Genomic DNA, 60,709 nt, shown 5'->3' with positions numbered 1-60,709 from the left:
CAATTATTAAATGACCTTAAAATATTTGTTTATATAAGTTTTCTTGATCATTTCCAGTAAATATGTGAAAATTATACTTAAAATAAATGTTTTTCGTATCAGCCAGGAGAGAGATGTACGAACAAACAAATACCTTGGTCAAAACTTCAATTTAAAAAAACATTGAGCTATTCAGACGGGTAACGTTTTGTTTCACGCACAGCATCTTATAGCCATAGGCACAGTTGAGTGAATCCATAGCCTTAAAATTTAATGGTAAATAAGAAAAAATATAATGTTTTAAATTAAAACAAAATGCATATAAAAATTGTTTTTTATTTTTAATCGTTTCATAAAAAAGGATAATATTTTGTATTCTTTAAAGTCCAGAAAGGTTCGGAACTAAACAGTTACGTGAGAATAGCCAGCAACAACGTCAACGTGTAACATGTCATTTGCCTGCTGTAGAAGTGCGGTTTAGTCTGACTTTCATTAAATTTTCGTTCAAAATGTGTAATTTGTGTCTGGTCTGAACACAAATTTCTAAATAAAACGATTGATTGTCATTATTATAAACGACTGTAACAATTAATAAACATGGTGTTGCTTGGTAATGATGAGGTGACTATGATGATCTTGTTTAAGATGTTTAAACTAATCTACATCGAATTTGCTTTAATCAACATATTCTCATTTTTCAGTTCCTCGTCGAACTTACTAAGCTGTTCCAAAAGGCACGTGCTTCAGGATCCATAACCATGACGATGAAAAGATGTAAGTACTGTTCAAGTAATTTAAAAGTAATGTTACATCCAAAATTTGTTCTTAATAATTTTGTTTATTTCAGATGATGGACGAACTAGAGCTGAGCCGCGGAACGGAACACCAGTAGTTAAAAACCCGGAGTACAAATGTTTAATTAGGGCACAATCTAGCAGCAAGAAATTATCTACTGTCATTGAACAAAGAGAAGTGGAAAAATTCAGTACGGCATATACAAACCTACTGAGGACGAGCGTTAACGGACTGAAGCGTTTGAAGAAACCGAAGAAAAAGGCAGTGGTAACTCAGTAATGGCATCCAATGCCACGGCAATGTGTCAAGAGACTGAAAATATAGTGCGCAATGTGTTCTATGAAGTAAACTGTTGTGAGTGTTCCACCGTGGTGTCCTAAGTGTGTTGAAGGTCCATTGAACTGTGCTCTTCTCTCGGCAGAGATGGAAGAGTTGGATCCATGCGCTAGTGACGCAGGCTCTATTCCTCCTTGACCATCGTCCAATGTCAACTTATTTATACATCTAAGTCTACATTTTCAAATAAATATTTAAAAATCTTTAATATTATTTGAAGTTTTTTTTTTAAATGGAGTTTCTTTTATATTAACTTCACTACTGTATTATGTTGTAAATTAATATTCACATGATTACAGTGGTTGGAATAATTTTAAATATTAGAACAATTCCGTACATGGCAGGAAGAGGTTGACAACTCGAGACACATTTGAACCTTACGTAATTCTATTTTATTTAAGTTAAAATTTCTTCAACTTTATATCCCGAGTTATCTACTTTCCCACCATGTACCGAATAGGGATGTTGACATGAATCGCGATTATATAGCATGTTATGTTTTTACCATAGCAGGGAATATTAGAACGCGGAAAATCATATTTTGCAAGTGTAAATATGCGTAATAAATTAATTAAAAGTAATCAAAAGAATTTAAAATAATGCCCAGTATCACGTGACTGCAAACGCCAATCGGAGCGCGTGACGTAATCACAGTGGAATCACCAAAGACAAGTTATAAAACCTGCCTAAGTGTCTACAGATTATCGTACCGAAACGCGATCTTGGTGCGGTGCGGCGCACGAATCGATAGTGTGTAAGGTGGTGCGTTAAGGACGCAGCTATAAGTTAGAGCGAGAAAGAAGGTCGCTGTCCGATGCGGTAGTGTGTTAAGGCTTTAAAAAAAATTGTCAGTTGCCATATAAAGAATTTAAAAAAATGACTGACAGCAGTTTGTTTAAAACGCCGTTACGTCATCAAGGTCACGTGACAGTTTGGAGCGTTTAGGCGCGAAATTTAAACACGAAACTTATTATACATGTTTTTTTATTCAAAATTAATGAATATATTTTTTTAATATTTTTTTCTGTAATTATTACGTGTCTATCTACAAAATGAAACCAGTTCCAAAAAATTGTCAACATCCCTATTATCCAAAAGTCAGTAGGAAAATACCTCTTGTAGGGCTACATTCACTTGTTTCTTGCACACTAAAGTATACAGTGATAATTATTTAGGATAAGAAAAAGTAATTTGTCATGTGTGGGTGTGTATTTATTATTTAATACTGTGTAAATAACACATTGCACTGGTATTATTTTAATACCTATTATGAGTAAACCTTTTATTTTAGAAATAAAACAATGTATTTGATTTCATGTAATGTTTTATTTTGTTAGATTTTATATTAAAATAACAATAATATTCATTATAGAATTTCGAATATCACAATAAGAATGAGACCAATACAAATTATAATACACCTTAATCTAAGATTATATATACATACTTTCATCTTGTTTAATAATATCAAGCACCAGGTATATAGAATTTTAAATATGTATTTTGAGCCTTGCCAATTATAAAACTTTATTTATCATTTTTATATAAAAATATATATTCCATTTATGTGAGTTTTCAGCATAACAACTTTTATCTATTTCAAACCCATGCAAAATATTAATTATTAATACATACCTACATTATTTTTTACAATTATGAACATAATTGGGGTTTTCGGTCGGTGCGGGAATGTTTTACACTAGCCAAATAACAAGTAAAAACTGTAAAAAAACGATACTAATTTAACATTTCTAAGCACATTTGGACCTTACTACCTACGTTTAATTCATAGTTTGGTAATTATTTTACATTAATATAGATATTACTATATTTTTTATGTAACTCCTACTGTCTCCTCCATATATTGATATAGGTTGGAATCACATTGTCAGCATCGAGCCGCATTTTATATATGAGAAATCGCTCGTTAGTATGAAGATGCGTGCGTACGCATGCGTATGCTTTCAGCTTTCCGATGCCTACGCATCTTCATACTAACGAGCGATTTCTCATATACAAAATGCGGCTCGATGCTGACAGATGTGATTCCACCCATAATGTATTGTTTGTCATATCAACTCATACTCAACTAGTATAAAACAAAGTCGCTTCCCGCTGTCTGTCTGGCCCTATGTATGCTTAAATCTTTAAAACGATGCAATTTTACAATAAACAAAGTTATAAATACACGAAATCATTCCCGCACTGAAAACCCCGATGTATGATTATGAAACACTGCATTCATACATAAAGCAATAGCAAGTATAGCAACACACTATATTTATGAAACAAAAAGAGAAATGATTCATACATTTGAAACAAGCAATATTATACTCAACAAAATGTATATAAAATCAAAATCATGCAATGCTAATACAACTTCACTAATACTTAATTCATTTGATTTGATTAACAAAAAAATACTATAACATAATTCCTATACTCCTAATAAATATCATAATCTCTTTAATGCTTTATAGATAATATAAAAAAAAAAAAAACAAATTGCATTTCATTTAGGAATTATTGCACCAGCACTTACTGGTTTCAAGTATTACACTTCATTTGGTTTGGTAAATAAACCTAAATGGTCATGACACTCATGACCTTGCTAAAATGTATCAAAACTATATTTAATTTTTAATACATTTTGGGCAATTGCGATGTCATTTTATCAATTTCCCGTCACTTCTCCAATTTATAAACAAGTACTAACATGAATGGTAGTATAGTAACTTTTGCATTCTACTCTCTGAATCAAAAACCTTTTCAATATAATACATATGTAAATTGAATATGTTTAATTATACCCATTGCTATAGGAAAGGTTGGTAACCTTATTCTAATTAAGTGACTGTGACTAGCTACCGTCTCTAGTTATAATGACAAGCAACATGAGCATACAGTGTGATTTTATTTCGAATATACTTTGAAACCGTCAGACTAAGAACATTCAAACTTCTGTTATTGTCATGTTTTCCTATAAAAGGTTTATTAAAAGAGCGAATAATTTTGAAATTAACTCAGTTAGCGCCACTTGCACCATCTTACTAACCCGGGGTTAACCCATTAACTCAGTGTCAAATTGTACTGGTAACCATGGTAACTCTAGGTTTAACCGGTTAACCTCAGTTTAGTGCGATGGTGCAAATGGCTCTTATTAGTTAGTTAGGCAACACTTTTGAGTGACCATCTGTGGACCTTAATTCTTTGCAATAAGGTTTAAGAATTGTCAGTTACGGTATATATTTATAGCACTTTCTAGTTAGCAAGTTTAGGAGTGTAGCAGAACAAAGCTAATTTCGGTCAAGAATTGATACAAGTTTTTTACAAGCACAAAGTAATGCCTCTTGTATAAAAAAATACACTGTCAGCGCCTTTTATGAATAGAATACTTATTCGTGATTCACAAAACGAACTGCCTCGCGAGGTAATAGCCGCGTCCGCCCGAGGCATGACGCGACGCTTCGCGCGGCATTTATTTATGCCTAACTTAATGCCTAATGGCATTCTCTACCAGTCAATCATCGGGCCAAACGGAGACATGTAAAACTGGTGCAAGGAGAAAAAGAAATTTACTTATTAGAACTTAGTAAACAACTAAACATTTACTCGCGAGGCAACTCGTTCTGTGTGGACACATCATTCGTACCATTCGTCTAAACAGCGAGTCGTTTTATTAAATTCGCTATTGAACATTTAGCTGAAGTTCAGTTGATGGTAGACTTGGAGGTGAGCCGCTTGAGGCAGGCGGAGCGCACCTGGTCGTGTCCGAGACGCTCGGCCTCGTGTAAGACTCGCCGTAGCTCGTTGGTGCGGTCGTGGCGCGCCGCTAGGATGTACGCATTGCTTACGTTGCGACAGAGCAGATAGCACGATATCTGTTGAATTTTTTTTTTGTAAACCAATTTACACAAACAACTGTATTAGGGTGGTATTCCATCTGTCCAATGTCCTTGGTATTTTGTCTCGCATTTAGCTTAATGAGAGAGTGAGACGCACTGACATTAGACAGGTAGAATACCATCCTTACTTAAATTGCCAGCAAGTGCTCTACTAAAGTACCTACCAATCACAACAGGTTGACAATGGACGGATCATAATAGGAACGCGAATAGAGCTGAAAATAAGTTGGTTTTGGTAACGATGTCCAAGGAACGAAAATACGACATAAAGAGTTCGCTAAATTTTATTGTATGGAGCGTTTCATAGTAACCGCCGCGGCGCGCCGGGTGACGTTGACCAGTCTGTCAAGTACGGATGGTGCAACTAGCACTAAATTAGTGTGCCACTAATATTGATATGATGTGATGTGATATGGTACCTTAATGCTGAGGCTGGATACGTGCTGTATGAGCAGCTCTGCCTGCTCGTCGTGCAGCTGGCCGCGCGCCTCGCACCGCGCCACCACTGCCCCTACTCCCCACTCCAGCACTTGGTCGCTCATCAGGCTGTCAAATTAAACATACAGAGAACGTTTGAAATAGGTAGTTGAATTGTCGAAGTGCTGAAGACATCAATGGGATGGTCGATACATAACGAGCCGCCTCGCGCGGCAATTCCCTCGCGAGGCAATTCCCTCTCGAGGGAATTGCAGTGCGGTCTATCAGATGCCTCGTCTGAGGCACTGCAACAACGCATGCTTTGGTTTCGAGCGAGGCACGTCTATACAAATCGGACTCACACGGCTATTTTGTCTTGAGGTGGCTCCTCGTGTGTGGACTGCATAATAATATCGAAAATCATAAAAATTGTCAACCTCACTTAACCTCATACGTCACAATATTGCGATGGTACACAACGAAAAACAAGATATAGTCTGTCAAGCCGGATATGTCAGTAGCAATGTAAAGCAAACTAAAGTATGGTATCCCTAGGAAACGAACAAAAAGCAGCAATGTACATCGAACAACGATGAAATGAACAGTTCCACAGATAAGATATAAATGACACACGATTTTGAATAATTCAAACGTAGTGTTGCTAACCCGCGATTTTTCAAATTTGCCGCCTTTTCCTACTGACAAGATTTGGTAGACCCAGTATATTATCCCTCTTTAGGCAGATACATGTATTGTTAATTGACCGAACGCGAGCTAAGGTCTCCATTGTAGCTTAGGCAAAAATGCTTTCTTATGTCCAGCTGTCTGTCTGTCTGGGTGTTCTCCTTTTTCTGACCAGGGGCCCGTTTATCAAAAGCTTGTAACTTGTAATACAAGCGATCACTTTTTGACAGCTTTTTCTATAACGGGGCTTCCATTGTATTACAAGTTTTTGAGAAACGGGCCCCTGGTTCGATAATTGTATGGACTTATATTATCTATCTGTTTTTGGTTTAGAATTTTTTTAAATGGCGTAGCCGTGAGGGTTTAAGAAGTACAGTTCACAGAGCCGCTAGTGTTAATGTTGTATATATTTCCTCGTCCTTCCCAGCTCACCTGGACGCGGTTTCCTTGGATTCCCTGATGCACTTGGCCAGAGTCTTCACCTCCATGAAGCGGTCCGTGTTCACCAGGTACTTGGCTACATGTGTGTAGATGTTCATAGAGTCCAGCTTGTGCTCTGTTATTACCCTGGAAACAAATATACTTTGTCAAAGGACTGTCTCATTTCAAACATAGAGAGATAGAATCATACTATCTTTGTCTATATTATATATTGTCATTTATTCGATCCGAACAACATGTGGATTTTACTTTGCACTGGTATAACTTACTTAAGACTTATAAGACGTTACATATCCATATCCATATCGTCTGAATATATCAGACTCTGGCGGTTAAAGGGTCATTTCGCCACAGTCTGATAAATAAGACAAAGATCTGATTTTGTTTTTACAGCACATTTATAACTCCCGTAACTATGCCAACCTTACTCTGCATGGTGCAATTACTGTCGGTGGCGATACGAGCACGCTCGGTTAAAAAATTGGGCGGTTAAAAGGTTAATCGTTTAATTTTAAACCACTTACTTGAAAGCTAGGTCGAATCCATCTTTCACAGACTGCCCCGTGGCCAATATCAAAGCGACTATCCGTATCTTATCCGTATTCGACCCAAACAACGTAAGTGGTCTAAACTCCTTAGCGTCCGGGTCTTTTCTAGACTGCATTGGTATGACTTCATCTATGACGTTTAAAGGTAGCCGCCCGGCCGCTTCGTTCGCCGCTAAGTATTTGGCGACCTCCATTTGACGGGATATTGTGGTCATCAGGTTGTCTATCGTCACTTTGTCTAGGTTAAAGTTGATGGATTTCGGGTCGTTTGTTCCTGGAAATAAGAATATGACATGTAATTTTAATATATTAGCGACCCGCCCCGGCTTCGCACGGGTTAACAAATTATATATAAATAACCTTCCTCTTGAATCACTCTATCTATTAAAAACCGCATCAAAATCCGTTGCATAGTTTTAAATATCTAAGCATACATTAGGACAGACAGCGGGAAGTGACTTTGTTTTTAAACGGTTTTTATACTATGTAGTGATCTGTCTTTAGTTTTAATGAACACGAATTAGAATACGAGCAATATGGAAACCTAGAATGCGCGGCGCGTCGTCGTGAACCTTATTGGAATGCACGAAGGTTGATATTGGCTACAGCCCAGCGCGCGCGTCAGTTGACGTCTTTGGCGGCCAAAAGCAAAGATTGCACTAATTTCACTAATTTGTGGCGGCTAAAGATCCACTTCTACTGTGTAATACTGTAAAAGGCGGGCGTGGCTAAGACCGCTTGTTGCCCCAAACCACACTGTCCAGAAGAGTATTAGAGTGAGAAAAGCTTTTCAAACGTCAAGTTTTTTCTTTTCTTTTTTTATTATAAATGGCCACAGACTAGCCGAGGCGAAGACGCGGCCTACGATGGAGCGAGCCTGCCCAGAAAGTGCCTGTTCACCCTTGATTTGAAGGTTGCCGGGTTATATCAGCTCGGAAATATAGACGCCGGCTAAATTCCATTCCTTGGCAGTGCGCATAAGAAAAGAAGAAGTTTTTAGGGTTCCGTACCCAAAGGGTAAAAAACGGGACCCTATTACTAAGACTCCGCTGTCCGTCCGTCCGTTCGTCCGTTTGTCACCAGGCTGTATCTCACGAACCGTGATAGCTAGACAGTTGAAATTTTCACAGATAATGCATTTCTGTTGCCGCTATAACAACAAATACTAAAAACAGAATAAAATAAAGATTTAAGTGGGGCTCCCATACAACAAACGTGATTTTTGACCGAAGTTAAGCAACGTCGGGCGGGGTCAGTACTTGGATGGGTGACCGTTTTTTTGCTTGTTTTGCTCTATTTTTTGTTGATGGTGCGGAACCCTCAGTGCGCGAGTCCGACTCGCACTTGGCCGGTTTTTTAGGGTTCCGTAGCCAAATGGCAAAAAACGGAACCCTTATAGATTCGTCATGTCTGTCTGTCTGTCTGTCCGTCTGTCTGTCTGTCCGTCTGTCTGTCCGTCTGTATGTCACAGCCACTTTTCTCCGAAACTATAAGAACTATACTGTTGAAACTTGGTAAGTAGATGTATTCTGTAAACCGCATTAAGATTTTCACACAAAAATAGAAAAAAAAACAATAAATTTTTGGGGTTCCCCATACTTTGAACTGAAACTCAAAATTTTTTTTTTCATCAAACCCATACGTGTGGGGTATCTATGGATAGGTCTTCAAAAATGATATTGAGGTTCCTAATATCATTTTTTTCTAAACTGAATAGTTTGCGCGAGAGACACTTCCAAAGTGGTAAAATGTGTGTCCCCCCCCTAACTTCTAAAATAAGAGAATGATAAAACTAAAAAAAATATATGATGTACATTGCCATGTAAACTTCCACCGAAAATTGGTTTGAACGAGATCTAGCAAGTAGTTTTTTTTTAATACGTCATAAATCGCCTAAATACGGAACCCTTCATGGGCGAGTCCGACTCGCACTTGGCCGCTTTTTTTATACGTCATAAATCGCCTAAATACGGAACCCTTCATGGGCGAGTCCGGCTCGCACTTGGCCGGTTTTTTTTAGTATGTTGATGGCACTAACTTGTGGCAGGCACGCACTGCGAGAGATGATGGTGCGCGGCCGCTAGGGTCCCGCTCCGGCTGTGTAGTGTCGTGAAGGGCGTGGCTCGAACAGGGCGCGCGTACAGCAACGCGCATGTGGCGGAGGCGCGCGCGTGCTGCCCCGACCCGCACTGGAGCGAGTACAGCGCCTCGAGGCGCTTAGTGGCTTCCAGGGTGCGGCAGATGTGCATTATGTATTCCTGGAAATATGCGTGTTTAAATCACATTATATAGTTAGGGTTGCCAGATCGAAAGGCGCTATTATCGGGAATTCATATAAATTTTTCGGGATTTTGGGATTTAAGTCGAAAAAAAAACATTCAATTTAAAGTTATTGTATCAAAAACAACGATATTTTACATTATTGGCACTACGTCAGCTGCTCTGCCCATAGACGTTTTTATATAAAAATAGTATAAATTATTTGAGATCTTGAACAAACAAAAAAAATGTCTTCTCATTATCTGCCTATATTATCATTTATCATAGTTATACTTATTGCTATCAATAATCTAAAAAAATATGTATAACTAATTTATTTCTTAGTTTGCCCTTGCCACATGTATTTTATGTTACTTTTTGCCGATTTTACAATTTTTTCGCCTTTTTCATTATTTAACGTGAAGCTGTTTTTCGGGACAATTTTCACTTTGTCGGGAATCGGGAACACATGCTAAAAATCGGGAGAATCCCGCCAAATCCCGACCATCTGGCAACCCTATATATAGTACGGCACTTCTGAGGTGAACTTTTCGCTTCAAACCTTAATCTTCCAAACAAAGGCCATTGTCTCTATTATCGCAAAGCCAAGCTCCAGACTTAGCACGCGCCAGTACAACATTCATATTGAAAAACAACCGGTATCGTCATAGTATTAAGGTTCAAATTTAATGTCACTGATATTCTAGATATTACGTTTTGGTAGTGTAGGACGATAGACCGCCCCGAAGCGATACGGCACTCATATTATTTTGATACTTAGTGTAGTACGCATACAAGATAATAGAGCATATATCAAAAAGTACTATATTCAGGTGACATAAGGTACCTTTTAATTTATAACACGCGTTTAGCGTTGGATCATTCAAACAAAAGGTAAATAACGCGAAGAAGTCAATACGGCAATTTGTTTCGTGAGTGTGCAGAAATTAGACACATATTGTTACCGGAATTTAAATCAAACCTTTAATTTAGTTATTTAACCTATAAAGGTACGTTATGTTGACTACCTACTGAAATAAATAAATAAACGCGTGTTAATCTATCTGTCTAAGGCCCACTTGCACCATCCCACTAACCTGGGGTTAAGCGGTTAAACCGTTAACCCAGTGTCAAATTGTACTGGTAACCATGGTAACTCCAGGTTTAATCGGTTAACCCCGGGCTAGTCGGATGGTGCAAGTGGCGCTAATACCTTTAAACGAGCAATTCTTGTTTATTTATTTATTTAATATCTGGGAGACCGAGCAAAGCTCGGAAACTATATAAAAACCCAAAAATTCGCGTTTTACCAGAGATAAGATCTAGCTAGATCGATTTTTCGCCCCCGCAAAACCCCATATAGTAAAATTCATCGAAATCGTTAGAGCCGTTTACGAGATCCCCGAAATATATATATAAATAATGCTTGTTTAAAGGTATTGGATTGGATAAAATACATACAACGTAGGCTACTGAAAAGACCAGGCGGAACTAAATAAGTCGCAACTAAACCTCTAAAACAATACTGTTATTGAATGGTTAAAAAGTAAAAACACTTAAAAACTTTAACTCACCGACCACAAATCCAGCGTGCTGTCCACATCACTCATGGCTTTCAACAACTCATTCACCTTATCTTTCTTCAAACACTCCATATACACCGACTCCGTAAATGTCTCCTTGTCCACCAAGTTATCGTAGCAATACGTCAGCACCTCCGACATGTTTTTATACTTCATATAAAACGCTATGTTAGCTACGTGTGAACCGTAGTTGGTTAAGTAGTAAACACATTCTTTGTAAAAGAATGGGTCTAGTTTTTTGACTAGATGGTCCACTTTGGGGTCTTGGTTGTTATTTCTCCGTAACAGTCCTTGAGCGAGGGTTTTCTTTGGCTGGACGGTGGCTGTTTGAAAGTCGCTGTAGTCGCCCTGTTTGATTTTTTTCACGCTAGCTAGTGTGTGCATTATGTTGAGGGCGGGCTCGGTAACTTGGATACGCTTTTTGCTTGCGTTTTGGGATGTTAGTTTTTCGTTTGTAGACTGAAAGAGAAAATGAAACATCATTAATAAATACACTGAAACCCGATTTGCAACAAACTTTCCGGAACTCTAGCAATGAAAAATGTATATGATTAATCGGACTTGGTCTTTTGTATTTGGCTAACCAAGAAAATGCTTTAGTCTTTACATAGAATGTACGGATAATGAGATTCGAGAATAAACTACATATGGGGCATTATCTATGAAAAGGGACCTTATTGTCGATGGCGCTTACGCCGCACAGCGTCGCGCGGCATTGTATTTATATCGGAGCAATCGGAGCATCGTTAATAATGGCTAAACCGCCATCGAAAATAAGCCCCCTTTTCATAGATAACGTCACATATTTCATTTATGTAACATACAACTACGGGACTCGATTATATGGCCAATAGTCATGAGTGAGTCATATGGATTTTTTTGTTTACAGTTCTTGTAATATCTAATAACAACTAACTGCTTCTACGAACCATCATAGTCTCCGCCTTGTGCAGGATGTGTTGGTTGACGGGGTAGTTCATGTCCTCGAGCATGCTGATGATCTCGTTGAGCAGGGGCGGGTTGGATCGGGGCCGGCCTTCGGACTGGGTGCTTGAGACTGATCTGGTACGTCCGACTGTCTTAAACGCTAAGTATCGTACCTTCATAGTCTCGGCCTTGTGCAGGATGTGCTGGTTGACGGGGTAGTTCATGTCCTCGAGCATGCTGATGATCTCGTTGAGCAGGGGCGGGTTGGATCGGGGCCGGCCTTCGGACTGGGTGCTTGAGACTGATCTGGTACGTCCGACTGTCTTAAACGCTAAGTATCGTACCTTCATAGTCTCGGCCTTGTGCAGGATGTGCTGGTTGACGGGGTAGTTCATGTCCTCGAGCATGCTGATCTCGTTGAGCAGGGGCGGGTTGGATCGGGGCCGGCCTTCGGACTGGGTGCTTGAGACTGATCTGGTACGTCCGACTGTCTTAAACGCTAAGTATCGTACCTTCATAGTCTCGGCCTTGTGCAGGATGTGCTGGTTGACGGGGTAGTTCATGTCCTCGAGCATGCTGATGATCTCGTTGAGCAGGGGCGGGTTGGATCGGGGCCGGCCTTCGGACTGGGTGCTTGAGACTGATCTGGTACGTCCGACTGTCTTAAACGCTAAGTATCGTACCTTCATAGTCTCGGCCTTGTGCAGGATGTGCTGGTTGACGGGGTAGTTCATGTCCTCGAGCATGCTGATGATCTCGTTGAGCAGGGGCGGGTTGGATCGGGGCCGGCCTTCGGACTGGGTGCTTGAGACTGATCTGGTACGTCCGACTGTCTTAAACGCTAAGTATCGTACCTTCATAGTCTCCGCCTTGTGCAGGATGTGCTGGTTGACGGGGTAGTTCATGTCCTCGAGCATGCTGATGATCTCGTTGAGCAGGGGCGGGTTGGCTCGGGGCCGGCCTTCGGACTGGGTGCTTGAGACTGAGCTGGTACGTCCGACTGTCTTAAACGCTAAGTATCGTACCTTCATAGTCTCCGCCTTGTGCAGGATGTGCTGGTTGACGGGGTAGTTCATGTCCTCGAGCATGCTGATGATCTCGTTGAGCAGGGGCGGGTTGACTCGGGGCCGGCCTTCGGACTGGGTGCTTGAGACTGAGCTGGTACGTCCGACTGTCTTAAACGCTAAGTATCGTACCTTCATAGTCTCCGCCTTGTGCAGGATGTGCTGGTTGACGGGGTAGTTCATGTCCTCGAGCATGCTGATGATCTCGTTGAGCAGGGGCGGGTTGACTCGGGGCCGGCCTTCGGACTGGGTGCTTGAGACTGAGCTGGTACGTCCGACTGTCTTAAACGCTAAGTATCGTACCTTCATAGTCTCCGCCTTGTGCAGGATGTGCTGGTTGACGGGGTAGTTCATGTCCTCGAGCATGCTGATGATCTCGTTGAGCAGGGGCGGGTTGACTCGGGGCCGGCCTTCGGACTGGGTGCTTGAGACTGAGCTGGTACGTCCGACTGTCTTAAACGCTAAGTATCGTACCTTCATAGTCTCCGCCTTGTGCAGGATGTGCTGGTTGACGGGGTAGTTCATGTCCTCGAGCATGCTGATGATCTCGTTGAGCAGGGGCGGGTTGACTCGGGGCCGGCCATCGGACTGGGTGCTTGAGACTGAGCTGGTACGTTCCGACTGTCTTAAACCTGGACAGAAACAATGAAATCGCTTAAATAAATGGGGTTGGCAACTGTGAAAGGTTTGCATAGATGGCGCCATCATATAGCTTACCCCTTTTTCTATGAGACTTGGCTTAAAGGACGCATCCACGGCATTCAAAAAACTAAAATTTGACACCAATTCTACTGACTTGTACTTGACTGGGCAAGCTATGATGGCACCATCTGCTAAATGCTTCGACCGGCCAACCCCATTATTTGTCACTTGCCGCCGCAATGCAAAATTCCGAGTGACACACGGACACACGTAGGGCATGCAGTACCGGTCCCGGTACCAAGAATTTCATTTTCCGGTTCTGGGCATGGCCGGAACCGGGATTCCCGGTTCTTCCCACTTCTCAAGGCATCTTATGATTATTTTTAAGAATTTTTTTGTGTTAGCGTACAATCTTTATGAATGACTTATTTTCATATAACTAATTGCATAAGAATTAATAAATGACATATTTTATTATAAACAAGCACTTAATTGGCGTTCCAACCTATTTTACGAAATTAACTGGCACACATTGCCTCCGCTTGGGCCCGAGCCACACGGCTGTAGCGTAGTCGATGCACTCAGCACTATGACGGCACCGCCTGCCTGCACGAATGTCTACTTTACTAGGTTACTTTGTCGGGTTATTTGGGTCCCCCGTTTCATAGCACCATTATTAAATGTTATATAATGTCTCGAGCTAAAGTACTAAAACATTACTACTATTGAAATGGGAATAAATAGTCATATGATGAGAACCGGGAAGTACCGGTACCGGGTCTTCAGTACCGGTTCTTTTGACACTATAAAATTCCCGGGAATATGAGAACCGGGAATTCCCGGGAGCATGCCCTAGACACACGCTTGATATAACCCCAAGTTTGCTCTAGCTAAAGAAAAAGTAACCTTATGTTGATATACAGAGCGCTTGTTTCTAAACATCGTTTACCTTGCAACCTCCTATTCAGGAACTGCTCAGACGCCTCCCTCCCGTACTCGCAGTCCTCGGCCACTTCCATACACACGTTCACGGTGTTCTTGAAGCAGTGCGCGAACTTTTCCCGCGCCTGCTTGAAACACCCCGCCTTGAGGCACGCCTTGCCCCAAGCGGCTAGCACGCTGTTGCGTTGGATCCCGGACTTTGTGGCTATTTCAAGAGCCAGCTCCCATTTCTCGGCTTCTAGTAGGGAACGGACGATTTGACCTGAAAAAACAATACTACTGTTAGAGTTGCTTGAATAAATATAAAGTTTATTTTAGTTAGTGTTTTAGTATGAACATGAAGAACTAATATCATAAAATTAAATGTACAAGTTTGTATGTTTAAATGTTTACTCCGTGCACAAATAGATTGATCGAATTTTGATGAAATTTGGCATATGGTTAGTTTATAACCTAGTAACGGCCTAGGATACTTTTTATCCTAGAATGAATCCCCTAAAATTTAAAGGGGAGGGCGTGGAGAGCAGCTAACAACTACGCGGCTGAAGTGTATGTTTCGATTTGAATGTTAAATATTACTTAATCACGCAAGAATGACTGAACACAATTTGACGGGAATTTGGAATACCTACAGATAGTTTATAACCCGGTTTAAAGTATTGAATACTTTTTGTCCCGGTGATCATTCCCTAAGGGTACACGAATAGGTGAGATCTAACCAGCCTCCTCAGTCGTTACTCTCCGTCCTACCCACTTTTGTTTGCACTCCCGAAAGCATCGCTGGTCACCATCGAAGCCGAACACTTACTAGGGTGTTGTAACCGTGGTAGATACAAGGTGGTGCGCCTGTTGTTGAACAAGTGTGGCCATAGCGTCGGAGTGTGCAAGACAGCGGGCCGCGTGCGCCGCTTACTGTCTCCACTATGCCGAGTGATTTAAAAATTAAAATGATTTATCAGAAGTGAGCCTTACTAGGGTGTTGTAAGCGCGGCACGAGGTGGTGCGCCTGTTGTTGAACAAGTGTGGCCATAGCGTCGGCGTGCGCGAGGCAGCGCGCCGCGTGCGCCGCTCCCGTCTCCGCTATGCGTCCGCGTCCACTGCCACTGTAATAAACCACCAGTATTATTAATAACATTCATGTTATTGTCGATCTCTTCAACAAATTAAGAAATAAGTATTAAGTAACGTAGGTTATGTTAGCGATGTGACGAGTCCACTTTTTTTCAATTCCAATCATTCGAATTGATTCGGCCGCTGATTCGAATTCAAAATCGAGTTAACTCGACTCGACGATTCGCGTGGTTCGCGACAAGGTCACAGGCACAGGCGCGGAGCGAGTTGAGACGGCGAGTTACGCGGCAGTTGTTGTAAAAAGAACCTTCAGAGCACGGAATTAAGGTTTATTTTTGAATGGCCATACTAGCAGTGAACTCGAGTTGGTATACTTGGAATAGCGAATCAAGCGGTAGTTGTTGTAAAAAGAACCTTCGGGTTACGGAATTAAGGTTTATTTTTGAATGATCATAGTACCAACTCGAGTTGAGATGGCGAATCGAGCGGCAGTTGTTGTAAAAAGAGCCTTCGGGCTACGGTATTAAGGTTTATTTTTGAATGGCCTTAGTAGCAGTGTGATAGCGTTGGCTCGGCGAGTTGGCGATTTCGCCGAGTTAGCTAGTGGTCGAGTTGATTCGAATTGCCAATAGTCTTGATTCGAATTAACTCATCTGTAGACTGATTCGAATTATTCGAATCAGATAACTCGACTCGCCCATCGCTAGGTTATGTATGTCTGAAACAGTTGGTCGAACCGTTCGACATGCGATTATATAGTACAAGGTCTAATTTCTTACTCTTTTTATTACAAAAATACTTTGCCTATGTAAAAATTACAAATTCCAGCACAGTCAAAAACATTTTAAACACTCTTGCGTGCCTTATTTCATTGCAATAAGGTTCACAAGTCAGTAACAATACGATTTCGTCACTTCGATCAAGGAACCAGAGGGCCTACCGCGAACCACGTTCGACGTGTTGCCTCTCTGTCGCACTTTTAAATTTGTACATAAGTGTGACAGGGAGACAACACGTCGAACGTGGTTCGCGGTAGGCGCTCAGCCGATGGAACAATATGATCACATGTGCTCACGGGGTATTTATTGTTTCCCAAATAGTTTTAAGCCATAATGTATTGTTTGCCCGAATTTTCGTTAGTCATAATTCATTTCGTTCAGAAACGCGTCACTTTTCAGGATTGCCATAAAACAAACCTAACCTAACCTAACCTATCTATAGGATAACCTAACGAAAATCCTGAAATGTTAACGGTTTTAGTTTTATGACTAATGATAATATGACAAACAATACATTATGACTTAAAACTTTATGGGAAACAACTGGACCCGTGCTCACGACACAGGCTCGACCTAGTGTGAGGTCTATTGTTTGTTCTAAGAAGCTGTTGTACATATTCTATACTTAATTTTAATTTAATTACTAAGGTTTCATGTCGTGTCAATTTGTTAAATAAATATTAGTATTTGATTAAGAACAAGTACTGACGCGATCTCGTGCGGTGCGCGTGAGTAGAGTTCGGCGGCGGCGAGCAGCAGGGAGCGGCGCGCGCGCACCAGCAGCCGCGCGTCGCCTCCGCCTGACAGCGCGCGCGCGATCTCATCGCTCCTGTCTAGAAGGAATCTGTGGCACAGAAAAACTAATAGTACTACCGTACAGAAAATTCACTCCTTCACAAAAGTCAGATTTAGGTATAAAATTACATCTGTATCGCCGCCTGCAAGCAAAATTGAAACTTATAACCGCGCACGAACCGTGAATCTCCTTTGCGCGCCGCAGTTTTATGACCGAGCTGTGAGTGTCGGCACGGGGTTATCGCTCGACAAGTTTTTATACCTATACCCACTGATTTATTATTTTTAAGATAAATATGTAGGAATTACAAACGTTGATTATGTAAATATACATTTTTTATCCGGAGATAGTATGTCTGATTCTCACGGAAGTAAGTTTCGAAGCCATTGTGTATTTTCAATTTTGCGCGAGCGCCGCGTGACATGACTATCGTGCACGCCGAGCGGCAGCCCACTGCCATACGCCTGTCTGATGGGCGCGCCGGCCAAATATACCTAAACTGCGGAGTGACACCCCCCTGTCTGTGGCCGAAAAAAGACGGATTAGAGAAAGAACAACCACTTTGAAAAGAGCCGTATACTGGAACCCCCAGGTTCTTGAATTTGGAAGAGATCCCTCATATTGATAACTTCGCCTTTGTACTTTCTAATGTATAGGTATCTGCAACAACAGATCGTAACAAGGATAGATAACAACCTATCCCTTTTTGGGTCTTTGGTTGTGGGTTGATTCACTTGTAGGGTTGTTGACAACCCTAGCGTACAAGTGAATAATCAAGATTGAATGCGGGTAGTTCGCAAAACCAGCGCAGCTAGATGTTGATACAATACAATTCCTCACCAGTCTGCCTGTGACTACGAACGTAACGTTCGAAAAGTTAGGCCAAAAAATAAATTTAAGTGCATGCGATTATAAGTCACGTTACAGTTTTGAAATTATGACTTAAGTCATGTGATTCAAAAGGGCTAATATGGCCGGCTCATTTGGCTTTATCATTTGTCACCATGCCTGTCACGTTCTAACAAGTATGTAAGTGCGAAAGTGATGCATGACATGACAGGTGATAAAAACGCAACCATGATAGCGATACAGGTCGAATGTGTCGTTTTTAGGGTTCCGTACCCAAAGGGTAAAAACAGGACCCTAATACTAAGACTCCGCTGTCCGTCCGTCCGTCCGTCTGTCACCAGGCTGTATCTCACGAACCGTGATAGCTAGACAGTTGAAATTTTCACAGATGATGTATTTCTGTTGCCGCTATAACAACAAATACTAAAAACAGAATAAAATAAAGATTTAAGTGGGGCTCCCATACAACAAACGTGATTTTTAACCGAAGTTAAGCAACGTCGGGCAGGGTCAGTATTTGGATGGGTGACCGTTTTTTTGCTTGTTTTTTTGCTTGGTTTGCGGAACCCTTCGTGCGCAAGTCCGACTCGCACTTGGCCGGTTTTTATTTTTTAACAGCTCTACTTGCAAGTTGCAACATACATACTTCAGAAACACCAAGGTGGTCCTTCCCAAAATTAGAAATTCAGTCTCAATTGTCGCTCAACATCATGTGGTCCTAGTCTAAGGTGAATGATTTTTCTTACTTACTTCGGATATTCCAAGCTGATGGAATGCATCTTCATAATGCTCAAGCACAGAGTAACATTCGGGGTAAACTCGAATCCGAATTCCGCTCTAACGGCCTCGTTTCTCCCAGAATTGTTGGACAGACACCAGTCCATACAAGTGATGCCGCTGCCCGCAGAATCAGAGTTACTGCTTAGCATCATGTTGTCTTGGTCTGAGGAGTGTTTCTTGTTGGTGGTTTGAGTATAGCAGTCGTTGCATACGCGGAATTTTACGCTGCTTGGGTATGTTGGCACCTTGAATGAAAACGAAATATTATGTTACGGCAGGCGTGGCTCACTCCGCGATTTCGTCGCTTTGCTACAGGTAGCTAAAAGTACATCCGTTCGGCCCCAATTTTGGGGGAAGCCATAAGCCGCGCGTGGCTGATCGTAACAGACGCGTTTTGTTAGAGAGTGAGTCTTCTGTACCTAGTACTATTATTTATTCTGTGGTTACGGTTGAATAATAATTGGGTAGAGTCGTCGTCCTTATAAATTTTCCTTCAGCCATGCTCTTATAAATTTGCTAAGATTGTCAGTTTGATTGGCAAACCTTGAAAGAGTATGATGGAAATTCAGTAAATAGTTCTGTTATGTTACTCCTAAAAAGCGAATAACCAATATATCGACAATACCCTTCGTTTTTAAAATGGTTTAAAACGTTTCAGCGAAATTTGGAGAGATGTTTCGAAATAAAAATGCAAGTTATCAAACAAAACGAATGTAGAAAAGTATAAGTTGTAAGGCAACTAACCTGCATTCTATTCCTCGAGCAAACATGGCACACGAGCCTGCCGCACCGTCTACAATGATGCCTCCGAATGATCATAGAGAATATAGACGTCTGGCACACCATACACCGATCCGTCGAATAGTCCTCGGCCCATTGCTCTTTCGAGGGCACCTGTTCCGGCATCATGAAAGGCCGCGACGCCGCTTCAATGTTGATAGAATCTATAGACTGCATAAGGGAATCCTCCGAAGGTTTTGGCGGAGCAACACAAGTGTTCTTAGGGTTCATATCCAAAGCCTTCTCGGCGTAGAAACGGAGCAACGCATCCACAGAGTTCCTTGAAATTACTATGCTATCTATCAACTTTATGTTATAGTACAAGTTGTCGCCGCTTGGATCTTTCTTCAAATTACTCGAGATCTTGTTAATAATTACTGAAAGCACATCCAGTTTGGCGTTCATGAGAAATTGCTCAAGCATCAGCAGAGGTTTCTCGATCAACTCCCAGAAAATTTGACGTAAATTCACATCTATTTCTAGCATGATCTGCAAGCCGATCTTGATGTTTTCAAATGACTTCCAATCAGAAGAGTTTTCTGAGACGAAGTCTACACAAACTTGGAGTATTTCGACGTTTCTGACTTTGGACATTTCCTCTTGGATGAGATCCATCGCCTGACTAGTTGGCAAGCTTGACAAAAGTTCACCAACTAGAGAAGTAGTGGCTTGGTTCGTGTATTCAAACAGCTGTCGTAAGAGATTCATGGTGATCAAGTGTTTCATGTGCTCCGAGACCTCGTGGGCCTCGGCCCAGTCCAGGCACAGTTGGAATTGCTGACTGTCCATTAGGACTTCTATTACATTCTCGGGGTTGTTCATAGAATGCTCGTAAACGTTGTACCAATGGCTGGAACCCATTATTGATGCGATCTGAAACCAAAAACCTTTCAAAGTTCGCATTCAAAGTTATATCATATGCAAAAAGAATGCCTACTAAATAACTATGGATTTAAAATTCATTATCAATTAAGGGGTTTTATACCCTTAAGCTGTATGTATTCATATAAATAAAAGCCGAATAAATTCGAGATAATGTTTACCTGATTATATAGTGGTATTTTAACCATCCAATTGGAGCATTTCTCATGTAAATCTTCGTCTAATACTTCCCGATCCAGTAGGAACCTCAAATAATCCAGCACCTCCATAGCACCTTCAGCGGGCCAACTGTTCAGATTGTTCAGAATGAGATTCACCTTCAGCTCCGAACACTTCAGGTACTGACAGTATTTCCAGTTGTTCTCTATCTTCGGGTGAATCGCCAGTTTGAACAGTATTAAGTCCCTCAGGTTCATCAAATTAGCACTGCACAGTACTTGTCTTTCAGAGAGAGCGTCAATTATATTCAGGCATTTGAGTAACTTCCCAGCTTCGATCAGCTGAGGCAAGAACAGGAACAACTTGTCGAGATCAATTGTGGTGTGGAGAGACGCTAAATACTTGTTACCTCCGAAGAGAACCTTGGTGAAGTTAAATCTTTCCAAGTCCATATAGTTATTCAGATATCTCGTTCTCGCGTCCATGCTCTGCTGAAAGCTGTTGTCGTTCGGCGATGTGTGGATCTTTTTGATCAAATGTGCTAACACCCAATTGTGTAAGACGATGTAAGTCAGACATTGAGGCGTAGGCGCGCGCGGAAGAGGCGCCATATTTGTGTCTGGTTCCAAAAACAAATTTTCCTCCGTATTTTTAAACTCATATACAGCTTGAAGCAAATTGTTAAAGTTCATCTCGCTAGCTTCCATGTGGGGTGTCAGTATAATCGACGGGCAGAAATTCAGTATCAATTTTGGTATTAAATTCACGTTCAGCTTCTTGCAAATTGGCTCCAAGTACGTCACTGGAATTTCTTTGGTGTTGATCATGCTGCCGAATATGTCGTGGAGTTGTTTATCTAATACTGTGAAGTAGGAGGTATCTGTTGCGGTTGTTGCGTTCTCTTCTACTTCCAGCTGAGATACTGTTTTGCAATACATGTAGCACATCCTTAGGTAGTGCGTCCTCGTCTTCTTATTTCCGTGTCGAGATACCTCTCCAATGTTACACAAGTCTTTGTCAGAGGCGGCTACGATGTTCATGTAAATCTGGTGGTATTTCTGTAACAGATTCGCATCGATATTGGTCTTGTTGGGGTTGACGATGTCTGCTAAATCCTCGCAGCATTGACGCAGTTCTTTGGACAGCTGGTTCATTTTGCAGAACTCTTTATGTTTGATCGGTATTCGGCAGTCGGAGATCAGGCCGCACACGTTGTCGATGAAATCGAAGGACTTTTCCGTATTGCCAAAGATCTCGAAGGTAACGCTGGCTATATCTTCGATGAATCTGATGTAGTTGATTTTTTTAACGGCAGCCACGTCCGTGGACGAGCGTACTTCGGCCAGTTTTCGTTCGACAACATTGATTAATCCATAGGTTATTTCTCTGTTAAGACCGCTGCTTAAAAGAATGTCTACAGCGTTGATGAAAGAGGCGTTTTGATGGCTATACAGCTGTAGGTGAGGATGGCAAGCGGCTAATTGAATCACGTCAAACGAAAAGTTAGGAGGCCTATTTGAAGCTAGAAACCCTTCAACCAAGCCCATAACTTCTGTGGATACGACAGAAAGGGCGGACAGTTCTTTGGTAGCGTAGGGAGTGTCGCCTTTGTAGTAAATAATGTTTTTGATCTTAGCCACCAGGTGGCGCAGTTGCTCGGTGAACGAGACCTCTGTTGCTATCTCGGCGTCGGCTAGATCGAACATCTGAAAATAAAAATTAAGTTTTTAATAAGCTTGTTTTCTTAGATGCGGGGATCAGGGAATGCTACATTTTTCATTGAATTGTTAAAACAAAGTCCAAAGAGAAATGACATTATTTCATATAGGAAAGTCTTGGAGGATACAACTAAACGGAGTAGCCATTGACAGGCTTTCCCCTCTGTCGAAAATAGGCGGCCAACGGTCATTCACAATGTATGGACTGACGTTTATCTGACATGGCTATTTTTACGTTACGCATACATTTGACGTTCCCCTCCCCCGCAAAAATCGGCAGACTGTTTTGTACAGAAAATTACAGACATGGCGTCTCCGTTTGATTATATCCTCCAAGAGGAAAGTGGACCATTATATTATATATATATCTGTCGGGGACGGATGGTCCCGATGGCGGTGGGCGCGTGGGGGTAGTACCTAGATGTATTACTTCACAGCCAAAATAGTAGGTATGCTACAAACGCATGAAATAAACATTCGGACTCATTAACCATACTAGTGCCTACTATATTTCAGTACTAAATGATGAAAAGAACTAATTGCTATTAGAATGTTGACTGGTTAAATTCAAAATAAAAAGATCACATGAAATCGTTCAAATCTTTATTTCAGTCAAACTAAACCGGTTCCAACCCTACACCTCTGACCCGAGAAGATTTAACCCGGCAACAAACTCGGCGGGACACATCTTTTCAAAACAACACATAGTTTCTTTATTTTACAAAAGTAAGCTTCTAATGGCACATAAGAAATCAAAATAACACTTGGAATAAAACACTTAGATAAACGGTTAAAGAACGTGAGAATCTATAAACTTTCAGAATAATCCTTCAGGTATAAGCCTTCAGGAACGTAGCGAATTAGGCACGAGCTTGGCTAACGTCCGATCTCTAGCGCGGTCCGATCAAGAAGAACGAAGCCAGTTCCAGCGGCGGAGCCAACCGCTCCCGCCTCCAATTCAAGTTGGTAAACCTGCCTGACCAGTCTACCCACATAACGACAAAAATGCCTGCTCGTGCCTACGTTCACTCAAGATACCCCTCTTGACGTTCCAAAGCCTTCTACCTGTCATCTTAGTTCATCAATACGCCAATAGATGGTGGCGTTACTCTCTACGCAACTTTATGATTCCGTTACAAGCAAATAATATGTAGCCAAACATTGCTAATCGACTTTTACAGGCGTCTAACTATGAACTGTAATGCTGCAATACGTCTTTCTGGTGTCTCGCTCCGACACGGCCGTCCTGCGCTACACACGTCCTCGTGTGTGGGTGTACGCATTTGATACTGAAACAAAACATACAGCACAGTATCTCATCGCTCGGTCATTCCTGACCAACAATTCGGGTCTCACTCAAATTACTATTAAAATCAAGCTTTGTTATCAATCAAATCAGAAAAAATAATTGTTCAAAATTACTTTAACAATCCTCAATTCTCTAGTCAAAAATAGTCCATCGAGCAACGACTAAATAAAAATACTCGTCAGTAATCATCGCTGCTATCTAACGGATACACTCCAATAATCATCGCCTCCATCTGGCGGGTACTCTCAAATTTATGTAAAAACAGAACAATCCCAAACATCAAAAACAAATCACAACAGCTCTAATTCATTGCTCGACAGTATCACTACTATTGTCGTCAATACCAATTTACGAGGAAATTAATCTGGCATAAAAAAAAAATTGGTCATATGTGATCTAAATTTTTGTAAGACATCTTAAAATAAATAACATTCTGAATTGATAGTTCCAATTTTACTCATATGAACACAGTACATAAACGGGAATTCATTTTTAACAAAACAACACCAGTCCTTCGGTACATTGCCAGTCCTTCGGCAGATACCAGACCCTCGTCAGAAGTAACCATCTCAGCTGCGTAAGTGCTACTCCTCGCAAAGAGCATTCTGCACATAAAAAGCAGACCACGTGCACCTCTTACATGCTCCGGCACTTCTGATGCGGTCACTAAACAATACCCAGTCCATCGGGCATACTTTCAGTCCATCGAAAGCAAAACAGTATTGCCCAGTCCATCGGGCGTGCCTTCAGTCCATCGAAAGCAAAACAGTAGTGCCCAGTCCATCGGGCGTAATTTCAGTCCTACGAAAGTACAAGCTTTCAGTCCGTCGAAAGCAAAACAATGTTAACAGTGAATTCCAAAAAAAAGAAAATAAAAACAGGTCTTTAAATCATGTTACTCAGAACCATTGGTACTATCAGCGTCAACTAATCAACTGAAACTGAACATTACTGATCAGAATCACTAAAGATAGCTTTCTTCTTTAGCTTTAACAACAGAAACTCGCTCAAGACTTCTATGCAGAAGTAAAACATCTCATAATAATCCCAACGAAATGGGAACTGCTCACCAGCTTAATAAAGTATGATGCACGCGACCAAGTCAAAGGTGGTGGTGGTGAGGTCCAACCCAAGCACGGAGGCTGATTCTTTCCGCTTGCCGTTGCCGTTGCTGCGGCAGATTGCGAGAGACACGATGTGGTTCAACATAGCTGGCTGTTACTGAAATCATCATTTGCACGGTATCAGGTTTATCATGTATGCAGGCTAAACTAAAAAGGTTTATGAAATGCAAGGTAGCAGACACAAAAAAACATGTTTCCAATGTATACGGGACTTCAAAAATCTCAGAATAAAATTTAAACTTCAATGAGTGTGTTTTATTTAATTCCATGAACAAACAAACACGTGTTCCAAAAATAAGTAACACGGTAAATGGGCCAATACGAAAAGTGACAGCTTATTAGTTACGTTCGACTGTTATGCTTCGCCATTACACTCAAAATAAAATTCACTAATAAACAATTAGAACGAAACCTGTCCTTTTATTTCCAAATCTCCAGCACAGAAGATACTGCACAGCCGCCTCTGTATCACGGGCGCAATGGCGTCCGCAAGCTCGCTCGGCTCCGGCTGCAGGACACTGTAACATTAATTTTCATATGCGTAGCTCATGTTTCCATAGTATACACGATTTGTGATCTATCACGGCATTACGAGCAATAATTTGTCGCAATTTTATTAATTACTAAACATTACAGGGTAAAGATTACATAATGCTTGCATTGGCAAATCAGCAGGATGAATTTCTAACGGTGCATTGTATTTTTATGAAAAAAAAATATTTTTTGAGGATAGATGCACAAGTGAGCGATGAAATAATATCACGTCGCGACAGCCAATATTTGATTTTAATTAACAATATGGATTTCACATCAAAATAACTTAAGATCACTTAGATTTCAACGGATTTTAAAAATTAATTGTATTTTCAAATCAATTATTGAGGGGAGATTCACAAGTGAGCGATGAAATAATATCACGTCGTGATAGCTAATACTTGGTTTTAATAAACAGTATGGATTTCAAATCAAAATAACTCGAGATCGCCTCGATCTAAATGGATTACAAAAATTAATTGTAAAGAAACGCGGCGATACCAGAGATGACGTCACGTAACGACCGCCCGCTATGCTCGACTGCCTCAATCATAATTCACAATTTCACAATAATTCTCACCAAATAACAATGAATTACACTCACCATTCAATCAAGGTTAGACACGTGAGCTTACCATTACAAAGTGTCCAGATTATGGAATGTAGGTCACCAGAAATACACCACGCTCCCAGGTGGCTGTGTAAGCAATACATGAAACTCCGCATCTATCCCACTTGCTGATGTCGGGGACGGATGGTCCCGATGGCGGTGGGCGCGTGGGGGTAGTACCTAGATGTATTACTTCACAGCCAAAATAGTAGGTATGCTACAAACGCATGAAATAAACATTCGGACTCATTAACCATACTAGTGCCTACTATATTTCAGTACTAAATGATGAAAAGAACTAATTGCTATTAGAATGTTGACTGGTTAAATTCAAAATAAAAAGATCACATGAAATCGTTCAAATCTTTATTTCAGTCAAACTAAACCGGTTCCAACCCTACACCTCTGACCCGAGAAGATTTAACCCGGCAACAAACTCGGCGGGACACATCTTTTCAAAACAACACATAGTTTCTTTATTTTACAAAAGTAAGCTTCTAATGGCACATAAGAAATCAAAATAACACTTGGAATAAAACACTTAGATAAACGGTTAAAGAACGTGAGAATCTATAAACTTTCAGAATAATCCTTCAGGTATAAGCCTTCAGGAACGTAGCGAATTAGGCACGAGCTTGGCTAACGTCCGATCTCTAGCGCGGTCCGATCAAGAAGAACGAAGCCAGTTCCAGCGGCGGAGCCAACCGCTCCCGCCTCCAATTCAAGTTGGTAAACCTGCCTGACCAGTCTACCCACATAACGACAAAAATGCCTGCTCGTGCCTACGTTCACTCAAGATACCCCTCTTGACGTTCCAAAGCCTTCTACCTGTCATCTTAGTTCATCAATACGCCAATAGATGGTGGCGTTACTCTCTACGCAACTTTATGATTCCGTTACAAGCAAATAATATGTAGCCAAACATTGCTAATCGACTTTTACAGGCGTCTAACTATGAACTGTAATGCTGCAATACGTCTTTCTGGTGTCTCGCTCCGACATATCTATTATCTAAAGATAATTAAGTTTTAAGGGGCTCATATTTTTTTATAAATAAATAAATATTATAAGACATTCTTACACAGATTGACTAAGTCCCACAGTAAGCTCAAGAAGGCTTTTATTTCCCTTGAGATCGAATTTCTCATTAAAAAAACGCGAACGAATAAACGTGATCAGAAATCTTTTGCAAATAATTCAAAAAGTTTCAACAACAATTAAAAAATCATTTGACTTTATTGACATATTTGTCATGTTCCTGTTATTGATATGATAGCAAAAATGACCAAAATAAACATTGGAATCTTGTTACTAAATGCTCATTTACATACTAATCATTATAGTGATAACGCAAACATACAGCTTGAATACAGACCACAGTCATAATAAGAACGTTAGGCGGAAGACGGACTATAAAGTAAATATTTCGATGGTAGACGATGACATCGAAATGGACAGAGAATTCATTCATTTAAGCAATAGATCCAGCAAATTAAGCAAGTAGGTAAATGTGATTAGAATAGTTTATATTATTTAGTTTTAGTAGGTCACTTTGGGGTCAGTAAACTATTGGCCAAGATGGGACTAAGGTTGTAGGATAACCCAAGTTGTAGGATTTATGGAGAAGGGGAGGAATGATGACGATGGAGTACAATACAATTAGTGTCAATTTCACGCCCTCATGAATTACTTAGGTCTCGGATTTTTAACCCGAAAAAAAAGTTACGTAATCACTGAATGTGCATCGCTCCCAAGACACAAAATATAATTTAGGGCAATAGTTTCAATCGTAGCCTGCTGAGGCCACAGTAGATTTTAAATGGTATCTTAAATTTATTTTTCATTATTTGCAGATATTACAAGAAAAATTCTCATAAAACACTTCGGAACACACGCCGCGATGGCAAATATAATACAGTATCGAATCCTAAGGTAAGAAATACTGTTTCTATTTAAATAGTTTTGTATCTTTGTATCAAATCATACGGCTGTTCTATAACATAAACATGATTTATGAATGACCAAAATACCTCTATTTTCAGCTAAGTTACACACAAGACCATAATCATGATATTGTAAGCACGAAAATGTATCAAAATAATTCTCCGATAAGCAGCAACCATAGCTATACAAATAGTGAAGAGAAATCGAAAACACACCACATCGTTGAAATAGGTGAATTGTACTTAAAATTATAATCTTTAACAGTCGATTATTATTAAAGTAAGGGGTAAGGCAGCTGTTCCACCGCTGACGGTGAGCTAAAAGCGTTTTTCTCTGCATGCAACTGTTACATCTACAAGTAAACCGGTCGCTTTTTCGCTACCGGCCAGACAGTTGCATAAATTGCTGAGTTATAATATACTTGACCCAGACTTGACCTATACTATGTTATAGATGCCAACAAAACAGAATCAGAAGATCGAACATATCTAACTCGGATAGCGCGTGACATTTCGGCCTACCGGGTGTGGAGTATAGTGCAAATATGGCTGATAATTTACATTGTTCTAGCTATTCCACTATGGTGTACTATAGGTAAGAGAATTCATTATTTTTATGCAGGCTCTCAATGTTAAGAACATTGCTTGTTCAAAATTTTGTGGTAGTAAAACCTACCGTCACACATTTGCGCCGAACATGACTGGCAAATTAGTAGCTACCTATAAATCTCGTGTTATTTTTATTGGGCTGTAAATCTAGTAGTGTAAAATGTTTTGGTTAATTCGACTTCAAAACCTATTCATTCCTTTTTTGTTGAGCCCCTTATTACTCTAGACTCTCGTGAAAACCTCGGCACGGAGATGGCATTCTCTAGCCAGAGTGTTCGTAGACTTCGTCATATTTTGAAACATTTTGGTTCCAGAGTGTTAGGATGGACCCCCTGCCGAACTTGACAAAATAATAGTGTACTGTCTAATTCAGGTCGGTGTTGTTGCTGTCTCGTGTGCAAGCGCTTCAAGGCGCAAGAAACAATAAGGGAAGCTAAACTATACGCCATGTGGAACCCCCCCGGAGTCCTCAGGAAAAGTACCGGTGACGTCATATACACTCCCTCGGAGAGGGAGAAGGAGGCTTATGAGGAGCTCGAGCATTTAATAAGGACTTTATGAGAGAAGGGAATTCCTATTAATTGAAATGAAAGTGCTGTTACTGAGTTACTAACGCCTTGGTAAACATCTTTTTTTAAAAGACGGAAACCTACAAAGGAAAAGAGACGCGGAAATAAGTTTAAAACGTTGAGGATGCAAATAAGATATCGTAACATGTACAGGGTCGTACAGTGCCATCTATTCAGGGAGCAAATTGGCGTTTTTTACAATATATTGGACTACTTTGCGCGTCTTAGTATTTTCGTTTGTCTATGGTAGTATAGGTGATGGTATAATGTTGAAGTTTACATCGAAGTTTGTTTGTATTGACTCTCCTGAGTTATGAATTTCTGAGTAAGGAAGGACCTATTCATTTTGATAGTATTGTTTGATGTAAAAGTTCATAACACAATAATGATCATAGTATTTTATTACGCTTTATCAATAATAAGGAGATTTTTACTCAATAAAATGTTTGACTTACCTCTATAATTTGATTGGCTTTAGAGAAATCGTTGTGGTAGAGTGCCAATGCCACCAAGCTGTTCGGTTTCGCCAACATTACTGAGATGAAATCAATGTTTCCTTTTGTGGAACTGGTCACTGTAATATGTAATTTTATTATTACATCACATATACATAATTTAGACAGACAAGTAAGCAGGTAACCATGAAGCCATGCACTAATTTTGGGGCCGTCCAGAAATCATGTGATCGTTTAAGGGGGGGTAAGAAAAAGATCACGATGGGGAAGGGGAGGTCAGAGAAGATATCACGTGTAATTTTTTTTCAAAGCGGGAAAGCCAAAAACATATGAAAGTATGCATGCAAGCAGATTTTTACGATGCCTGTTTTGAGAGATAGCATCTTGAACATATAATAAATAGGCCAAATATGATCACGTGATTTCTGGACGACCCCTTTGATAGTCCGCCTACAGCGATTACGCTCTGCATGTCAAGTTTAGCGCTACGACTATACAATAACGAATTCCAGAATATCTTACCATCATCAGTAGCCGAGATAGTAGATGCTAACATCACCTGATCAACATCAGGCTTAGGGTTCGTGTGTCGTCTCCGCACCCGCAGCTTTCTCCTAGAACTCCTCACGTCAAGCTCACGATCTTCCTCCTCGCTGCTCTCGTCAACTTCCACATAATCCAGGCACAATTTCAGTTGTAAGGGACCCGTGTCGGGCGGGAGAGTGGACACTAACTGCAGCTTCCAAAGAGAGTGGTTTACAACCTTCACTAGGCGTTTCAACCTCGACATAACCACGCCGTCTGTGGTTTCTGCGTTCACATTGTCTTCCAACGACTCTAAGCATAGTTTCAATGTATTCAAAACAATCTGCATCGTCATGGAGTTACACATGAAGCCAGCGCTGGCGGTTTTATTCCCTTTCGGATTTTTCACTTGTTTTTTTGAATAGAAGTATGAACAGTCTGAATGGGTGCCGCAGGGGAACTCTTGGTAATGTTCGTGGCAAGAAAAGAACTCGTATCTTAGGAAGAGGCATGCGAAAATGTTCTCGATAACTTCGATGCATGCTTGCATGGGCTGTATGGATAAGACCACGCGTTTTACTTCGTCTAGGGAAGAGGTGATTTCTACAGCATCCTCAGAACCTTCGGCTGCGTTCAGTATTGTGTCTATAATTTTAGCGATAGCGCAATAGCTGTTGTAAGTCACTATGTCCCAGTTTAGATTCTGATCACCTTTTGGTCTCCTGGTACTCCCTTGTAGTGTCATTAATTCCGTTATAATATCATTGTTTGTATTCAAAAGTCTTGATACTTTATATCTGTCTACTTTTGGTAGCCTGCACACTTGGGAAATTAATGCTAGAGCACTTTGCGTCAAAGCCTGGCTAAATATTGACGTGGTCATGATTTTGCAATTGTTTTCTAAACAAAACTTAATTATGGTTAACTCTCTCTTCACTTCTGTTATATAGAACTGTAGCTGTTCATCAGGAGTGGAATATGTGTCCAAAATTGAAAAGATATTAGTTAATTGGTGAACTAGAGATGGTAAATCATATGTTTCTGGGCTGTTAGTCAGATCTATGAGAACCATTATGAGTATTTGCTTAGTGAAGTTGTTGATTTTGAATGTGACATTCTTCATATCATGTAGCTGGTGCTTGTACACCTGAGCTGCCTTTAAGAGCCAGTGTGTCTTGTCTTGGTAACAGAGTTCTAGCATGTACTCTGGAGTCAATTTGAATTCTTTCTGCGGCTCATTCTGCTGTATAAACTCAGAAGTGACCATTAACAGTTCTGGTCTTTCTTGGGGTACTAAACCAATTAGAATCTGTTTTTTATACTGTCTGTATGTGTCATCGGAGACCAGTTTGAGGACTTGTTGAGTAAATTGGGGGATAAATTGATCTTCCCATTTGACTAAAGACATAAGTGTGATTGTTTTGTCAATGCTATCTGTTGTTGACAGATCATTTACTAGCACTTCCAGATACAGTGTCTGAATTTTGTTAGTGTTCAAGTTATTTTGCGTGAGGTGGAACTGCAGGTACCTCAGGATGATGGAGGTGGTGACTGGGTTGCTGATGAGGTTTTGCTTCAAAAATGCTAGGGTTTCATTTGATATATCTCTACATGGTTTGGATTCCTCTATGTCATAGAAGAACTGTAGTATTTCCTGAGGAACACAATAGATTACTTGTGATTATAATTTATAATAATGGTTATAAGTCAAATCTCTTGCTAATCCAGTATTTAATAAAATTCAATAATATACTATTGTTTATTCTGCAAGTAGGGCTCATGGGCTCTCTCACAAGTCAATACAATATTTGAAGGGTACACGGAAAGAACATGTCTAGTCACTCTGACAACATTTTGAGTTATCGCGGTTTGAAAGGAACGATGTATTTAATTAACCATACTATTTTCGTGTACAGGTGTTTTTAAAGTGAGAAAAAATAGCTGCTTTGATAGTGCACGACACGTTGCACTTTGTGACTATGCGCTGAAACTTGGCACTGTTGATTCTTAGCTGGTCTTGAGTTGATAGAGACCGGGAGCCGGGAGGGGGAAGGGATCTACTTCACGGACGATCATGCATTGAGATCACCCTGACCCATGCTGAATATTATTTTTTATCTCCCATGTTTCAACAGATTTATATAATAAACTATATATTTTTATAAACTAGATAAGTGTAGCTTTACGACTATATTTTTTGTTTTGTGATTCCAGTTATACTTTAAAAAAAAATTGGTAATTATAAAAAAAACAAAAATACTTTTTTAGTCTTTTCTACTTTATTCATTATTTTTGTCAGAAAGTGCATTGTTTTTGTTCTAAAAATAAATTCCTCTTCCTTAATTTATCTGAAAAGGATATATCACATGCCCTAGTACCTATAGCTTTAGAGAAATGTGGCTTTAATTGAAGCGCGGCAGCGTCGAACTTCCCCCCCTCCCCCCCACTAAATGCGCGGGGCTCTCGATGTCTCCCGATCTTTATCAACTCAGGACCAGCTAAGAATTAATTGTGCCAAGTTTCAGCGCATAGTCTCAAAGTGCAAGGTTCCCATACAACAGCGTGCAGTATCAAAGCAGCTAAAAGTAGTTCTATTTATAATTACAGAGGTAACAGAAGCTGTAACTAATAGTTCATTGACAGCTCTACAGTTTGAGATTAAATCTCATTTGCCAAAAAAAGTGACTAGACATGTTTTTTCCATGTACCCTTCATTTACAGTGACATCATATAGCAACATTTATGAATCCAACAGCCAATACCTGGGTAAACATACCATTATAATAATCTTAACGTAACTAACTACCTACTACAATAAAACAGATAACAGAGCTGTATATTCTATTGTTAACAAATTGGATCCAATAACCAAAGAAAGGATCCATGAGGGGATAATTATTAGCAGTAATGTAGTAAACCAAGTCAGTCAGTGAGTCAATAGAAAATCAGGCAATGCAAGTACCATACTATTAAATTACTGTAGCACAATAGATTAAATATAATATCCACCATATTTTTATACAAGTATGAAACATACTAAGAATTGTGTTCCACTTTCACTGCTTTTAATTTGTATAAGAATTGGAGAATTATTATTTAACGTTTTAAATCAAAAATTTGCACAGTATATGTTTCCACATCACTCACCATCATCTTCCTCGCGTTCTCCCGGCATTTTGCCACGGCTCATGGGAGCCTGGGGTCCGCTTGGCAACTAATCCCAGTAATTGGCGTGGGCACTAGTTTTTACGAAAGCGACTGCCATCTGACCTTCCAACCCAGAGGGTAAACTAGGCCCATATTGGGATTAGTCCGGTTTCCTCATGATGTTTTCCTTCACCGAAAAGCGACTGGTAAATATCAAATGATATTTCGTACATGAGTTCCGAAAAACTCATTGGTACGAGCCGGGGTTCGAACCCGCGACCTCCGGATTGCAAGTTGCACGCTCTTACCGCTAGGCCACCAGCGCTTACCAATATTCCACATCACTCACCAATATTATAATTGTAAAACACATATAATAGTTTGTAACCATTTGACTCACCTCAAAGATCTTGGGCGTAAGCTCGTCGAGAAGGCGTAACAGATATTTCAGTTCCCCCTCCTTCATTTTTTCAGGTCCCTCCATTTTACCAATGCATTTAAAACTGTTCCTAACAGTATAAAATGCAACTCCTACTCCCCACTGGAACTTTCCTTCATACTGATACTGCAAATAACATTGTAAATGTATCGCCTTACAGTAAACAGATAAATGAATTATGTCATTAGTTGTTTATCGTTTCACCCTCCTACAGGTCAAAAGTAATTCATTCACTGGCGGAATCGTCTGTTCCTATGTAGATAGAAATGGTCGACGAGCCTACTACTATCTACTAAGAAAAAAAATATTAAAATCGAACGAATCTACGTGAACCTCAAAACAATGTAACATACGAACCAAAACAATGCTGTTAGTGGACGAGAAGCATACTTGGGCTACGAAGGGAGATTTGTCAGAAACCAGAAAATTGTGATTACTACTGATTATGAATCGGCACTTGTACAAATATAACAAATTTACTGTTTATTTATTAATGAATTGGCTATTCAGCAAAACTCAATCTCAAACCTAAACCTTCTGTCACTGTCACTTCACACACAAAGGTGATGTTTTAGACATGGTTTTATCTGCTCTTTCCTGATTTTTTTTGTTATAACAAATTAGTAAGTAAAAAATAACTGGAAACTACCGGGTTAATTATACTAAAAATTTACATCATTGATAAATTTAGTAAATATTAAAAGCTTTTGACCGGATCATCGGGGAATCAAATGGAAATATTGGAAATCAACGTTTATAGTAATATCTGAAACTACCCGTGACATGACAACTGTCAATGTAATGTCAAATGTTAATGCATGCCTGCCTTTTTGGCGAAATCTGAAAATCTCGGAAAATTTAAATTTACAATGTGATGAATTGAAAACATTCATCTTTAGCTAATTATCTTTTCTAACACTATTTGAAACCAAAGCTGGCGTATACTTTGTTACGTTTTTATTTTAGTTTTTGTTTCGTTACCTTATAATGCGGTTAATAGCGCGATCTACTTTTTTGAGACAAATATCAACTCTATACTGCAAAACAAGTAGCAATAGAAGGCGAGAATGCGATGTATTTGTAAGAGAGCAGAGGCCTATCCTGACGAGAAGCTCCTTAAAGCTTCTGCCGCTGGGTTGTGCATATTACTCGGATGAAAAGAAGAACTTGCTTCAGTTGGAAAAGAAAGCTGAGGCACTGAAGGATGTATTTGAAAAGAAGAAAGAACAGTTGAAGGACACAGAGCACAGGATAAGACAGCGGGGGGAAGAGCTGGTGCGTGATATCAGACATCAGAAGGAGCTAACTGGGCAGAAGCTGCGGGAGAAGAGGGAGCATTTAGTGAAGGATATTCTTGAAACAAAAGCCAAAGTCAGGGAAAGGTTTGAGGAAGCTGTTGAGGTGAAATCTTAGTTTACCGCCTTCACCTTACCGTAAATCTTATTTTACGAACTAAAGATCTGTAATGTTATTGTCTGTTGTTACAGAAGGATAGAATGTTCACTATACCCAATTTCCTGTGTGTGACCAGGATGGGAATTTCCCCATATTTGGGGTATGTTATTTTACAAGATGATTATCACTTGGCTCTTGGTTTATTGACCTTTGCTGGAGTTACAGACCTGGTAAGGATAAAGATAACATTCTCAAGATTTTATTTCTGTTCTATGAATTGTTAATACATTTAGAGCTAAAATCATCTAAATCTTGTTTCAAATTAAGACTGGCCCTATCCTAAAAACATCTATTTTGTCACAAATCTATAAATTTAGTAAGTACTTTCAGCCTCAACATTTGCCTGTTTTGAAATGCTTTGCTATGTATCTATATATCTATGTTTTAAATATTCGTATTCTAGAAAAAACTCAATTCTATTTATTTTTAATACCAATTTCAGATGGACGGTTGGATCGCAAGGACATGGGAGAGCCAGTCCTCCCGCATGGGCTCCTTCCTCGACCCACTAGCAGATAAGATTCTTGTTGCAACACTGTTTGTCACGCTCACCTGGCAGAACCTCATCCCGCTGTCTCTGACGGTGCTGATTGTAGCAAGAGATGTGGCCTTGGTTGTAGCCGCTTTTGTTATCAGATATGTCAGCTTGCCACCTCCAGTAAGTTTATTTCTTTTTAGGTATTATTATGTTGTGGGGCTAAAATGGAAACTATTGTTCAGACCCGCAGCAGTTCAGCAGTGCCATTTATCTATTAGAATGTTAATGACAATGATTAATTAATATTTTCTACTATAGGTACAATTAAAATGTAGTCTTGTCAGAAAAAAACACAAGTTTAATTAATTCATAATATTTTAATAGCATTTAATATGTCCAAGCCCTCTCGCGTATGAGAGGAGGCCTGTGCCCAGCAGTGGGACGTATATAGGCTCAAATTATTATTATTATATTAATATGTATGGTTGTCTGGAAGAGATCGCTCTTTAGCGATAAGGCCGCTTGTTGTTTACCTCTGTCTTCATGTATTATTTGTGTTTCCATGTACATTTATTCTGAGGTTGTGCAATAAAGAGGATTTGTATTGTATTGTATTGTATACAATGTCAAACATATTTTTTGATTAACAAAATATCCTCAAACTAGACCGTTTTTACAGAGAACACTAAGTAGATATTTCGACGTGACACATCCCACTGCTCAGCTCGCTCCCACATTCATCAGCAAAGTCAACACTGCCATTCAATTACTTTTGGTACGTACTTCTAATTTAAATTAGCGCTTATCAAATTTTTGCACATAACTTCCAAGGATACGTAGGGAAGGAGCTCTACTTGTGAAAATGCCCCAAAAAATTATGTCACAGCAATTTTGTACCTACATAACCATGCGATTGAATGCGTCAAGTCAATTGACTAATACTGGTTAATGTCTATCTATTCTACTCCCCAAAGTCTATGAGTTTCTTTGTGGCAGTCACCAGAAGTACCTTACTTCATAGAGTTCATAGCAACCAGTTTGCAATTAACTCGAATTATACAGAACAATTTTTTTTCATGACTCATGTACCATCACGCTCCGCGATTGTACGCCTTTAGGGGTCTAGCTAAATTGGACATTTATAGCGTAAGTATTGAACAACCAATTTAGCTAGGACCCTAAATGGCGTAACAATCCCGTGTGGTGACTGTACATATGTACACATACATAATATAAAAATAAGGGCAAAGGGACATGATAACTATGTTTTAAAATTCGTGTATGCCATAATTTTATTATTCTAAAGTACTTTAAAAATCAATTTTTGGCAAAAATTTCATTTTTGGTACAAGCTTTTATCGCTGAATGTACTTTTCTTACGACAGACAACTAATACTCATCGAGACAATTCTAAAAACCCCTAACACAATTAGGTTGCGTTGTTTCATCACGTCCTATGGTCACCTCCTGTCTCCATCATCAGATCAGCTCTATGTTATAATAATATTGCATTGTCATCTGATTTATACATGCATGCAAAATTTCAGCTCAATCGGAAACCGGGCAGTGGATGAAATTTAACTTGCAAGATTTGATTACAGACCGACAGACAGACAACGGGACAGGTGAAACTAAATAAAAGCTTTAAGCTAGTTTTTAATTTCTTTTAGTAATACACTGTATATATCTTGTTTGTAAATAAATGTTTATAAATAAAGTAATGAAAAAAAAATAAAAGCTTGTAAAAATTATGAATCAAATCTTTATTCCAGGTGGGCACAACCCTAGCGTCCCCCGTGTTCGGGTACGTGGACCACCCGGCGCTGCACGCGCTGTGCGGCGTCACGGCCGCCTCCACCGTGGTCTCGGCCGCCAGTTATCTAGTCAGTAAGGACACATACAAAATATTGAAGAAAAACAAGTGAATGTTGATCGGTAGTCTTCCACGATGTTTGAAACGGGAAAGTGTAATAAAATGTATATATTATTTTTGTATCTTTATTTCAATGCCAAGTAATCAGATTTGTATCATATCATGGACAAATGAACATGCACTAGCAATATTGTAGCGGCAAACTAGGCAGTTACTGTACAGTAGATGGCGCTGAACGGTGATATACGTTTTTTCGTAACTGACAAACGACAGCCATTGAATACCTGCGTACCGCGCCATCTAATTCAGCAGCCACGTCGTTGCTACAATATAACACGTACGTGTTCCTTTGTCTATGATGTTGATTTCAATCAACGTGATGGTACAATTACTGCAATTCAGTTGCTTTATTAATTAGTTACAGGTTTGGTAAACGCGATCTTAGTTAACTACACTAGTATTGCGAATTGTTCACTCATATCGTACCAGGCAGGTGTTTTTGAGAAATATCTCTACGTGTTCACCTTGTCTTTATCGAATGTCCAATTTCGCTCTCGTGCAACGAATAGTATGGCGCATGGCACATGCATCTAATTCGCACGTCGCTCCGATGTTTGAGCGAGACAACGCTATGCACGTAGGTATTATAGCGACATCCGTTCGGATCGGATGCAGTGTGCCATGCCGCGCCATGCGTCTACTATGAGTGACCAGCCACCGTATTTATTATTAGGTACTAAAGTATATGAAATAATACAAGGATTACAAATATGGAATTGATTTATTTCGTTCTATTCATATGAATAAATTGCAAGTAAACTATCATGATAAATTACGCATAGGTATTATAAAAATATATAATGATTACAAAATTATACTTAACTAGGCAAAATGACGTTATCCACAAGTCGCCGTTTTGGAAAAATGGCTGAAGCAGGAAAAGGGGTTACAATTTATAAGTAGGTAGGTATAGGTATCATATAACACTGTGGGGTACAGCAGACCAGATCGATTCCTTATGAAGTTATGACCCTATTCAAGGAAATGTTCTCTACCTTCACCCAACTACGGAAATAGTTTAGCGTCGGCGGCGTGAGCCGATTTCGGTGGATGGAGTCAATCCATTCGGATTTATGACGCTGACGTCAGTGGGGAGATACTCCCGACTTCGGGCAAACTCGGCTCCGTTCGGCTCAGCATTGCTCCGAGCAATTAAATTTATTAGGGTTGATAACTTGACACAAACAACTTGACGTCCCTTTGCGTGCACGACCACGGATAAGATAATCTTAATGACTTGAATTTTGACAACCCTAAATAGCCGAAAGGGATAGCGCCATAAGTTAGAAAAGGATATCATGATTCGACCCTGAATCGCTGTCAAACTTCGGTTTTATAGGAAGTGTCCTGTCTAGTGTCTGCACGGTAGTAGGTACTATTACTTATTCTGTGGCGTCGGCGGCGTGAGCCGATTTCCGTGAATAAGGACGAGAGGGCCTACCGCGAACCACGTTCGACGTGTTGCCTTCCTGTCACACTTACGTGCGAATTTACAAGAGCGACAGAGAGGCAATACGTCGAACGTGGTTCGAGGTAGGCCCTCAGGAGTCAATCCATTCGGATTTATGACGCTGACATGGCTATACGTTTTTAACCGACATTAAAAGAGATAAACCGTAGTTGGGTAAGTAATTAATAGTTTTTCAAATGTTTACTTCTATTATTTGAAGTTTGCGTGAGAGAATTTATTTAACACCATTCATGTTTTACATATTTTATGTGCAGTAAATGAATACTAAAGAGTATTATAATCTTATTGCACGAGTTGCATAAGAACTATAGTTAAAAAAATCATAATGTCGTTATGCACATAGGGTTGTCAGATCGAAAGGCGCTATTATCGGAAAAAAAAAATCGGGATTTGGAGACTTAAGTCGGGAAAATAAAAAAAACATTCAAATGAAAGTAATTGCATTAAAAACAACGATATTTTACATTATTGGCACTACGTCAGCTGCTCTTGCTCTGCCCATCAGACGTTTTTATAACGCTGACGCGCTCGACACGGGTCGCTCGCTCGCTCGACGACAGTTCGGAACTTGAAATTATTGTTTTATAACGTGCAGCTGTTTTTCGGGGCAATTTCCACTTTGTCGGGAATTGGGAACACATGCTAAAAATCGGGAGAATCCCGCCGAATCCCGACCATCTGGCAACCCTATATGCACAACGAAAACAAACTGAATCTCCTGTAAAGGAATTAGGTACGTCGGGACCTATAGGCATTAAACCCTTAGATCGCCAAAGACGTCATCACACGCGCGCGGCTACAGGCCAATATCAACCTTCGTGCATTCCGATAAGGTTCACGATGACGCGCCGCGCACGATAGGCGTGGCGTTCAAAGGATTAAAGCAGGGATCACCAAATGGAGGACTGCGGTCCGCATCCGGACCGCCGACTTATATAATTTTTTTGATTATTTATTAACTCAAGGAGTAACGGACCGCGATGGTCGGGACCCCCGAAGAAACTAATAGGTGACCCCTATTAAATTAAAGATTAAAGGATGTGTTTATCCCTCTTCACGAATGATTAGTCCACGATTCGTAATACAAAATGGAAAATTTGAGGATGAATATGAGTATGACTAATGAGTTTTATTAGTTATAAGTAGTTATCCCAATCTTAAAACACTGTGGAATGTCGAACATGTTTTAAGTTAGTAATGGGTTAAATTTTAATACTATCACATCTGTTGTTGAAAACAGCATTCGATTTTTTTTTTTGAGTTTTGTATGTAATTCACATTACATATGTGATGTGTGATACAGTGTTCTTGGCTTACATACAAACAAAACTTTAAATACTTGATACAAATAGGTTTCAAAAACCCTTAACTATCGTTACAAATTTTGTTGACTGTTGTTCTTGAGAAAAGGGACAGTTGCCATAAAAAAAAATATGCATACCTAATACAGAATGTTCCAAAATATCTGAACTTGAAGTGTAAAACCTTGATAAGAGTATTGTGCTCAGATATTTGTGAGCACCGAGCACGAATGGACAAGGACAACTTGCGTTGTAATGTATGGATGTTCATAAAAGACATCACACCGCTCGCGTTGCTCGTGCGTGTGATCCAGTGTGACGTTCCTTAAATATGAATTCATACATTACATCACGCGCTATACTACGTTTCACGCGCGGTATGTACGTATCTATAGTGCAATGACCTTAGGTTAGGAAATGTCTTTATCTCATATTATAATTAGACAGTGCTCACAATGCAATATGAACTAATGTCCCTATTCTCAGAGAGCATCACAATCAGATGAAACAACGCAACCGCTCTTACCCCACTCTCGGGTAAACAATGCGCTTCCAAAGATATTAAATATAAGTTACAAAGTAATACTTATCATGTTATGAATCTCAATCCTATTTTTCATAATGGATCGGATGTGGAGAAAATTTCAAAGGCACAATGTACATTTAATCAGTTTCCTGTAAATAAATAAATAACTTATGGCGTAAACTATACAAGAATTCATGAATAGCTGAAATTGATGTACACAATGTATCAAGTATTAAACCTAGATAGGAAGTGGGTTATAAACCCTACTACTAGGCCTAATTCAGCTAATTTTTCACTTATAGTTATCTCTTTTGACAATCTGTAGTTCCGTATTGCCTCATTTGTTATCCTTGTAGGAGTATTGCACATTCTACTGTTACTTTACCGAAAAAGTACATACATTTTAAATTAAACATTAATGATTTTACAATTAAGCACGAATTAGAAAAAACGGTTAAGTTCTCTTATTACTGACGCTAATTGAGGCTTAAGCAGGGATCAAAAACCGGTATATTTTACATACAAATTAAACGGTATGTGTATACAAATGAAATTCGGAATCTAATCTCGGTTGTTTAGGCATGTACATTCTTGCATTTCATTTGGCTAACTAATCTTCTAACTCATTGTCCAAAGAAATATTGCAAATGCTATGTGATATGATATTTTGACTTTTAGTTATACCAGTAACAATCCCTGGGCCTAAGTAAAAAACATGTAAGCTAAGTACCTATAGTTTGAATCTATTATATGCATAACTATATGAATATGAATAGACTAGACAAGCAACTATCTGCCTTTCAGAGCTCCTGATTGGTGGCTTCAAATAGCCGGTTGAGTTAGTTTTTCGATGTTTCATTTAACTCCCTACATTATTATGGATACATTAATGTATACTTCATTATATAAAATAATACTAATAAAAACAACATTCAAATAAAATATGGCAGGTATAAATGTTATGTAACTACAAAATAATCAATCTTGTTTTTTTACCAAACCTTTACCACTTTTACTCTCTTTGGATAAATTATTTTACAACTGCTCAAAATAAACAGAACATAAAATAATAAGTCTCATCAAATTACCAGTTTCATTACTTATGTTAATAAATTACAGGAAATACAAACACAATACTGAATTACAAAATTATAAAGTAGGCTTCGAAAATTAAATGAATTTATGAAATTTATATTCAATGTCAAAAAAAAATAAAACTTAAGTATAAAATTATTAAAAAAATATACAAAAATATAAAGGGACATTACTTCAATTAATTGCAGAGAATTATTTACAATTTACACACAATGAAGAAATGGTAACAGCACTGGCGCACATTAAAGTTATAGTTAAGCATTTCCTTAATTATTTCAATTAATTTAATTAAGCATTTGTCGAAAATGCAACAATATTAAATGCAGGTTAGTGAAATGAAAATGTGGCTTACTTAAGATTAGTAAGTATTTAGATAAAGTTTACCCGACCTTGTTGATGAGTTCATCACAGATGGCCGTCAACTCCTCATTGTCTTTGATCTTCTGTGCGAGGGACTCCTGCAGGGAAGACGAGTGTACTTCACTCTTCTTCAACATGGCATTCAGCTTTAATATCTCAGCCTGATGAGCCTTTTTGACTGAGTCGAGCTCAGCATTGGCCTTGTTTAGCTGCTGCATGGCATGTTGACGCAAAGTCTCATACCTCGCTTCTAATTTCTGTATCGCATCATTGTTTTCCTCTACGGACCTTTTTAGCGCCTCTTCATTTCCTTTGTAGCCTTGTATGATGACTTTACACCTTTCATATTTTGTGTGAACGTCATTAAAGGCGTGTTCCATGGATGCAAGATGTGATGCAGCTTCGTCCCTTTCCCGAACTAGTGTGACTCGTTCCTCTGTCCATCTCTTGCCTTCAGCTTCTCGCTCCCCTATAAGGGACGAGATGGTTCTTTCATATTCCTCCATAACTACACTCATCTGTTTGTTATTTTTGACTTTTTCCGCAACACGCTGCGAGAGAGCCTTTTCTTTTTCAGCATATTCTTCATTTTGTTCTGAGAGCTTTTTGACTTTGGTCTCACACTCCTCGAGACGATCTCTTAATTCCCGATTGAGATCTCTGAGGTTCTGCGCTTCTTCCTCTTGAGTAGTGAGCAGTTCCTTGACGGCCCGCAACTGTTCCACCGTGTGGGGGTCCATGTCTGACGTGCGGGTGAGGACTGGCGGGGGTGGGGGGGTGTTTCCTCCCAGGCTCAGGAGTCTGTCGATTGTAGCAATAGCAGGGGACACTATGTTCGCTTTGACGGGCGTAACCTTCGGCGTCGAAGACAGCTGACTTCTGTTCACTGCGGGAGTGACCACCTGCGTGGGTTTCTCAGTATGACCACTATGACTTGGCTGAACAGACAATTGTTGCATTGAGTTCACTATATTTTGCTCCGTACCTGACATGGTACTGCTAAAACTTTCTCACTATATCTTAAACACAGTGTTCATTGACGAATCTTGTACCTGGAAATACATAATGATACTTAATATAAATATCAAGGTGAGTCAACGCGAGTACATATATTTTACTCGATGTCCTAATTAAGTGAAGGCTAGCATGATACTTTTGGAGACAACGAATTGTACTGAAGCATCTCAATAAAAAGGTCAACATCCTACGCTCGGAAATATAACTCCTAATAAGCGATATGATCATAAAGAAAACCTACGAAAGCAAACTTACCGCATGTCCTTGAACAACTGCGCACTTGGATAGAAATCACTAATTAGGAATACGGATAGATTGGAATCTTATGCCAATGTCTGCACTTTATAATTAAATAAACATTCACCACAGTACAAACTATTAGGAAATAACGATGATGACATCAGTCAAGTCCACTACCAATTACTGCTAGACCATAGACAACGTGGAATTGACGGATCTGTTTGGTGTTGCAGGTGTAAAAAATAACGGACATAATAGTCATAACACACTATCGCACCGCACCGCGACCTTGGTGCGTGCGTCGCACCCATAAGTGAGAGCTCTCATATATATATTATACTACTCTTTGGCTCTCACTGACGCATAAACGATAGAATAAGGAATGGAGTGAATCAGGGCTATAACCGCGAAAATCGAAGTTCGCAAATTGCAGGCATTTTTCTCTGTCACTCTAATTACGCCTTCATTGGAGTAAAAGAGAAAGATCCCCGCAATTTGCGAAAAACGGTTTTCGCGGTAGCCCATCAGAGTGAATTAAATTTTATTTGTACGGTCTTGTTACGGTCCCTGATGTTCTCTTGCACACGGAGCAAGCAGCTTGCGGAACGTCCGCTATACGCTATAAACATACTATAGCATACTATAGTCCGTCAACCAAATCTTGTCAGTAGCAATGTAAAGCAAACTAAAGTAGGGCAACACTCAAAGAGCAGTATTGCGCTAAGAAAAGCAGCAATGTACATCGAACCAAAATATTTTTTTTCCGCTGAAAGCGCCCTGCGTACGTCAATTCAAATTGTCACTCGCGGTTTATTGAAAAAATTTGAAACATGGACGGACAATTTAAAAGCGATGTTAAAACAATGTTAATCAAAATGATGAACAAATTTGAAGATATCAAAAAACAACTCCCTATCGTAGTGCTTATATTCTCTTTGTTCCCTATCTATGTCTTCTAAAGTTTACTAAAATAAAATCATATCAAAATGCAGATAATTAGATACAATACTTACACAACATAATATTTACAATATAATATGCCACTTGTTAATGAAAATTAGTGTACTCTTCTGGATGAATATGACATACCTGTGTAATTTTTTTGATTGGTATATATTGTACAATAGGATTACATATTAAAAATAAAACAACTGATATTTGGGTGTTTATTTAATTTAAAGGTAAATAAGATAAAGGTCACTTTAGCTTACACTATAATTCAGGTCATTAATTGAAAAAATATAATGAAGTTACCAATGTTACCGGGTCACTTACAACCAAGCATAATACTCTGTAGTATTCTATTGCATCTTTGTAAATAGTCACAACTGATTGCTGAAAATATTAGACATGTGGGCCATGGACGGTTTCCAGGACACAATTTATGGTCTTGTTTGGATAGATTTAGGCATACGTTTTAATTTTATTTATGCCTTTTAACCCTAAAACAAAAAAACTGAACATAATCTTAAAAGTTCTTCCAGTATGTACTTGTCATAACCTCAATTTTTAGTAATGTTTACCATCAACGAGCATGATTGTACATTGTAGGCCCCTTAGCTTTGCTTATTCTTATTTAATGTATTGGTATTTAATGGTGACAGCAGAAATATCTCTTGAAACAGAAACGATTCAGAATGAAAACCAAATGAAAACAAATAAGGTGACGGCTGTCATTCATCAATCCACATTCCACAGATAAAACACAGATGACACGCATTTTGGAATTATTCGAACACAGTGTTGCTAACCCGCGATTTTTCAAATTTGCCGCCTTTTACTACTGACAAGATTTGGTTGACGGACTTTAATTAAAATTTTGATCAATAATACAATAATGTTTCGATGGGGAATAGCTCCTGTAATATCTACAAGGTAGATCCAACTCCCATTTATATTATTATAATTCCATACCTAATGAGTAATGACGAACTTAACTTAGAAAATATAAACAAATAACATATCATTTATTTAAATTTGTTTATTTACATTAACATAAATAAGTAAGTAACTTAAACACCGACGATATATTTTTCCGTTTTGTACATCTCATATGCAAATTCCTCATCATGCGTTGGATCAAATTCTAGACCTGAAACAGAATAAAACATAAGTTAATTAGTACTAGTGCTTTGGCTCTATCAGCTAAGACTTCGCGAACTCACATGGCTACATTAAAAAAAAGCGAATAAAAACATATGGTTACCGAAATTTCACAAGAATCGGTTGAGGAGAACAGCCGGACATACAAAAGCATTTTTGCCTAAATTGAAACCGAGATGTTTGACTCAGTCAATAAAGGAAAAGTTATACGAAGAAGTAATATATAGGTAAATAAAACAGGACTTGTAATTCCCAAAAAGGTTGTAAAGCCCTGTTCTGAAAAAAGCTACATTATTAATGCGTTTTTCGAAACTCTTCATTCCATGTTACGCATAGTTTCCTATACACAGCATATGCCTAGGACATAACAGTAACTTACCAATATATTCTATTTCTAAATTGAATTCGCCATTAATTTTATCGCAGCAGGTGATGCCGAAATGCGTCACTCTGTCGAACCGCACCCGGACTTGCTTGTCCTGGAGCCTGCCTTTAGAACCTAGAACAAACTTCGAAAACGGGATCTGAAAGCCAAATAATAATTATTAGTTTCATCGTTCCATGGAGCATGGAGCAATGGAGCGTAGCATTCTAGGTGTCACAAGGACGGATCGCATCCGAAACACTACATCGCGCTCCAAAACACGCATAGCTGACGTGGGGGAGAAGACCGCCAGGCTGAAGTGGGATTGGGCGGGTCAAGTCTGCCGCATGCATCGAGATAGGTGGGCTAGAATAGCCACCAAGTGGATACCGCAAAAGAAGCGCGGACGTGGCAGCTAGGCCCAGATAGAGATGGCGGGACCACGGCTTCATCAGTAACTGGCCAGAAAAAGCACAAAACCGGGAGTTGTGGAGATCGAGGGGAGAGGCCTTTGCCCAGCAGTGGGACACTACTGCTGCCAAAAATACGGGGGTGCGGGGGGACGAGGTGAGCGAATCCCGTGCCGTGATTGGTCCGTTCAAAGACACGGACCAATCACGGCACGGGATTGACTCGAAGATGGAGTAACGCTACCGTATGTGTGGCAGAGGGGGTAGCGCGACTATGCTATGTCTAGAGGTTGGATTGTCTGTGTAACAGGCTAAGAAAAAGATTTTTTTTTCAACGTTAAGAGGAAACGGGACGACGTCACGTGACCGCTTTTCCATACAAACGTCGCCTGCGGTATTTCCGGTCCGTTACGGCATTCAAATCTTCAGGAAAAGAGCTTACTTTCATTTTAAAGGCCGGAAACGAGCTTACAACCTACTGGTGTTGCGGGTGTCCATGGGCGACGGTTAATTGCTTACTATCAGGCAAATAGTCTGCTCATTTTCCTCCTCTATCATAAAAAACAAGACTTCAAGTACTTCAACAATAGTTTGCACTACTATTTACTATTGTAGAAGTCTTAAGATGTATAAACAAATGTATTTAATAGGTATGAACTTTATTTAGGTAATATTTTCATAGAGGCAGAGAGTAGGCTGAGTGGCGAAGGGTACAGAGATATTTGTGCTGTCAGAATTCATGTAAATCAATATAATGTGCATACATATAGTTATCGGATCGGCCTAGCAGCAGTAGCTGCCAAAATGGCTTGACAGTCGACAAATATACAGCGTGTTTTTTTGTTACGACCGCATATTGTACCATTTACGTCCTGTACCCTCCCCTGGTGTACAGGACGCAGGTAAATGGTAGCTATCGTTATATCACACGACAGGTTGAGCAGGTACCTATACTCTCATGACAGTCATGATTGACCATCGGTGTACCTTCTGCCACTGCAATAAGGTCCACGAATACACGGTTAACACTATGTTTTTCCGACCGAAGATTCGGTTTCGGCCAGTTACGGCTGTAGTTTCGGTTTCGGCCAAAATTCGGCCGGGTCGAAACATACGAAATAGTACTTCGTACTATGAAACTAAACTATGTGACAAAGACCAAAAGTTGGGGAGCAAGTAGGCCAACAATATTTATGTATACAGAAATGAATTGGTTTATTAGAAAACACAATTCCCCTAATGATGGCGCCACTGGGCGGTCGACGCAGTCTTAATATGTGTATAAAAGCGGTTTAATGACATTTTTTCAACGATTTTAATAAATATGCAAAAGTTTCGGTTTCGGTTTCGGCCGAAACTAGAGCCAAAGCCGAAGCTTCGGTTTCGGTTAAAACATGTTTCGGTCGGACACTAGTTTTTTTTAAACGCACCTTGGCTATTTGCCAATAAGGCCCTCCTCTGGTGTACAGGACGTAATGGTAGATATCGTTCCACGTGATGTCGTAGTAGCCCTCGCAGGACAGGTTGAGCAGGTAGGAGCGCCCGTCGCCGCGTATCTTTATCACCAGTGTGTTGTATAGATGCCAGTCGAAAGTGGATTCGCGTTTGAATGATTTCTGCAATGAAAAAAATAAAAAGTAGCTATCATCGCAGGTTGCGATCTCAAAACAAAATTTATTTATTTTGCTTTGAGAAATTTATTAATTTTGCAGGGTATTCCCTGCTTCCTCAATCGTCCCATACTCCCATCCTTGGGTACCCTAGTGTCCAGATATCCGTGTAACAGGGGCCCGGCCCGCGGGACTCATGTCCAACCTGCACGTACTTAGAGAACAGAGCAACACTGTAACAACTTACCCTGATCCAGAGGCCGTGAGTTCAAGTCTCACCCAAGACAGTAATTTTACCACTTTTAAATTTATTCTAAGCTTAACGTACCCTGGTTCGCTGCGATCTTAAGGCGGGCCTTCTTAATCCTCCCATCCTTGGGTACCCTAGTGTCCTGTCCAGGTATCCGTGGAACAGGGCCAGGCTCGGGGGACTCATGTCCAACCTGCACGTACTTAGAGAACAGAGTAACACTGTAACAACTTACCCTGGTTCGCTGCGATCTTAAAGAGCAATAGGGCCTTCTTAATCCATCCATCCTTGAGTACCCTAGTGTCCAGGTATCCGTTGCACAGAGCCCGAACTGCGGGACTCAAGTCCAACCAGCTCGTACTTAGAGAACAGAGTAACACTGTAACAACTTACCCTGGTTCGCTGCGATCTCAAAGCGCAATACCCCGTCTTCTTAATCCTCCCATCCTTGGGTTTGGGTACCCTAGTGTCCAGGTATCCGTGGAACAGGGCCCGGCCCGCGGGACTCGTGTCCAACTTGCACGTACTTAGAGAACACAGCAACACTGTAACAGCTTACCCTGGTTCGCTGCGATCTCAAAGCGCAATACCCCGCCTTCTTAATTCTCCCATCCTTGGGTACCCTAGTGTCCAGGTATCCGTGGAACAGGGCCCGGCCGGCGGGACTCATGTCCAATTTGCATGTGCTGAAGCCTTCGTTGTGGTCGCTGTCGCTTGTCGTCACGAACTTGTCCAAGACCGAGCGCTCGTTGAAGCACCAGATTAGATCGGTTTCACCTGGAAAGATGTGATGATAATATTGGTAAGATGTAATTGCAGTGCACATAGGTGCGTCGAAATCTCAGGGCCTACCTCCCTCTCGTTGGAATATGCAAGAGATTACGATTTTCAATGTTGGCTGTAATAATCCCTGGCGATCTATGGCAGATGCGTGAAAGGATCGCTAATATCTTTTTACATCTCTATGTAATTGTAATATTTTAGTTTGAATCAATATTTGCAGTTAGTTTTATTATATTTTAAAATTGTTGACTTGTTTTTTTTGTTGCTTGTATGTGAATTCCAAAATATATCTAGTCGAGCATAAGTATTTGTCACCATATTCAAACCCTTCTGTTAAACATGGTAACTATTTATAATTTCATAAAAAATATGCAATCATAACTCGTTTCTTATTATAATCCTATGAAAATATGCAAATAAAAAACATCACTTAATTACAGCTTTTTATTTCAGAAAAATGCAATCTAAGTATAAGCATATAGCATTAATATTAGATACATTGATCTTAGACGGATGTCTGTCTAAACAAGGGCTCTTACATTGTAGAATAAGGTGAAATGGAGAAACACTACACCTCAGTCCTAGGATTTAGATGCAGTAAAGCAGTCTGGGTTTCATAAAGACTAGCAAAAAAAGAAACTGAAAATTGTTTAATATGTTTCACATTTTAAATCTCTCAATTTACAGTTGAGTCTTTAATATACCCAAACTTATGGTGGTCTCACACTAGCTGTTATATCACTATCACTACATAGTATAAAACAAAGTCGCTTCACGCTGTCTGTCTGTCTGTCTGTATGCTTAAATCTTTAAAACTACGCAACGGATTTTGATGCGGTTTTTTTTAATAGATAAGAGTGATTCAAGAGGAAGGTTTATATATAATCTGTTAACCCGTGCGAAGCCGGGGCGGGTCGCTATCATTTATATTACATTGTGAGGCAGGGACGAAATTATATTATTGACAGTGTTTTGTTATGGTGTCCCTGTCACACAATGTTATATAACATTATATAATAGCCAGTGTAGGAGCACCATTAATCCGTCTATACAAAACATAGGCGGGATTTGGACGCAATAAGTAACTAATTGACATAGAGCAAAAAGATTTTAAAAACACAAAGAAATAAATATTTTAAGTCAGTCAAACATCTAAACAAGGCAATTAACAACAAGATAAGGACATTAGGGTAAATACTTGATTAGTTTACACATAATTTGTTAAGTGAGTTTGTAATTAGTAAGTGTTACACCTATTTTATGTTTACAAGTTCGAAGTCTAATCTATCTAGTAGAAGCTGTCTTATATTTTAATGGAATTTATAAAAAATGAATTCACAATGTATATTTTTAAAACAGTCCCTACAAATTAGTCAACAAGCACCAAGACTTGTATATGGAATATCAAATGAGCCAAAACATAAGATGGCATTATTCTATATATAAGTACCTAATCAAAAAGTTATAATAATATATCCAACTACAAGAAATGTCATAATTGTTGAGATTCATCACAGAGACTTTAGATAATAGAATACAGTTAAATGAGCGTTTTCTAAAATAAATATTGAAAACCCGATTTTCACGGATCCTGGTGTTTTTGGGTTCTTTCAACTCAGAATCACTAGCATATTCAATCCTGTAGATAAAAAAAAATGTCCCAAAAATTTGTATGAAAATTGTACATTCCACTACGTCACGTCGACATCCATAAAAGTGAAAAATTTTCTCATAATAAAACGTTACGTAATGGAATGGACATTTTTTTTTGGGACATCTTTTTTTAATGGAAGGGTGGAGAGTGCTGTCGATTCTGAGTAGAATGAGCCCAAGAATGTCCAGATTTGAAAGTATCAGGTTTTCAATATTTATTTTAGAAAAAGCCCAAATATCTCTAAAATGGTGCACTAAAGATGCACTCTAGTGCACCTCATTTATAAGCTGGTCACAAATTCTTGTTAACTCCTCGTTATCTCTTATTTTTTGAGTCAGTGACTCCTCTAGAGACGAGATTTTGATCTCATGCTTTTTGATGGTAGCGTTTAACTTTGTTAGCTCCACGCTGTGGTTTTTCTTCACAGATTCCAATGTTTCATTGGCTTTAGACAAGCTCTCTTCAGTAATATGTTTCAAGTTTGTATAAAGTCCTTCATATTTTTTCAAACCAGCTTCATACTCTGTAATTTTCTGCTCAAACATTTTTTCTGTTTCTTTATGCTCCATAATAATACTTTTGCATTTTTCATACTTGGACAACAGGTCGTTGAATGAGCTCTCCATGCTTGCTAAGTGACTTAAAGCTTGGTCTCGTTCAGCGCTTAGTTTTTTTTGCATTTCCTGTGTCAGTAGTTGCTCCCGCTGATGCTCACCGATCAGAGAAGATATAGTTTTCTCATATTCTTCCATCACTACACCCATTTGTTTGTTATTCAGGTTCTTATCATGAAGCTGCTGAAGTAGCTGGTTTTCTCTCTCTATTAAATTATGTTTTTCATCCGTGAGCTTCTTAACTTTTAACTCTAACTCCTCAACAGTACTTGTGTATCTACTCTCAATGTTGTGTAACGCAGACTTGAGATCTCCGTTTTCCTGTCGGAGTAACAAAGCTTCATGTTCCTGCTTCTGGAGTATAATTCGCAGAGAATGTAGTCTGTCTACCTGGTGGGTGTTGGAGCGGTGGTGAGGACTGCGCGGAGCAGCCACAGGCGGAGTGCTACCTATGAAATTTATGAGCCTGTCTGTAGCTACGTGACTAGAGGATAGGATTGCAGAGGCACTTCGAACCAACTGCGGTGTTGTTTTCGGTTCAGTTTTGGGGAAATCGTTTTTGACCGGTGGAACCACTTGAGTAGGTCTTTCCCATGCACTAGAGATAGATCCCACAGACAATGAATGCTTAGGCGTAGGAATACTGTTATCAGCGAAAATTGACGCAGCACTTCCTGTCTCGTAGCCTATATCAGCCTCTGTAGAGTCCGGGAGGGATTCAGGAGTGGCTGGAGGTTTCTGACGAGCGTAAAGCGGATCGAATTTTATGAACAAGCTTTCTTTGCCGCGGTCTACGTGGCTGTTGCTACGGGTAGACTCGGCACACTTCACTAGATAGTCCATACTTGTCGGATCGATGTACAAAGGATCCTCGTAATGTTGAACTTCCTGCATGGTTATATCACGAACACTGTCGAAGTCAGCGCCCGTGAGCAGGTCACTCGTCACATCAGCTGACTCCTGGGCCTGTTTCCCTCGCGGTGACATCGCCATAAGATCTCCGACCGAAGACACCGGCGTGATGAAACTGTCCTCTGATGCACCCGTACTGCCCCTCGCAGATAACATGTCCTCTTTAGCGCAGCTGCCGATCTCAATATCCGAGCCACGGCCGAGGAGGCTTTGAAACTTCTGATATATATTGCTCAAACTCCTGTTTTTATTGTAGGTCGGAGACGGATCGACAGTTACTATATTAGAGAACATCCGGCCTTCAGCCCTACGCGAGCTTTCGTGCCACTGAATGAAAAACTTCGTCAATCGCCTTGAAGTCTCGCTATTTTCGTCAGTCGCACTCAAAAGGAGTAAAAACAAAACAGAAGTTATAACCGATTTTATTTTGTGTAGGTAACGGATATTTTTAAAATACCATATGACATTCGTATTGTTTTTTTTTCATCTTGCCAGATCAAAAAATGGCTTGGGTTGCCAACCTATTTGCACACTGTTTAAGCTAACATTTTAAAACATCGAATCTTAAATCAAAATATAGTTTGTCAAAGGATTGTCTCATTTCATATTTCAAACATAGACAGAGAATCATACTGTCTTTGTCTTAGACTAGTGCTAGCACCCAAAAGAAAAGGATAAGTATAGTTTTTTTCTTCAACTTTTGTTCTTGACAGATCGGTCAGATAAATTGTGGCATTGTGGCAATCAATTTAATCATAAACCTGGATAAGTGGATAAAAACAAATTCTATTCTAGTTAGACTGCCTAGACTACTACTATTAGGTATATCAAAGGAACCTAATGTTTTTAGATTTAGATATAAAAATGAAACAAATATAATTATAATAAATAAATACCTGGTCTGGCGATAAGTAATGGATCGGTCAGGGCTAAGTCTTTCATTTCTTGCAACCATAATTTTACTTCTGATTTTAATTCCTTGAAACCATTTTTGATGTGTGTGAGCGTCGATACATCTTCTTTTGTATTATATCCACCTTTACGATCACTCTCATGAAACAACCATCGTTGTGTATTAGTAAGAATTGACGCAGAATTGTATAGGTTCAACCTTTTATCCAAAACCCTGTTTAATACAGAGTACGCTCGGCAGCACTGATGAATTTTCACTATATTATTCTTAAACAAAGCCATTGCACACTTCGAACAGTTTATTGATAGCACGATAATGTTTACCAGTAAATTAAAACATTCTAAATATTTCGCCTTTTTTTACATAACCTACAACCGATACCGAATGTCAGAAATGTCAATCAATCCGGCAAATCAGCTGGTTAGTCAGTTCAAGACAGTGATAAAGCCATGATACAGCATAGGAAACCACGTTTGTCTAAAATTTAAACACGTTTTTAATATAATCTTAAACAGCTTTCGCTGTCAAATTGACGTTAAATTACCAACCGACCAAATCCAAAACCATTTGGTTGGAGGTTACAATCGAGTCGAGTATTAAATTATACAATACACATAACTTTCACTTTTTGCTGCGCTGTGAACTTGTGAAGCCGAAGCCAGAGTTCTCCGAGGATCTCGTGTCTACGTTTTATTATATGGTCACCTCATGAACTGATGACGTGGTGACTTTTACCATAAATAAACTCAGCTAACAAATAATGGTGTATAATTTAAAGTTGTAACTGTTCTACACAAAAACTCTACGATGGGAATGGAAAGAAATGTCTCGGTAACTATTTTATAAATATATTTTATTTCTGACTGTTGAAATTGTTGAACAACATACCTAAATAACAACTTAACGTTAACCAGTTGTTAAAAATATTTTTCTATTGTTAATATTGCGTTTAAATGTTACTATCATATAAAGTACTACCTCCACCCCCCTACCCCCCCTCAGTAAAGTACTACCTCATTTTTAAAATAATGATTTAAATGTTTTAACATTTAAATAAAATCGCAATGTTTTTCCTCTGTCATCTATTAATATATTATACTATACCTATACCTATAGATCTGAAATAATCGATCGATCGAGGAAGAATATTATCTATGTTCTGCTTCAAAGATATCCATTTTGATTTCCGGTAAGATCAAGATTAGATAATAATAAAATAAATATGTATTTGATTTAAAGTTGTATCAAAGCTGTTGTTTACCTTATCAATTTTATCATTTATGTTATCTTTGATAAATGGTAAAAATAATATTGTTCCTTATTGCATATTAAAATAAATATTTTTAGTTTACTTTGAAACTACAAATTAAGTTTCAATTTGAAACTTCTTCAAGTATTTTACATGTTTATTTATATTCACATGCCTTCATTATACTAAGTACAGAAGATGGATAACCCCATTTCTTTTTCAGGGGGCAAAATCGGAGTACCTCTACCCCCCCGAGCTTCTGCAGAGGTTGGACTTCAGTAAAAGCCCCGCCACATTCAATCCAAAAATAAGTGCAGCACAGCCGGGTGAGGACTGGATGGTTGTGAGACCCCTACAGCGGTCGGATTACGACAAAGGATTCCTGCAGTTGCTGAGCCAACTTACAAGCGTTGGGAATGTCACACAAAAACAGTTTGACGGTGAGTTTTACACCTTATACTCAAGTGCCATTTTATTAAATTTTTTCAGTATACTTTTTTTTATTTGGATATTTTTATGTTATTTCCACTTTTTCTCTTCTGCATTGAAAGAGCTTGTGATTCTGAGTAGGAATAACATAAAAATAATTCCTAAATCTGAAAAAGAGTATAGTGTCCAACTTAAAAAAAAAAGGGACTCAAAAGAGAATTTATCTTTGTAATGAAAATAAAAAAGTGGATCTGGTAACCCTAGTTTCAGGGCAACATTTTTTTTTGTAGACTAGTATAATCTGTCTTGATCTGCTATAGTTCGTTTTTTTAGCATTAGAAATAAGGTAAACAATCTTGATGTGTCTTTTAATTGAAAAACACATTTTAAAAATAAGTTACGGCAAATATGTAACAATTATGAATCTAATACGATCATTTATATTCTTCTGCTTTCATAAGTAATAGTTTTTGATTTTTAAAAAGCGTTTTTCAATTAAAAGACATGTCAAGATCGCTTACCTTCTTGCAAGTTCTTTCTAATGCTAAAAAAAACGAACTATAGTTTACAACTTTGTTTTTTTTAAACACACTCCTTTAGTTCCTGTGGCCCTACAATCTTTTGTGGGTCTTGGCCCCCTCTGCAGTAGGCCAAGACTAAACAGTAGCTGCTAATTTAATGTACTTTTGTAAATTTCTCTTAGTGAAAGGTTATTTGACCTCAACTCATTTGTTTGCCAACTACTTAGCAAGCATGTGCAATATTTATCAACAGACAAGTTTTGCCAAAACCTGCTGAAACCGAAACCAAAACTTCGGTCGGACACTTCCAAAAAATACAGTTTCGTTCGGCGCAGCCAAAAAGTTCGGAAGTTTTTATGCCAAAACTGAAACATGCTGTCAGACACTAATTTTCTTTCATGATTTCAATAAGGTAAGTAAAGTCTGTGCGGAAAGACAAAAGTCGTGAAATGTATGGGATCCAATACATTCTATGACTCTTCTTTTTCCGCACAGACTCTATTTACTCAAAATCTTTATCTACGACCCAGAACCCAGAATAATATAATAATTACTACTGATAAAAACATGTCCAATAGGCATATACAATGGAATTCCGCAAATAGTTTAGGTACCTATATAAATGTCAGAAGTGGGTGACCTTCAGAACCGGCACAAGATATGAGCTTAACCTTTGTTAAACTGCCTTCTTCCTGCTCGCGATTTTCGCAATAACTCCGTAAATATCAATCACATTAAGAATGTTAATTAGAAACTGGTTCTTTCTTAGGTTGCGTAAAAAACGTGGCTATTTTAATTAATGATAATGATAACACAATATGTTTGATAGGCATTGCTTCTCAATGATAAGATCTTTAGATTTGCCAGACATTATAGAAATTAAATGTTATATAGTAGTTTTTGTATGTAAAGTTGATTCCCGAGACATTTTTCGTGATTCGATTAATTTATTACCCTACTTTTGATAAGTACCTAAATGAGCGGTGGCAGATTCACGATTTAAAGTCTTTGCCGCCCTAGGCCCCAGGCCCTATATTAAGCACTAGCTGCCCTTTTCTCAGTACCTATAATATAAATTGCCCGCCCTAGGCCCGGGCCTACTCGGCCTTAGGGCAAATCCGCCACTGCAAATGAGTATCACGTTATTTCTTTGACCGCCAAAGACGTCAACTGACGTGCGCGGCTACAGCCCAAGCCCTACAGCGCCGAGCACGACAGGCGTGGCTTTCACAGGGTTAAACATGAATCTGACATGGGTCTGACTACATTAGAAAGACGGCAGGGCCGGGCTGGCATAGAACCGTCGCGTACAGAACAACATTCAAATCAAGGGTGAACAGGCACCTTCTGGGCAGGCTCGCTCCATCGTAGGCCACGTCTTCGCCTCGGCTAGTCTGTGCCGTCTGTGGCCATGAGTAAGCACATTTATAATAAAATAAAATAAAACAGAAATCCACGAAAGAGGCATATGTTCAGCAGTGGTCGCAAATATGCTGAGAAGAAGAAGAAACAAGAATCCCTAGACATAAATTCCACTGTTATATTTCCAGAGCGCTTCACGCAAATGAAGCAGTCTGGCGGTTACTACGTGACCGTTATAGAGGACACGCGCGTCAAGAGGTTGATCGGCGCCGCCACGCTCACCGTGGAACAGAAGTTCATTCACAACTGCTCTTTGGTACGTTCAAAACATGCCGGGCTATAGCACATGATTGGCGCGACAGTATCTCCCGGCGTGATAGACTACCCGTCCCTCTTCACTCATATAGTATAAAACATCATTCTATGAACTGTCATTTCAGTCTACCGAATAAAAAAATAGACTTTATTCCATCGAATCCTGCCTATAGGTAAGAACCACAGATCTAGAATGAACAAAATGACGCTTAAATAATAGTAGTATGTAAAAAGGAAACCTTCGCTATATGAACATTTCATGAGTGGAAATGAGATTGAGATGCCGGCTGTATACAGGGTGGCGCATTTAGATCGGTCAGTATGGGAAAATCTGAAACTATAAGACATACGACGATCTCTTCTTAGGAACCATGTCATCGATTTTAGTAACAAGAAAAACTGCATTCATACATTTAAATTTTTTTTATGTAAAATGTATTGAAAAAAATGGTGGCCATTTCAAAAACATACTAAAATAAATTAAAGGATATGAAAACAATGCATTTTATTCATTTCAGACATCATGTTTCATAGTAACATTTACTGCTTAAGACCTACACAATCGATATCTAAATAGAAATAATTTTAGATTTTTTTTTTCAAAACGTCCGGGTTCGATTCCCGAGCTGAGTACACATTTTTTTTAAATGTATGAATGCAGTTTTTCTTGTTACTAAAATCGATGACATGGTTCCTAAGAAGAGATCGTCGTATGTCTTATAGTTTCAGATTTTCCCATACTGACCGATCTGAATGCGCCACCCTGTATACTCGTCGAGAGCATCTCGCCGAGTCTCGGCAAAAAACCTACCCAATCGGAGAATGGCGAGATGTAACGAGTAAAAGCGAGAAGAGATGAGAGCAAAATGTACACATTCGTTCTCGGTCTCTTTCTGGGTCTCTCGACGAGTGTGTACAGTCGGAATGTAATATCAAATTTTTACCGTTGTGTAAATATAACAAAAGCTTTTTTTTTTCAAACATTGCATTTTTCAGCGTGGGAGATTAGAGGACGTGGTAGTCAACGATACGTACAGAGGAAAGCAGTTGGGGAAATTGTAAGTATCCGTTGTGAAAATACGATGGAAAAGGATTATTTTATTATGTACTATTTTTATAAACCCCCTTTTTTGCAGGATCGTAGTGACAGTGTCCCTCCTAGCGCAAGAGGTCGGGTGCTACAAGATGTCGCTGGACTGCAAGGACAAGCTTATCAAGTTCTACGAGACCCTCGGCTACAAGATGGAACCCGGCAACTCTAACGCCATGAACATGAGGTCAGTTGAGCCTACGAACTTTTTCTGTAGGAGTTTCGTTAATTTTATATCGGATTTGGGCTTTATGATGTGATATTTGTAAATTGGCAATAAAGAAAGAACTGTACAAATAGTCTGTGCTATGTAAACATATAGAAAAAAAATGTTTACAAAACTCAACAATCACTACTACTTTTTATACCGTACAAAACTTCGACAATAAAGCACTTATTTCTAATCAGAACATGAAACCGAGGAAACCTTCAAAAGGGTATAGAGTTAGACCAAGAAAAGTCTGCAACGATTTTGCTAGCATACGCAGTGCAAGTGTTATTTTAAACGTCAAACTTCTATTCACTTTTTACTTCAAAATTATGACGTATAAATAACACGTGCACTGCGTATGCTATCAAAATCGTTGCAGAGTTTTCTTGGTCTAACTCTTTTTGTTATTTAGGAATAATTATAAGTAGAAATTGTCATAGTATTGTATCTGCATAAATGTACAGTGATACACCTACAACACATACCGAGCCAAATCAGATCTTTCAAGGTCATAAAGTTTACTTTTGCTAACTTTACCCCTCATAAAGAACCTAATGTTCCAGGTTCGAGGATCCCTCCTGACAATTAGCCGCCGGGACGTCCGACCTGCGCTCTAAACTGTAAGTCCGCGCGCCGAGCAGTCTTCGCAACCCCACGTCATTACCCCACAGCACTACGCCATAGTACACCGCGTTTTCTACATATGCATAATACGCACGCGACTTAATAAGTTACCAGTGTTTCCTATTAGTGTTGAATAAAGGGCAAACTAGTATGTTAGTCGTAAAACATCCTTTTTTAACACATGTGGATGATGAAATTTTTAATAAAGATTCACCGTTTTTTAACGTTTTTAGGTTTGCTAAAGATTGTTTGAGTGTTTGTTGTGTCTAATTGTTTCTTACTAAAATCCATTGTTCATAAATTCGTCCATATAATCTTTATTAGGTTTTTATTTTTACAAGAAAACTGTTCGTTCGTCATTAACAGGTAGTTTTTCTGACCCGTTTATAAAATCATTCATCACATAACTTATTAAACATGCACCCTTTTCACCCAATCGTATTAAGCCGCCTGTGTATCAAAAACACTTTTTGAAATATGTTTGTCAAAAGGGCCTGTATCCTGACGTTTCTCTTGCGATAGTTCTACGATATAGATATCGTATGGACTATACTATCCGCACACCAAATTAAAGACCGCGGTCATATTACTGTCATTCACTCTTGCTACGACCACGCAAGTGTGAATTAGATGTTTTACGACCCTGGTCACCAGTTTGGTTTGCATATAGTAGTGGTAAAATCACAGAAGAATCGCTGCACAAAAACACCAGTCTGAAAAAGTTTTAAGTGTTAAAATTTAGGCTGCATTCCACCCATTGTTTTGCTTGAGCTGTTGTGATTTCTGCTTGGTTGCGTGTTTACAGTGCAGGGTCAATTGTTCTATCCATCAGAAGCGTATTTTCACTTTTATTGCTGCTCGAATTTGTGCTTTACCAAGTACAAAATAAGGTGCAACTAGATTGTCACCAAACTGAGGTTTTTTTGGATGTCGTGGAAATTCGCGTTTGATGGGGTGTGCGATTGATTTTGGATGTCCTAGCATATAATTTTGTTTTATTAGTTTAAGCTTCAAAGATTCCCTAGCGAATTGCATCCCATTTCACCGAGATAGTTTCATTGTCATTGTTATTATTTAGAAATCGTAACTTAAAAAATTGCTGGTTACTTTTAGAAACTTTTGCAAAATCTACGCTTTGTCCGTAGTGAGTTCACTATTCGATTTATTAAAGTCTAATGTATATTTTAGTACTTATTACTAACTCTTTTTTTAACAAGATAGGTGAAGTAACCAGCAAGCAATACTCGCACGGTTATATTGTGTTCATTCCATAGATTCGTTTATATATATTGAGATTGTCATGTTATGTAGAGATATATGTGCAAATTCGTACTTAATTAATTATAACATAGTTGCTATAACCTTTCATTATTATTTTTGCTAATAAAAACATCATGCTTTACTTATATTTGGTTTCATTTAATTGATTTTTGAACGCTTAAAACAGCTACATAGGTATACCTATGTCCATACACATATCTCAGAACTTAAATAACAGTGCTATTGGTCAATTAATTACCTACGTTGGGACCAATTTTGTATTAAATTGACAGATCGGTTGAAAAAATTGGTCCAATCAAACTGTCACTTTAGTCTGTAATGGAAAAACAAGGTTTAAACTTTTCGCCGCCATTGACTTGATATAAAGTCATGTACATTTCGTGCCCCATACGCCACGACTTGATATGTTATACGGGTTGTCCAAGTGCAATTTTTGACATGGCGTTGATGACACTATTACTTCATTGACGTGACGGCTAAATGGCGTTATTTATAAAGGGCTGCTAACTTAATCAGGACAAACGTTGATAATCAGCTG

The 60,709-nt window shown here is 39.2% G+C and overlaps 8 protein-coding genes across 8 annotated transcripts; 4 read left to right on the top strand and 4 right to left on the bottom strand.

The window, feature by feature from the left end:
* Positions 1 to 422: 422 nt before the first annotated feature.
* LOC134655958 (signal recognition particle 14 kDa protein) lies at positions 423 to 1,323 on the top strand. Its single transcript, XM_063511472.1, has 3 exons — positions 423 to 600; positions 681 to 753; positions 827 to 1,323. The coding sequence occupies exons 1-3, from the start codon at positions 577 to 579 to the stop codon at positions 1,051 to 1,053; spliced, it is 324 nt and encodes a 107-aa protein (XP_063367542.1). The 5' UTR covers positions 423 to 576; the 3' UTR covers positions 1,054 to 1,323.
* A 3,476-nt stretch (positions 1,324 to 4,799) lies between these two features.
* LOC134655976 (zinc finger FYVE domain-containing protein 26 homolog) lies at positions 4,800 to 33,913 on the bottom strand. The gene is made up of 16 exons (XM_063511491.1): positions 33,562 to 33,913; positions 30,012 to 31,668; positions 29,490 to 29,608; positions 20,621 to 22,324; positions 19,542 to 20,450; positions 18,768 to 19,042; positions 17,082 to 17,216; positions 15,495 to 15,625; positions 14,530 to 14,784; positions 13,413 to 13,570; positions 10,939 to 11,406; positions 9,144 to 9,363; positions 7,082 to 7,379; positions 6,549 to 6,683; positions 5,435 to 5,561; positions 4,800 to 4,991 (listed from the first exon to the last, which is right to left on the bottom strand). The coding sequence occupies exons 1-16, from the start codon at positions 33,643 to 33,645 to the stop codon at positions 4,821 to 4,823; spliced, it is 6,846 nt and encodes a 2,281-aa protein (XP_063367561.1). The 5' UTR covers positions 33,646 to 33,913; the 3' UTR covers positions 4,800 to 4,820.
* Positions 27,971 to 29,026, top strand: LOC134655942 (uncharacterized). The gene is made up of 3 exons (XM_063511455.1): positions 27,971 to 28,088; positions 28,311 to 28,451; positions 28,839 to 29,026. The coding sequence occupies exons 1-3, from the start codon at positions 28,001 to 28,003 to the stop codon at positions 29,024 to 29,026; spliced, it is 417 nt and encodes a 138-aa protein (XP_063367525.1). The 5' UTR covers positions 27,971 to 28,000.
* Positions 33,914 to 34,431: 518 nt separating the features above from the next.
* Positions 34,432 to 37,520, top strand: LOC134655609 (probable cardiolipin synthase (CMP-forming)). Its single transcript, XM_063511043.1, has 5 exons — positions 34,432 to 35,001; positions 35,088 to 35,225; positions 35,498 to 35,713; positions 36,213 to 36,308; positions 37,306 to 37,520. The coding sequence occupies exons 1-5, from the start codon at positions 34,588 to 34,590 to the stop codon at positions 37,456 to 37,458; spliced, it is 1,017 nt and encodes a 338-aa protein (XP_063367113.1). The 5' UTR covers positions 34,432 to 34,587; the 3' UTR covers positions 37,459 to 37,520.
* A 4,323-nt stretch (positions 37,521 to 41,843) lies between these two features.
* On the bottom strand, positions 41,844 to 43,670 carry LOC134656082 (transforming acidic coiled-coil-containing protein 3-like). Its single transcript, XM_063511600.1, has 2 exons — positions 43,492 to 43,670; positions 41,844 to 43,271 (listed from the first exon to the last, which is right to left on the bottom strand). The coding sequence occupies exon 2, from the start codon at positions 43,209 to 43,211 to the stop codon at positions 42,240 to 42,242; it is 972 nt and encodes a 323-aa protein (XP_063367670.1). The 5' UTR covers positions 43,212 to 43,271; positions 43,492 to 43,670; the 3' UTR covers positions 41,844 to 42,239.
* Positions 43,671 to 45,446: 1,776 nt separating this feature from the next.
* LOC134655956 (complex I intermediate-associated protein 30, mitochondrial) lies at positions 45,447 to 53,464 on the bottom strand. The gene is made up of 5 exons (XM_063511470.1): positions 53,073 to 53,464; positions 48,773 to 48,990; positions 47,784 to 47,969; positions 45,959 to 46,103; positions 45,447 to 45,568 (listed from the first exon to the last, which is right to left on the bottom strand). The coding sequence occupies exons 1-5, from the start codon at positions 53,368 to 53,370 to the stop codon at positions 45,489 to 45,491; spliced, it is 927 nt and encodes a 308-aa protein (XP_063367540.1). The 5' UTR covers positions 53,371 to 53,464; the 3' UTR covers positions 45,447 to 45,488.
* Positions 50,888 to 52,677, bottom strand: LOC134655629 (transforming acidic coiled-coil-containing protein 3-like). Its single transcript, XM_063511064.1, has one exon. It carries the CDS (start codon positions 52,468 to 52,470, stop codon positions 50,917 to 50,919), a length of 1,554 nt encoding a protein of 517 aa, XP_063367134.1. The 5' UTR covers positions 52,471 to 52,677; the 3' UTR covers positions 50,888 to 50,916.
* Positions 53,465 to 53,689: 225 nt separating the features above from the next.
* LOC134655986 (probable glucosamine 6-phosphate N-acetyltransferase) lies at positions 53,690 to 59,051 on the top strand. Its single transcript, XM_063511500.1, has 6 exons — positions 53,690 to 53,920; positions 54,562 to 54,778; positions 56,839 to 56,966; positions 57,962 to 58,023; positions 58,102 to 58,242; positions 58,830 to 59,051. Exons 1-6 carry the CDS (start codon positions 53,897 to 53,899, stop codon positions 58,846 to 58,848), a joined length of 591 nt encoding a protein of 196 aa, XP_063367570.1. The 5' UTR covers positions 53,690 to 53,896; the 3' UTR covers positions 58,849 to 59,051.
* The last annotated feature ends 1,658 nt before the right edge of the window (positions 59,052 to 60,709 follow it).

This window comes from Cydia amplana, chromosome 17 (genome assembly GCF_948474715.1).
Source record: "Cydia amplana chromosome 17, ilCydAmpl1.1, whole genome shotgun sequence".
In the NCBI taxonomy this organism is placed as follows: Eukaryota; Metazoa; Arthropoda; class Insecta; order Lepidoptera; family Tortricidae; genus Cydia; species Cydia amplana.
Note: the sequence above shows the minus strand (reverse complement) of the source record. Positions and strands in the feature narration are given on the sequence as shown.

Bases quoted from the DNA above. Each gene is read 5' to 3' on its own strand.
- LOC134655958 (XM_063511472.1), top strand. From the start codon at position 577: ATGGTGTTGCTTGGTAATGATGAG. The intron at 601-680 runs GTGACTATGATG...CTCATTTTTCAG, and splicing joins TGTTGCTTGGTAATGATGAG to TTCCTCGTCGAACTTACTAA. The intron at 754-826 runs GTAAGTACTGTT...TGTTTATTTCAG, and splicing joins AACCATGACGATGAAAAGAT to ATGATGGACGAACTAGAGCT.
- LOC134655942 (XM_063511455.1), top strand. From the start codon at position 28,001: ATGTATCAAAATAATTCTCCGATAAGCAGCAACCATAGCTATACAAAT. The intron at 28,089-28,310 runs GTGAATTGTACT...ACTATGTTATAG, and splicing joins ACACCACATCGTTGAAATAG to ATGCCAACAAAACAGAATCA. The intron at 28,452-28,838 runs GTAAGAGAATTC...TGTCTAATTCAG, and splicing joins TCCACTATGGTGTACTATAG to GTCGGTGTTGTTGCTGTCTC.
- LOC134655976 (XM_063511491.1), bottom strand. From the start codon at position 33,645: ATGGAGGGACCTGAAAAAATGAAGGAGGGGGAACTGAAATATCTGTTA. The intron at 15,626-17,081 runs GTCAGTACTTGT...GGTTTATTACAG, and splicing joins CGCGCACCGCACGAGATCGC to TGGCAGTGGACGCGGACGCA. The intron at 6,684-7,081 runs GTAAGTGGTTTA...ATTTGTTTCCAG, and splicing joins GGATTCGACCTAGCTTTCAA to GGTAATAACAGAGCACAAGC.
- LOC134655609 (XM_063511043.1), top strand. From the start codon at position 34,588: ATGCGGTTAATAGCGCGATCTACTTTTTTGAGACAAATATCAACTCTA. The intron at 35,002-35,087 runs GTGAAATCTTAG...CTGTTGTTACAG, and splicing joins GGTTTGAGGAAGCTGTTGAG to AAGGATAGAATGTTCACTAT. The intron at 35,226-35,497 runs GTAAGGATAAAG...TACCAATTTCAG, and splicing joins TTGCTGGAGTTACAGACCTG to ATGGACGGTTGGATCGCAAG.
- LOC134656082 (XM_063511600.1), bottom strand. From the start codon at position 43,211: ATGTCAGGTACGGAGCAAAATATAGTGAACTCAATGCAACAATTGTCT.
- LOC134655629 (XM_063511064.1), bottom strand. From the start codon at position 52,470: ATGTTCTCTAATATAGTAACTGTCGATCCGTCTCCGACCTACAATAAA.
- LOC134655956 (XM_063511470.1), bottom strand. From the start codon at position 53,370: ATGGCTTTGTTTAAGAATAATATAGTGAAAATTCATCAGTGCTGCCGA. The intron at 47,970-48,772 runs GTAAGCTGTTAC...TTTTCATTGCAG, and splicing joins TGAGATCGCAGCGAACCAGG to AAATCATTCAAACGCGAATC. The intron at 45,569-45,958 runs GTAAGTTACTGT...ATTCTGTTTCAG, and splicing joins TTTAGAAATAGAATATATTG to GTCTAGAATTTGATCCAACG.
- LOC134655986 (XM_063511500.1), top strand. From the start codon at position 53,897: ATGGGAATGGAAAGAAATGTCTCG. The intron at 53,921-54,561 runs GTAACTATTTTA...TTTCTTTTTCAG, and splicing joins GAATGGAAAGAAATGTCTCG to GGGGCAAAATCGGAGTACCT. The intron at 58,024-58,101 runs GTAAGTATCCGT...CCTTTTTTGCAG, and splicing joins GGAAAGCAGTTGGGGAAATT to GATCGTAGTGACAGTGTCCC.